Source organism: Amblyomma maculatum, chromosome 1 (genome assembly GCF_055883805.1).
Source record: "Amblyomma maculatum isolate TAMU_Amacu chromosome 1, ASM5588380v1, whole genome shotgun sequence".
Classification (NCBI taxonomy): Eukaryota; Metazoa; Arthropoda; class Arachnida; order Ixodida; family Ixodidae; genus Amblyomma; species Amblyomma maculatum.
Genome location: NC_139344.1, coordinates 363951075 through 364022033, shown reverse-complemented (window position 1 = coordinate 364022033; position 70959 = coordinate 363951075). Strand labels below are relative to the sequence as shown.

At 44.2% G+C, this 70959-nt stretch overlaps 2 protein-coding genes across 2 annotated transcripts; both read right to left on the bottom strand.

The window, feature by feature from the left end:
* Positions 1 to 42478: 42478 nt before the first annotated feature.
* Positions 42479 to 44209, bottom strand: Hipk (Homeodomain interacting protein kinase). Its single transcript, XM_084577912.1, has one exon. The coding sequence runs from the start codon at positions 44207 to 44209 to the stop codon at positions 42479 to 42481; it is 1731 nt and encodes a 576-aa protein (XP_084434038.1).
* A 16949-nt stretch (positions 44210 to 61158) lies between these two features.
* Positions 61159 to 70042, bottom strand: LOC146207996 (uncharacterized). The gene is made up of 5 exons (XM_084587206.1): positions 69977 to 70042; positions 66450 to 66601; positions 64666 to 64733; positions 63224 to 63304; positions 61159 to 61295 (listed from the first exon to the last, which is right to left on the bottom strand). The coding sequence occupies exons 1-5, from the start codon at positions 70040 to 70042 to the stop codon at positions 61159 to 61161; spliced, it is 504 nt and encodes a 167-aa protein (XP_084443332.1).
* Between the last annotated feature and the right edge of the window lie 917 nt (positions 70043 to 70959).

Genomic DNA, 70959 nt, shown 5'->3' with positions numbered 1-70959 from the left:
AGTTGCATGAATACACTAGTTAGATTTTATTCGAAACCCCTATAATGCTAACCTCATGCGCTCTCCTTTGTTGTGTCCATGCCGTTATGTTGCATGGGGATTTCTCAAAATCATATGGATTTTTTTCCTCGTCCTTCCGTATTTTCCGTGAACGAAAGTGAATCCGCAACGAAAGAATGAAAAGACGAGGAAAGAAACAATGAAATAAAGCAAGAAAATGGAAAAAACAAGGAAGGAAGGAAGAAAGGAAGGTGGGAAGGAAGGAAGGAATGAATTTAGGCGCAAATCAATAACGGACTGAACGACCGAACGAATGAAAGGGAAAAGAGGCCAAGAAATGAAACACGGAAAGGGAAGTGCTTTCTCTCTAGCCTTAAAGTCACCCATGCTACCGCTTAGAAGAAAGCTGGAATTCGAGAGGCATTTTTTTATAGTATGGCCGTCAGTGGCTCACGTTGTCGGTGCGTTTTTCACTTTCAAATTCATTAGCCACTTCCACCGTCATTCATGTCACTTCTTCTGAAACCAAGCAAACAATTTGCATCATATATTCGTTGCGCCAATTTCGCGACACGCGTAAACGTGATAGTTGACGCTCGGGCGGCGCAAAAGACGTGTCGGATGTCCGGCGTCCTATCTTAGGGCCCCTGTGGCTGCTCTGTCGTGTTCCGCCGCTCCCAATTATCTCTGCCCGCCGCTATATTTAGAACATTCGTAGCTTCGTCGGACGAGACAGTGTGAACGGATCTACACGCGCCTGCCGAGAGCAGTGAAAACGCTCTCCATCCGTCCTTGGCAGATTACTGCTCTTTCGCCGCCTCGCAGACGGCGATTAATGTGGCTCGCAAGATGACCGGGCATCAAGATGCTGCAAAACAAATTATTCAGAGCGCTGCATCTTTATTTAGCGCGATGGAGATAAAGGACTTGTTTTCCAGGGAATCCGACGTCGGGGTTGTCGGCGTCGGCGTTGTCGGCGTTGGTGTTGTGAGCGAAAACTCAGGGGCATTTACTCTGGCAAGCCGTAGTTGTCAAGTGACATGGCCGAGCACCAACTGACTGTCGGGTTGTGCGACGTTACGAGGTAGCATGATATGACCATGTTGGCTGGAACTGCCAACCAGAACTTCGGCTTTCAGATGAGAGGTTCAGATTGAAATCCAGTCCTCCAGCTATATCTATAGCCACAGCTATAGATGCCTAGTAATAGGCACGTCGCTCCAAGGCCAAGCAGGCACGTTTGTGCAGTTTCGTTAAAACGGGGATATTTATCACTGTCGGGTGGTCTGTCATGTAACGTAGAAAATAACTACTTATGATAATGAATATGTATGAAAAATGCTGGGTAAAATTAGAAGAATAGCGATTAAGCGAGTAGGGAAGGGTATACACCTGAAGAGGATCCGCAAAACGAGCTGGTCAACCGGAGCCATTACTTTCGCATCATATCCTTAAAGACGGAGCTCGAAGTGACCCCCAAATTTTGCTTCCTTCTAGAAATCGGCCAGTCCGTCTCACATTAGAATTGATGCTTGAATGAGTAGGTCTGCCATTTGAAGAAGAAAGTGAACTCTGATTCAGACAATAGGAAGAAACACGCAGATTGCATCTGGCCCGCATGCTTTAATGCATGAAGTGTAGTTTGGTTTTTGGTATTTAACGTCCCAAAGGGGCTCATGTTATGAGAGACGCCGTAGTAGAAGGCTCAGGAAATTATGACCATGAGGTTTTTTAACGTGTACTGACATCGCACAGCACACGGGTGGCTTGCTTTTCGCCTCCAGCGGAAAGCAGCCGCTGAGGCCGGGATTCGATTCTGCATCTCTTACACACTAGTCGAGCGCTTTTACCACTGTGCCACTCCGGCGGTGTTTAATGTATGAAGTGCTTTGTCCCGTTATATTCAAAACTCCTCGACTCACCCGTCTGGGCCGCCTCTGACTCCGAAGGTGATGTCGCTCAAGCCGGGAAAGAGCGCTTGAAAGCTGAGCTCCAAACGTAATGCCCTACTGAATTTGGGTAATCCAGGTGCAATATAGGGTAGACTACAAAGGTTTTATTTGATATAATGATTATCGATGCATATCTTTTTTTTTTATTTAGAAACGCATAAGTGGCAGTGTTTTTTTTTTTTAAATTTGCTAATTATGTTGGTTGCATCACTAGTGTTCACGATACCTAGAAGGTATAAAGCCGCTCTCGACCTCTCCTACCCAGAGTATAAGTGTTCCTAAGAAGCTAGCGAATTTTCACGGCACTGGTAAATAAAAAAAAAAGTATACCTGCGCAGTTTGACTCATGACTAAAATACAAAGACCGCACAGCATTCCTTTGAATATTAGATAATATCATAGATGGAGACTAAAACTATCCCCATGACTCTAATAATATATTTGTAGTCGTGCGCATTAGGTGCACAGTGTGCTTCCGGAACAGAATTAACTAAACTTACGAGAGTGTTTCAAGCAGAGATTTCAATTGCAATATAATTGGTTGCGGGTTTAAGACTAACCGCGGGTAGAATGTGTTTTTTTTATAATATTTAAAAGGAATATCCTTCTAGTATAGACCTCCTGCACGTTAGCAAACAATCAAGTTGGCGCCTTTGTAGCTAACAGATAGACAAGACACAGCATGGCGGCAATGTTCTGGGGGAGGGTTTTTGAGGAAGCTTTGTTTTTTTTTATCCCTGCAAAATCGTCAAGTACCTATCAGAGTGGGCGACACCAGATTCAACCCTATTCACATGGGCACGAGGGCACGCCACAAGAAGCGGTACTCTCCCCGCTCCTTTTTAACCTGGTGCTTCTGCACCTACCGGACCAACTCAACGCCATAGAAGGCATATGGCATGCCCTGTATGCAGATAGCATCATCATTTGGGCAACAAGAAGTAATGCAGAACAGATCGAGAATGCATTCCACGAAGCCGCCAACACTGCGCAGAACTACGTCACCTACTGCGGACTCACTTGTTCTACCAAGTACAGAACTTCTAGCCATGCGCCCCCGTGGCAGCAACGAACCGATCCAAATTAAGATATACGATACATACAATTTCGAAGCAAACGCCATTCGCATCCTTGGCGTGCACTTTACCAACAAAGGGGTCAACGCGACAGCTATGACTAAGCTGCGCACGACGCGTAAACAGTGAGCAGAATGATTCCAGTGTTGCGACCAGGAAGATTGGCATGAATGAGTACGACATGCTGCGACTAATTCAGTCAAGCATTTATTACCAGCTGCTTAACCTATACGTAACTTCGTACCTGAAGCTGCGAAAGAACGACCTCAAGCAACTCGACACCTTACTTCGCAAGGGCTACCCCTCACTGCGTCAACTGACCGGCTCCTTAAACTTGGCGTCCCCCAACGCTATCGACAAACACTCTTACTTTCTAACGCAAACTTTCTGCCCCACTTGTATACCCCCCCCCCCCCCCCTTCCCCCGAACGGTAAGTACTTGAACAGCTCGGCTTTAGAATTCCCAGCACCACGCGGCAGGGACAGCACATACCACTGTAATGAAGGGGCGAACACTACACCATGCCTCTACAGTGCAACATGCATCCCAAATATCGTAAGTAACGACGCAAAGGAGAAAACTAAGAATATGGATAAGAACTACTCCAAGGAGAAATGAGCCTGGTTTGTGGATAACTCGGGTCCCTGCGAAAGAATCACAACAGTACCCGCCACTCGCCTATAGGCCATGCGGTAATGTGGCTGACGGCTAGAAACTGAGACGTTGCATAAATGGAGGAGGAAGCAATTGCATCAACCACCAGCACGTACCGATTCCATATACTTCGTCACCGACTCCCAAACTTCCTCAAATAACTAAATGCGAGGCAGGCTTTCTCCCTTGGCCTATATAATCTTATCCCAAGTCAGATACCAGGCTTCAGAAAAAGAAGTAATGTAACGAAGTGTCATCAAGGGGTAGGGGGAAACGAATATGCAGAAGCCGCATTCAGAGCATTCCTCTCCCTGGATACCTCATCCATCCACTGCCATGACCACCCCAGCTCCTCACTACAACGAAAGATACATCAACGCATTCGTTTAGCAAGGCAACCATTCCAAGCACCTGATAAAGGACTCGATAAATCAGAGCAGTGTCACCTCAGGCGGTTACAAACATCGTCCTACCACAGCCCAGCTGGACTGCATGCAATTAGTCCGGGCACTTTCTCAGCTGAACGCACGTTTTACGATCAGAAAGCAGACCTTTACCACATGGTATGGGCTTTCCAAGAAACCGAAAACATGCCTTATAAAGAAAACCCAACGTGGGCTGATTGGGAAGTGGCCCTGTCCAGCTATGACCATGCGCCACAAAGGACCTTGATTGCGAGAGCTCGGGGAGCAGCCTCAACTAACGGAGTCCCGGACTGAGGACCCGACCAGTGCGCACCTAATCCATAACCCATTTCCCTAAATAAATATTTAGTACTACTGGTATAGTGGTCTGTGGCTTGCACGTAATAATTCGGTCGAATCATGCGGGTGCCCATCGGATGTGTGTTCTGCGATTTACTTCGGCCCTTTCTGAACATATGCGTTTGTGGTTGGTAAAGAGAAAGCGTTCCTGCCGGGTTTGGAAGCGGTCATCTGTGATGTTACAATGTGTACTAGCCAAGCATAGGTGAACAACAGTCAGCACCAGGGTTACCACCGTCTAGGCAGAGCACATGTGTTTCTGCCGTTTACGACTACACCTCGCTGCACTGCATCTGCTTTATCGTCGACAAAAGCACCCTGAAGACGAGACCATGTATCCGCACTTATGAAGTCTGATTATATGGACATGTAGGCCTTTCCAGTGGGTGCAAATGAACGCCAGCGCTGCATATAATTATTGCCCCATGGTGACATTGCGCCATTATTTATAACATTTTCGCCACTCGAGAAACCCAAGTTGTAGATCTTCTATCTTACCTCTTTAGATTTTCACTCACACTGAAGCGTATAAAACTAGTAATAGTTTCATCCTCCAACAGAGTACCTATACCCGACCGTGTCAGTTTTCTTAGTCTCATTGCAGCCCGGACGCGGGTGCCGCCGTTTGTACTAAGCGCAACGCCTGTTCACTAAATGTAAACTAAACGTCGGGCGGACCTGGACTGATATACTAGCGCTCGTTCTCCGGGTATTACGGCGTCATTCATTTGTCATTGCTACCTCTTGACAACAAATCAAGAGAAGAAATGACTGATACTCGGGAACTGGCGTTCCTGGCGGCCCTGGTGTTGACCTTATACGCACAAGCTTGAGATTCCACATCGGGTTTAATTACTAGCCACAAAAGGAGAAAAAATCAATATACTTGTTTAGCGTTTGTCAAATTTTAAAGTAGTCATTCTAACCATGCCAGAGGAAATGTACGAACGACAGAATTTTGTGGCCGTCTCTCTACACGGACCGTTCGCAAGTTTGGTTGTACTACAAAGTCCTAGAATTGAAGCTAGACGACGCGAACAGGCCCTCAGATATTTCACCAGCGTTTAACGCTTCGATGCTTGTCACAAGAACATTTGCATCAAAGCAGCATTGCTAGATAATGATGTATCTAGCTCATTCCATTTCTTTTTCTATTAATTGGTGCATTGACGAATGATTACAATAGCCCCATGCCCATAAAATCTTAGCTGCATATTTAGTCACAGCCAACGACCACACTTTAGTAACGTGGCCTGCCGTTGCGTGCTCGAGTAGTATACTTCGTCTAAAAAACTGTTAGCAGCAATACGGAAGGTAAATAAGGCAGATTTCGCCTTATCCACTAGGTTCCTATCTCTACTAGTCCACTAGGTTGCTATCTTCGACCGCGGCATAGGAGGCTGCACGAGAACATTAATATAGAGCACGCCGCAATTATTGGTCAGGATCACCCGTCTCTGATGCAGTACTGAAAACAGCTTGTAAAACGAAGTGTAAGTGAGCGAGAGATCCGTTGAAGCCTGCTTAAAGATTCCTTTCAAGCTGCTAGGAACATCTCACACAGATTCTGCCCATTGATATGCTGCCTCAATTTTCCTAACCCGATACGAGGACGCACAGTAAAAGCAGTCGGTAGCTGTGCAAAGCAAGAACAAAAAACTGTTTTGCGTATCAGAAGGAAGTTACTTTGAACATCAGCTGCACCACATTTTTTAGATGTCACAATTTGAAGCAGGTGTAGTATTGGAGATGGTCACAGACTATCGGAGGCACTAAGGCCAAGCCAAGATGATGATCAGACGAAGAACCCCACCTATCGTAAGTTTTGCCGCAAGAATACGCGTCCTGGTTTTGCGCCAATAAATCGCGTTATTTCATTGGGGGCGAACGCTTCTTATCTGACAAACACTTTTTTCGGTCAGTGTGAAGCAGAGAACCGATGAAAAACTGAAAATCATCAACCCGGGACTGCGCAGTTGCGCCGCGCAAGTGAAGACTCACGCGTTCGTCGCCCGCATGCAGACTTTCTGATAAGGGGAATAAAGTTTATTGTTGATAATGGTAAAACATCACAAGCGCATCGGCAACACATTCCGGCCTCGTACAAAATCTTGGTCATGTTACTACCATATGACGTCGGGCAAAGATTTCAGGCACCCAGCCACACCCCCGTAAGCATGATTTTACGCATGGGATGATTAAAATAATTGAAACATTGCATGCAAGGCTAATTGAAGGCTATCACATGTGTCCAATGGTTGAACTTTATCCATTTAATATTTTGCTATAGACAATTTTAGGGTTATAGGTGGAATTCAAACTAAGAGTCTTCGGGTTGCCCCACAGGAATTCTGCCGAGTACGCATGTACTGATAGGGAACAAGCAGCAGTTTTGCATCAATCGCGTGCTGTGTGAACTTCGCAACACAACTATGAATGATTTCGCATTCACAGCAGGTAAGTATAATCTAGTGCTCTTCGAATATTTTAAGCGACGTCGTTGTACTTCTGACCCTTTCTATAGGTCCGGAAAGAGAAAAATGCGAGAACGCTTTGAGTTCACTGCTGCAATCTTGCAGGTAATCGATGCTTTTAGGTCTCTGCACGACGCTGCAAGGCAATTTCAAATGCACCTTGCTTGTTCTTTATGCTGATCTCTAGGCAGCATCTCTTCCACGCCAAGCACTTCAGCACTTCTCTTAACAGTAAATACCTGCCGTTAAACTCTATACTTCGTTCGAAGTAGTGTCTACTTTATCGAGTGAACTCGACACACCGATTTAGGGCGCGACCTCAGAGACGACACAAAGTTAAGTGACAGAATCGAAGAGCTTCCTCATTGTTACGTCAATTCCGTAAAAAAATAGCTATACGTTTCGTAATAAAATTATGCAAACAGTGTCTCAATATCTCGAGAAATCAAAGCGAACATAAAAATATTCATATTTTAGGGAAAGGAAACATACTTCTTAGAGTTTTGCTAAAGTCCTGGCTTTGAGGAAAATGCGAACACGAGATTATTTCCTAATTCTCTCCTGCTTGCGTGATGGTGAAATTAAAAAAAAAAAAAACAATCGAAACCGCTTCATCAGCGAGACAAAGCTCCAACACCAACACTCTCCATTCTTCCCACTACACGTCTGGGCACATTACATATATTCTTCATTTTGTAGTAGTGAGTCCTCCTTTCCAGCGAAAACCTCCGACAAGCGACACAGCGAAGCGCCCTTCGTCTTAGGTGATTGATGAAGGGTGTCTAAGAGTCGACAGACCCGTCGCGCCGCTGTCAAGGGCGCCGAAGGAAGATATGTAGTGAGGGCTAGCGAAATCCTCAAGGACAGCGTCACTGAAACGCCAGCGTAAGCCTGTAAGCCCGTACATCGAATGTAATTCTCTATTTGTTACTCTCACCATCGTAGCCGCTTCTTCGAATTGCGCGAGCACTTGGTTAACTTCCCCATTTCTTTTTTTCCAGGCACTGAATGTGCAGTCAGTTCACAGCATGGGGAACGTCCATTACATGGAGATGGTTCGATCAATCGGGCCCCTAAATTTTGTTTGAGGCTATCGACTTTTCACTTGGGTTTCATGCATCTATCGCTCAGCCTAGACAAAGAAAAAAAAAAAAAGAAAGAGCGGTAAGCGTTCAAAGGCTGGAATACATGCAAAAGAGGAGAAGAGAGATATTAAAGACTCAACCTAATTGAAGTTCTCAGACCCGAAATTTTTGTATAACCTGCACACTTTGCATTCTTACTTGTAGTTCTTTTCGGGAAAATTGTCTATGAAATTGATACAAGGCTTCTTTGAGTTCATGGATTGAGTGCTCTAGAAAATCTGATTTTGCACAGCCGGATAACTTACTGATGAAAGTGATTGTAAAAATTAGTCCTTACGTATTCCCGATACATACTTTGTGCACCAGCTACTTACGTACATTTTCTAAGCATTCCGCGAACGGTAGCGAAGTAACGTGGCAGTGAAAGAAATTATTTCAGTTCTTTTACAATTTGGGATTTTTTTGTGTGTCTGTTATACATTCTTCGATGTGTTTGCAACTGATGTAAGCTCATTTTTATGTCCTCTTTTTCTTGTGGGGCAAGAAGAATCGTAGATGCACTGAACTAGACTAGCTTCTCAACGTTCTTGTATATTTGTAGTCTATTTTTAGTGCCTTCCTAGAGCAGGCTGATTACAGAATGAATTTGAACCAGTTAAAAAAAAAAAAGCTTTATTCTAGTTCAATTTTCTTTAGTTAGATTATTGGGGATAAACATGCAATGTTAAAAAAAATAATGAGTTAGTCTCTTAAGCAATTTCTCTTAAGCAGTGCAGACAACCCCCCCCCCCCCCCCCCCCCCCCTTCAATCCAGGAGAAAGAAAATTACAACAGAGGCTGTAGTTGACGTAGAATCTCGAGAACATGCGCAAATTTTGTGACTTATGCTAGGAGTGATAAGGAATTGGCCTGTAGATAAATAGTGACTATGTTTTTTTCCTGCTGTCTTGTTCGAAATATGATAATGTACTGGCGTATAAAATAAGCTGTTTTCCGCCATAAACTGTGTTGGTAGCTGGCGCTCTTACTGTCGTTTCTTCCTGTCTTTTTGTGTGCGTGTGCCTTTTGCGCCGTAAAAAATTTCGCATAACGAAGGAAAAGAAGTTGCGTGAAAATATAATCACGTCCTCTTTTTTCCCAAGAAAAGCGACTAGACAAGGCCGTCAGCGCGCCTGCTCACTCAGTTGTCGATCCGGAGCCATCGGAGCGCCAAGCTGGCGCGGCGTCTACGGCGCAATCTCCTGCTTCCCATGTTGCTGCATTCCGACACTACTCGTCAGCTAGCAGCATATGCTGCCTACAGCTCTACCTAAAGTTGGCCTAAAACAACCCCGATGTCTCCATCAGCCTGTTGTCACGGACCTGGAATCGGCGGCCACTTGGCGGAGCTCGGCGGGTTTTGCCGGCGTCGCGGGCACCCGCTGCTTTGTTTGGTGCCAGCTATTTGACAGCCGGAAGTCAAAATGAGTTTGCCGAAGAGGTCCCCCCCCCCCCCCCCCTCGCCCGTATCCGGCAAAAAATATTCCTTTTCTCGTGCTCGTCTCGTCAAGATATCGCCCCGAAACTGTGATGGGGGGGGGGGGGGGGGGGGGGACATGTTTTCAAACAGCACCCTCCTCAGTTTCAGCAGTGGGAGAGTGAAAATAGGAGACGCTTAAAATGGAGCAAAAACAAAGGTCTTCATCTTGGATATTTACCCGAAACTCTTTCCGTCCGGCACAACAGTAAAAGAGGCTTTATCACCTTAAAGAGTTATATTTGATGAACTGCTGTGCAATCGCCGCTTTAAATCTAATCTGTCTTAAAATTAAGTTAAGTTTCAGATGTGTACCACTCCTAAGCTCCAACAGCTTACCAAACGGAGGCAGTGAAGTGGGAAAGGCTCTTTGGAATGATGGCCTCATTTCAAACGAAATCCCCACGCAAACAACTCCGGGAACTGTTGGACCCCCGCCTGACAAGTGATCGTGTTGGAGAACGCTTTGGTCTGAGGTGAGTAATGGAGCAAAACGCTTCCACGCCAGTCAACGAAGTCGACAGTTTCGCAATGTTCCGCACAGTGCTCACAAACGATGTGTTTCGTTGCGTGGTTTCTGTAGCCGTGGCGTACGGCAAGGCCGCCGTAATTCACGACTCGCACAGGCAGACAACGCTGCGCTGTTTTAATTAAACGCTGCGAGGCAAATACGTTCAAGCCCTGTGCCGTGGTCGACACGCCCCGGCACGTCACCATGAATCTTTGAACCAGCATGTTTTGTTCACCTGATGATTTCTTTTTGTGCAGAACGGATCGGATTGGAGTGCAAACTCACGTTGCTTCGAGCGAATCGCCTACTGTCCGACAGCCAGTCCCTGCACAGCGACACCATAAACGAAAGCAAACCTAAAAAACCGTTACCACCACTTTCATTGCAAAAGTGCCCACTGAAAAAAAAAAAAAAAAAAAAAAGCCCTGCCCAGAGGCGGCAGCTTCCACTGCGGTTGAAGCTGAACAATTCGATCTACTTAGAACCACGGGTATATGCTCCGGTAGAAACTAAGCGGTGAATCGCCCGAGCAGATATTTCGATGCGTTTCCAGTTACCGAGTCGAGTCCTACGTTACAGCCGTCTCAGCCCAGGAGGCGAATGGACAATCTAGAAACAAGCCGACTCATCTACAGGCAAATCTACAATGCACCTACTTGTGACTCAAACCAATAACTGCTGCCGCAACGAAATGTTTAATAAGGCATGTGCTATAGCGCAAAGACGACAGGACAAAACGAAGAAATACATATGACATGTACAGTGAGCTCTCTACATGTCATGTATGGTTCTTCATTTTGTCCTGTCTTCTTCGTAGATGCAAGTACATTCTTATATGTGAACGAACTCGCCCAAAACAAAGTATTCATTAAACACTATATTTAGCGCATAAAACACAAGGGCAGAACAGGCACAACACATGCTACCAGATATCAGTCGGGTGTAAATGCTGGCACTGTGTTTAGGCGTTTACTTAAGGTTTGTAAATCGCAATCCATGGAGCGCGCCGCGTTTTTTAACCTTCAACTGAATCGCTGGCCATCAGTAGTGTTCCTTTATTAGGTTCTTTGAGCAAAAACTGGAAACTAGAATAAATTCTAACGGATGGTTGTTTACATCACCCAGAAAACAAAAATGATCAACACCTTTTTTCTCGTTGCTTAAGGTAACTTAGTCTGAAGGATTTTATGCAGTTATTTTTTATTATTCTATGCGTTTTTAAAACGTTACAAAACTTTGTTAAATATCTGTGCTTCCTTCTCCAAAAATGACGCGTTAGGTATTAGAGTACATAATGCACCTGTCCGCATCGCCGGTGACTGCGAAATAAATTATATTTCTATTTCTTATTTAATGCACACTCTTTCGATTTCGGTTTCATGAACTGATTGAATGCTGTTACGTATAGTTGGTATTAAAATCAGGTGAGAGCGAAACAAATGCAGTATACTGAAGCTAAGCAGCATCAATAGTTGGGCTTATGCTTCACGCTCGCATGGAGCAAAGTAATAGTCGAGCAGATGCATAAAGAAGGCAAGCACTTCGTCGTTCCCGTCCGTCTTTGTCGGCTCTTTCTATATATTTTTGCAACATACAATGTGTTCGCTGATATAAAGATTGAGTTTATCGCGAACCTTAGGCCTTCCTTTTGTTCTGGGATTACAACATACTATCATTATACTGCGGCTTTGCTGGCTTCTCTCTGTAACTGAACATAAACTACACGCTACAGACAATGCTCAATAGGTGAAACCGGAACAGATACAGCACACGCATGAAAATATTCAATCACAAATTATTTACCGGCCGCAAGTGAATAACACAAGTGATTCATGCACAATACAGCATGATATGTCATATTAAAAAAGAAAACAGGAATAAAAAATTCTTCCCATCATCTCCAGCTACGCCCAGTACTTGGCAAAAGGCGTCTCCCATTCACATTCAATCAACCAGCTCATGTGCCAGCTGCAAATATTTGATCCCCGCAGACTTCTTGCCCTCGTCCGCCGACCAAACTTTGCGCTCTCCTTTGATTGATTGATTTCTAAGGTGTTGCCCTGATCTTTTTGCGATTAGCTTAGTAAATACCTTGTACGTAACGGATAGAGGCTAATTGGCTTATAGTTTGTGAAGTCCTTTACGTCCCCCTTATTTTGGATTCAGATAACATTAGCCTTCATCCAACGAACTGCGTAAACAGGTCGGTCATTTTATATCCCTCCGTCCATCAAGGAATGTGTAGTTACTTGATATCCTTGTTTTTCTGGCTTTTTGTCGGTGCACTTAACATCTTGATGTTGAATAAAATTGAATTGAATTGTTACGTAGTATCCAGTTGCATTTCCGTTTTTTCGTGGTTTCTAAAGCTTTGACAAACACGACACAAAAGTAAGAGGAACACGTATCACGGGACTTGCGCTCGTCCCGTGATACGTGTTCCTCTTACTTTTGTGTCGTGTTTGTTGCGCATTTCACCATGACTACAGTAGACATTCACCAACTAGCCCGCCAACAGCTCCTGTTAAAGCATATTTCTAAAGCTTTCTTCACTGAGTTCTTTACCAGCGGAACGTCTTGTTTCTCTGCACTGCTGCCGTTATCATCTTCCTGATGGCTTCCTTTTCTGTAAGATCAGTATATAATTCTTGGGATAATTTGACTATCTTATCTGTATTAGTAAACATAGAACTCCCTGCCTCTCAGCGCATGCGTCTTATTTTTGCCTACGCCTACAGTTTCCTTTTGACCACTTTAAGTAGCCGCCCTTTATTAAAGCATGCTCGATTCTCTCCATACTATAATTCCTTGCATCGGACATATTTGCTCTTGTTGATTAGCTTTGATAGCGCGGCCATTTCTGTTCTGTCTGTTCTGTTTGCTAAGTCGGAGGTTATCGTGCTTCGGCGTTCTTCATTGAGATCCTTTGTCTCTTTAGATAGTTTGCCGGTACCCGGCGTAATTTTCCGATAACCTACGTAATTGTACTGAACATTCAGTAAGGTCATGTCTGAAGTTAACGCTTGTTGTATCTACACGAAGATCGTCCTCCTAGGATAAGGCCAAATATTTGTTCTGCATCGAGACACCCAATTCCTCTACGTTCGCTCTCACCGCTAATTTGTGCCTGCGGTGATGCAGCGGTTATGGCACTCGGCTACTGTGCAACAAGGAAGCTGGAGCGAATCTCGGCAGCGGCGACCACTTTTCGATGGAGACGAAAAGCAAGACACCCGTGGGCTGTGTGATTTCAGCGCATGTTAAAGAACCTTAGGTGCTCGAAATTTCCCGAGCCTAAACCGCATGACCAAAACCAAACTTAATCGTGGATACGCTTTTTCTTTATTAGTTTGTTCCATTCCCTCTGTAAATCTAGACTCGAAAGCCTACCTCTAGATTCGAGAGCTTACTATTTTATGGCGACATCGTTGCATCGCATAATTCCAATTAAGTGTACAACTTGCATGATAACAGGATTAGGACATATTATGAAGTAGATTTCATATTTTCTCTCCCATGTGGAGTTCTCCATGCCCGCTTTCAGTTATTCCTTTGTCTGAAGAAGGTATTCATGGTTCGTAAATAATATCTCAAATGCCTAAGGTAGGGCGGATTCCTACACGTGCTTGCTTGTCCAGTTTTCATGGCCCTGTGATCCGCCCCCCAGAGCAGATTTCTCTCTAAGTGGTAAATGATTGGCAATTAACTTGTTAGCAGTAGGCAAGTTTGGCATTAGGTGCTGAACTAATGATGATCCTCACAAATAAGCGGCTACTCTCGGCATAGGTGTCAGGTTACCCGCGCCTGTTAGACGATTTTTTTAGCTGACCTAAATCACTGCCGACAGGTACGGCGGCACTGGAACGAAAATGTCCAGGCCGTACTTTCGCCAATGCGGAAAGGAAGGGGAGGAGGAGGTAAGGAGTTATTGTCAGACGCAAATCTAGGAGTGGTAGCGGACGCGCATTTGCCGGCTTTCACAATAAAGAAGCGTCACTACTACGTTACGAGGGCTACGGAGTAATTTCGACCACCTGGAGATCTTTAACGTGCGCTGACATCGCACAGCACACGGACGCTTCTTCGTTTCGCCTCCATCGAAACGCAGCCGACCTCGCCTTCATCGAAACGCAGCCGACCTCGTCGGCTGCGTCTCGATGGAGGCGAAACGAAGAGGCGTCGTGTGCTGTGCGATGTTAGCGCACGTTAAAGATCCCCAGGTGGTCGAAATTACTCCGTAGCCCTCCACTACGACTCCACTTTCTTTCTTTCTTTCTTTCTTTCTTTCTTTCTTTCTTTCTTTCTTTCTTTCTTTCTTTCTTTCTTTCTTTCTTTCTTTCTTTCTTTCTTTCTTTCTTTCTTTCTTTCTTTCTTTCTTTCTTTCTTTCTTTCTTTCTTTCTTTCTTTTTTCACTCCCACCTTCCTCCCTTCCCTGGCGCGGTTGAGGCGTCCACAGAAAACAAGTGAGACTTTTACCGCGCCTTTCCCTTCTTATGAATCAATCAGTTTTGACTCAGCTCCCATTATATACTTCCAAATGGGTCTCGGCCACCAACCACATCATGGATGGGAAATGCATGTGTTTCTGTAGAGCGTCCAAGAAGCAGCTAGAAACGAGACCTTGTCGTTATCGGTAGAGAGCACACTGGTCACATGCCAGTATCTAACTGGACGGCTGGAAACCGGCTTTGCGGGACGTCGTGTTGAAGGATCCGATAATTTCGACCAGATGAGTGGCTTTAGCATGCGTTCACATTGCGCAGTACACAAACGCTGTGTTCTGTACCTTGGAAACACGGCCACGACGACCGGTATCCTACCGGCGTCCTTCGGTTCAGCAGTCGATTCCACAGAGCCAGCGCAAAGGGCTGGACTTCAAATGAGTCCTCTGAAGTTTATATCAATTTGTTTTTTATTAACTTTGAATTACAGGGCTGCCATTTTAAGGAATGATATTTTTTTTTTATTCATATACCCTAAAGCCCCTTTACGGGCAATACATAAGAGTCCGAAAAAGCCATAAATTTAATGTAGTACATAAGAGTGAAATATAAAATCTCAAAACCATAAACACATGCCCTGCGAGAAGCAAAGAACATATGAATGAATAAAAGAAAGGAATAAAACTTGATGCACATATACACGTGGGTCACAGTGGATGCAAACTATAAAAGAATACAATTCTGACAACTTATCATGAATCAGCATGGAGTAAGCACTGCAGTTTGGTAACAAACGCTTCGTAATTTTTGTTTATCAGGAACAATTTCTGCTCGTAGTTTATTCCAATGGTAAATTGCCAAGAACGCAAGTGAATGCCGCATAAGTTTGGTGCGAGCAGTCTTGGGTTAAACTTCAAAGGAGTGGTCTAAACAGGGGAAAAAGCACTAAATTTACCTGGAGTATTGCCTTATGGAGCATAGGAAAGGCCAGGAGCGTGTTAAGAATTCAGAAATGAAAATTTGCAATGCAAATTCAGCCGCGTTTCGCTTAGTCCCTTCCCGTGAGGAGCTGCCAGCTTCTTTTCCCGTCTTTTCTCATTTTGCATTTTGGCAGGCACTTTTCGGAAGCGTCAGATTATTAGCAGCCCTGCATTGCATATCGCAGGTCGCTGGGCTGTTAGCTTTTTTCACTGTTTATATATATAGCATAGCCGCTAACGCTCCTGTTCTCGAAACGTGTTGGAAAAGAAAACATAAATTACCAAGGAGAGCAAAGGAGCGCTCAGGTGGTCACCGTTCTTAACAGGGGTGTCAAACTGACATTTTTGCGCGAGACGCGTTGAGAATACTTCTTCCTTTCCAGGCCACGAACCAGAATATTTCAAAATTGTAAATAGACACAATAAGTTGAAAGGAAATCAAAGGAATTAGAATAAGAATAAAATACGACAACCGATACATTTCTTTTCAATACCTATACGTCACCCAGTGTACATGGAGTAAAAAAAGGAGCGGCAACATGTCGCATTACTGCATAAACTGCGGCCGGCCACTGCTACAGTACTGCTAAGCGAGACCTGCTGGAACGATGCAAAGAGTCACACCATGGTCCCATGTGGTGCACAGAAAAACAAATGCTGATTTCGAGACAAAAACTAGGGGCCAATGCTTTATCATTTCGGTGAAAGACGCGTACCGCCTGGGAAAGAGGCCTTTTCGTAGATTTTTAGTTGGAAACCAAGACTCTTGGCCAAGGGGCTCATGAAGCTGGGACGTGCTTTCCAAACACAGAATATTTTGAGAGAGAGTGCGGTCCGCGTCACACAGCTCCGCGGGCCTCGCGTTCGACACCTCGGGCGGATACGAAGACACCGCCGAGGGAAGAACCGCTCCAACGTTCGCGGGGACGAGGTCAGTGGAGGTGCGTCTCCTTCGCGGACAGTGTGACGAGCACCGAACGACGGCCCCGCCTTCTACTACGTACTAGATCAACATACTTCCCTGTCCGACCGACGGGCAAGGCCGGCGCAGGCGCTACTGCCGCATGCTTCTCTCGTCGTCATCTACTTGTTGCTACACGCGCGCCAACGCCGGGAGAGGGCGCAACTTCTCTCATTACAGCGAAATCGGCCCCGGCTGCGGAGTCGCACGCGCCACTCGTATCTCACGCGAGGGCGCGACCACGGTTCAGTCACGTGCGTCGGGCGTGCGTGTACGCGGTCGGCACGCGTCCCACAGACGGCGACTCCTCCGGCACAGATTGCACTCTCTGCTGACTCCTGGGCCTTGAAAGCCGATACCGTGGCTGCGCGGACATCAGTATCGCTACAGGGACCAAGATGGACTTCAGAATTATTAGAAAAGCGTTGCTAAGACCCGGCCCTCGTGGTGGCTCCGCCAACGTGTGATTTTTGTCCTTTGGAGCCTTGTTTTTCTTACCGCCCACAGGCAGCCCACAGGTGTAGCTAGTTGGTACAGGTATCTTGGGCACCAAGGTACACAGTTTAGAAGTGTTTCTTTTTCCAGTAAGTGATTCCAAATTGTGCTGTTTACAATAAAAAGTTTACTTATTTTTTCTTTCTTCCGTGTGGTGCCCCATAGGATTGTGCCCGGCTTGAAATGAGCAGTAGTGGGAAATTCGGGAGTAGAAGGACGACAAGTTGTTTTTTTTTTGTTTTTTTTTTTTTATATGGGGATTTGACATTCCGAAACGAGCCAGCATAAGCGGCGCACCTTAGTGAAGGCCTTCTTAAAGTTCGTCTACTTACAGTTCTTTCATGTGTGATGCTCCTCCATCGAAATGCGTTCCCCGCGGTAGAGTTTGAACTCTCATGGTACGGCAGTTGAGCGCCTTAACCTCTGATCCACCGTGGCTGGGTGGAAGACGGCAGAGTCAGCGCTAAAAAGTTTGGTGCGTTTAAAATGAAATCGGTGCATATTGGAAGATTGGTTTGGGAAGTTTATAAATTTCTGTCAGATGGCCCACATGGTTCATGGTCGAGTGAACCATATAGAGGCTGTTGCACTGCCTCGGGTATGCTGGAATAATAAGAGCTCCAGCGACGCATCGCAGACGAGGCAGAAAGTATTCGTGAAGCAAACACAACATATCATGTATTCAAAGGTCGATAGCCAATAGTCACGACAAGCTAGAAAAACACAAGCAACCCATGCCTTTAACTCAGGAGCTCCTCCAGCATTGTAGATTCTTTTGACGGTAGAAAGTGGTGAGGAACCTTCAAAATTAAGCTCCTGAATGTGCAGTAAGAGGTTCTGCCTTAAAAAAAAAAAAAAAAAAAAAAAAAAAAAACTCTGACGGAGCCATGACCTCTACAAAATGGGGCTATCAGATTTGTGCGGATTCCATGTGTCCATACAGAAAACTGTGAATCGTTCTAAAAAGCAACAGCCGCTTTAATGTTGACGATCGAGAAGAAAACCTGTACAGGTCACAGTTCTTACCTGAATGTTTTCTTTATTACATTTTGGTGGTGTTGTCCGGCTCTTACGTAGCCTGCAGCATTGTGAATATTGGTAAGGCATTTTCAAATTTCAGTACAAATGACCTTTCTCCCAGCCGTCTAAACATGCCTGCAACCATACAGTGATCAATTTGGAAAGGAGTAGTAGAGCGCCAATATGTCAGGCGAAATCATTACCAAAGCTCTCATTTATAGCTTTGCCGGCTTATGGATGTTCCATCCCACCCAACATATTTTTCCGGCTCTCCTTAATATAGGCTACATTTTTGAGTGTGAAAGTACGATTTTATTTTTGTTCCGCACCTAGTTTCGTTTACGCAGTTTTTCCTTCTCTTTTTTCGGCACGCAAAGAAAAGAAAGAAGATTGCAAGATGCAGAAGCTGTTGAAAAAATCTTGCAGGATGTCCCTTTCTTCGAAATCTGGATGAGTAGATTTTGCGTGTCACGAATACTTAGCGTCTTAAAGAGAGGTTTGGCTTGGGTAATATGCGCTATATTCGCTCGCTTTGAAAAGCAAGGGAGATTTGGAAAAATACCTAAAGGTTATTATTTATCAATTGCTAAGTGGACATAAGAAATTTAAAAATCTCAACCCTACTAATTAATTACAACTGCAACGACTGAAACAATCAGTATTCTTTTAACGGGCTGTTAGCGAAGTATGCAACGCAATCACCAGCCAAGCTATGGAAATAGGAAGGAAGCGAAGACACAGTTTACGTGTATTATTACTAAATCTGGCTCTGACTGTCATGCCTTCATTGCGGTTGAAACCAATACAGTACTAAGCACATAGAGAATTTTTCAACAAATCCTGTTAGTTGCCGGTTTAAATTAAACGCATGCAAATACTAAGCCGCGCCTCGTTCAATGACAGACCAAGTGAAACAGCTCGAGTTGCTCTTGTTTCAAGGCGAAGCAAAACCGTATTACTACTCTTATTGACCCCTCGGTAGCGGAGAAGAACCCAATGGAATGCGAAAGCGCAGCGAACGCACTGTTTAGGAAACAGATGGCGGGGGTGTAAGAAAGTGGATTGTTGTCCCGAGAAAGCATATAAACAGAAGAACGATCGTGCGCTTTATCTTCCACCACACTCGCCGTCATGTTGTACTTACGTTTCCACTAACAAAGATAACATCCGTTGCCAAACGCGACGGCTTGTTGCAAGCCTTTGGCAACGCTTTCCGCACAAGGAAGCATATTCTTACCCATGTAACTGCAGTGCGCTGTCTTATAAAGTAGGAAAAAACTGTTCTGCAAGACAAGTCGGTTTCCAGGAAATACCATGTACGCATACCGACATGAGCGAATGGAGTTCGCTTTTACTTGTAAAAAATATAAACAATTATGCCTTCTCTATCGAGAATGAAGGAATAATGTTTACGCTTGAGAAAGCGCACTGCCGTCTGCTACCAGGATGTGCATAACATAGCTGAGACTTTCTATGAAACAGCAGTTCAAGACATTGGAATGCTGCAGCCTGCTCCGTTTACTTTTGTCCGTAGCAACACATCTCGGAATGAGCACAACCAATGATGATGTGGCTTTTAATATGGTTTGAAAGAGGTTGATGTAACAAGTTCATCAAAGGTAAAGGATTAAAAAAAAAAAAGAGCGTCACTCGTCCTGTGCCTGACTCCGCCTGAGGATTGAACGAAGCCCTTGATGACCTTGCATACTGGGGTGATGACCTACTTGAATCACTCGTAAGAAGCAGACAGGAAGTATTTTGGGCAAGATATGCATTCTTATGTACAATAGTGAAGCTGGAAGGTTCGTGTTTTGTTCATGTTTCGGTGGTTCAAATCGATTAGCGCGTCTAGTCAGCGTGCGTTGTAGTACGGCAATCGCCCATTGAGTCTATTTGCTGAAGCCGCCATTGGTAGTCGCAAGAAACCTTAAGCATAGTCTCTGCGCATTGAATCGTGAAGAGCCGAACACATTCGGGACATTAGATGAGCTTCTTTCGAATGAACTTTCAGAGATACTCACTTCCATGCATTTCACATAATGGTATTTATCGAAGAATGTTGAAGATGAAAGAAGAAGTAACCTTCTCGCACCAGTCAACTTCCAGGATATGGTTAGAGTAAGGAGCATTTGTTTAATGTACGCAGGTTCCTCCCAGTATTCATTATGGGACCATTCATGGGAGCTTTGAGGAGCGAGAGCAGGATTGAGACAAACTATTACTTTTGCCGGCGGAACACTGTTGGTGGTGACCTTAAGTCAGTGTCAGGCGGCGAATGGGGGCAGTCGCCTGCGCGTCGTCGTTTTTTTTTCTTCGTTTTTGCCGCTGTCTACTGCAGACACCCGCCGTGTCAAGCGATAGTTGGCGAAGCGGCCGCAAATAGGAGGGCTGGGGAGGGAAAGATCTCGGCGACCACTCGAAGGCCGGGACCACTCGAAGGCCGGGGCACAGGCATTCTGTCGGCATCTCGAACACTCCGACGAAGTCTCTACTCTGGATCCGGATAGAAGCGGTCCGGCTTCTCTCTCTCTCTCTCTCTTCATCTTAGTGGTCTCCGGTGACGAAAGGATCGGCGCTGCCACTGCAGGAACGAGATGCCTGACAGACATCGCGCCTTGCGTCTTCTAAGTTAAAAAAATAGAAAATAGAAAAAACTCAAGCGCTCTTTTGCGATATTTGCGCGTGGCAACGTGCCATGAAAGTTCAGCGGCCAACTGAGAGCTTTATCTGAAAAGCTAAACCTTATTCAATAAAGGCTTATACCCCCATCATTGCTCCAGTGTGCATGTGTTACTGATATGGATGTCACGGAACAAAACAATTCTAGAGGGCACTTTAGACCACGACAGTGCAATGAGGCGAAATCCATTATAGCGCGGTGGATCGTAGCTCTATACTACGGCACCTTTATCTCTCTCTCGTCTTTCACTCCCACCTTCCTCCATTTCTTTACAGCATGGTACATATTTCTGCGAAGAATTGTGACAGATACTGCGCCTTCTCTATCCTGTAAACCAAAATTTCCAACGCAGATGAGGCACCCTATTCTGTACTAACGCCTCCTAGACATCTGGGTCTGCTTCTCTTTGCTGTGGGTGCGGAAGCGCCAAATCAAAGGCACCATACGGACGTCTGGATCCGACGCCCGGCGGGGTAAGCTTCGTATAAGAATGAATCGCCCGGTGACGTCATGACCTGTCGTGACGGTACCTCAAGCGCCCCTTGAACACAACCAGCATTTCAGTGAATGCATCAAAGTTCACCGGCATTCTATAATTCGTTTACAGGAAAGGGCGCAGTATCTGTCACTCGCGGAATCCCGCTATCATCCTCACAGTAGACAAGGAGAGCGCTTCACGATCCGGTGTTGTTTGCAGTTGGTAAAACTATCGGCTGGGGATCCAAGGGATGGATGTTCGATCCCCGGGGGAGACAAGGCTTATCGATGTATTTTTAACCCTCGATCTCGAAAGCGTGACACCTACTGCCGACAGCTCCTTCTTACAAAGATGAGAGCATAAAAGCTTTCGCCTGAAGTGGCTATTTGTGGTATGAAGATGGTTTGGTTTGGTTTGTGAGGTTTAACGTCCCAAAGCGACTCAGACTATGAGAGACGCCGTGGTGGAGGACTCCGGAAATTTCGACCACCTGTGGTTCTTTAACGTGCACTGACATCGCACAGCACACGGGCGCCTTGCTTTTCGCCGCTATCGAAAAGCTGCCGCCGAGGCCGGGATTCGATCCCGCGTCCTTGGGAACAGTAGTCGAGCGCCGTAACCACTGCGCCACCCCGGCGGGGTTGTGGTATGAAGAGTCATTGTCGTTGAATAACTACCTGCCGTAAATGACAGATGTCGCGATGCGTGCGTACTTTACCCGATTAGGAAGGCACATGACCAACGGCATGGAGCTATAGCTGTCAAGCTGACCTGGTGCAGCTGGCAAGCAGGAAATAAGGAACCGGAACCTGAAGGTGTTTCGCCTCATTTCAGTCAAGAGACCACGTCACTCTACCTCGCTTTGTTTTTCCACGAGGTGGTATTCCGACAACTATTGGACAGATCATTTGAAGGCCGCGGAGATAGCTTGGTGCCTACGGTGATTGATTTCTTCTCCCGAGATCGCCTTTTATGCATCGTGTTCGGCCATTTCGATGCAGATGAGGTAAGAAAATGCACAAATGGGTTTTTGCTTTGCGTGAGCATCAAATTGAAATCCATGTCCCTCCAGCAAAATTACCTTGGTCTTGTGAAGCTTGTTGGCTCTAAGACACCTAAGACTCGTTTGATTTCTTTTTCATAGTTTGTTTTCGACTATTTAGAAACAGAAAGAAACGTTTGGTTTTGTTTGGTTTGTAGGGTTTAGCATCGTAGGCTAACGAGGGTATGGGACTCGGGCTGTGAAGGACGCCGAAGTGTAGCTTCGAACGTTTCGACTGCATGCTGTTGTTTAGGGTTGCGGGCGTAAAATCACAAAATTATAAAAAAAAGACGTGTTTTAAATTTTATATTATTTTGTAATATTCATGTATTAAAGAAAGTTCTCACCAATTTTAGCGGCGGCCATCGGGATCGAACGCACTCGCCACCGAACGCGGCTATGAACGATAATTTCGAGACGCAGCCACATAGTGGAGATGGAACTGAATGCGGAGTGTATCCCCAGATAAAATTCTTGTTTTCCATGCTCTCTAGACAAAAAGGTCCTGCTATCGAGACTAAAGAAGAAAGCTATAAAAAACATGAAAGGAAAGGCACATTTTGAATCGTGTCAACAATAAATTGGCAGGTAAACCGAAATGGGAGCTTTGATTGACCTAAACGCAGCAGGTAATCTTCGAACGCTGTTCTCGCACCACTGGGAGCCAGGCTAACCAATGTGCTCGACAAGTTGGGCATAGAACATGGAGCCTAGATGAAAAAGCACGTGCAGCAAGCAACAATAGTTAACTATAAAGTAACCAAAGAAAACATTTCTCCAGTGCAGACAAGGGCTCTGGACAAGTGTGAAGCTGAAATAAAAAAAAAAAGAAGGCAACAAGAAGCAGTTGCCGTAGAGCAGTGTCGTTGAAAAGGAGCCGCCAGCGTATGCTGGTTTGGTTTGTAGGGTTTAACGTCCCAAAGCGACTAAGGCTATGAGAGACGCCGTAGTGGAGGACTCTGGAAATTTAGCCCACCTGGGGTTCTTTAACGTATGCACCAGACCTTTTTGATTTATTAATTTATGTCTAATGGTTGAATAGTAAGTTCTTATATCTTCGAAAACATATTTCTCAGTTCTCGCTTTCTCAAAGAGCACACAACTGGTGAGAAAATCACCATTTCCAAACTCTTTCGCCAAAGGTTGCTTTCGTGGTAGTACATGGAATAAAATCTTCTTGGCAACCAGATAAGGTACTTTTTGGATTGCTAATCATTCTTTGGGAAAAGAAAAGGAATCAAATATGGCACTTGACAACGCAAGATTCTTTTATAAAGTTAGTTTATAAAGCGCTTAGATTTGGACAAAAATATCATAAAGAACCCGCAATTGGTTTTATCCTACGCAATGAGCCGCCTAAAAGTTTTCTGAGCACGGACGGTTAGTACACCTTCATTATTTCTGAAATGATAGTTTTTTAAACTGACACACTTCTTTACTCATTATGACAGCTACAACGTTTTTATTTTTTTTTTTCTACTTATGCTAAGGCCATGTAAGTTAATAAGTTCCAATAAGAGGAAGATAAGCCATCCTTGAATATTGTATCGAAACTAGTGCAACAGTTGAAAAGTTTTAACGTACGTTGATATTAACGTACGCTGACCCTCTAACGTACGCTTACATTGCACTGTACACGGACGCCTTGCTCTTCGCCTTCTTCGAAAAGACGTTGTAGCGGACAATATTTGATGCCGCGTCATTGGGTGCAGCAGACGAGAGCCCTAATCACTGAGCTAGCGCGGTGGGAACCGAAGGCATGCATGGTGAAAAAGGAATATATTGATAAGACTATCAGCCTATCTCTGTAGCGATGCAATCCCCAGCAGATGGCAGCTGTGCATACTGCTGCACACGCAGGAAATTAAAACGCGAAATTTCATTGTATTGGAGGGGCAAACGCGGAGGATGACATCGATGGACGAAAACTTTAAAGGCAACAGGTGCAAACGCTTTGTGAATTCTTTTTTTTCTCTTTACACCGACTTCTTTGGTGTCCATGACGACTTTCGGCGCTCCTGTGTTTTTAATTTGTCGTTATAATTGAAAGGAACAACAACAACAACAACAACAACAAACAGTGGAAGGCTCTGCGTCACCATCTTTCGTGCCATTTTGGTTTTTGATTTCTAGAGTTTTCATTGATCGCGGTACCGTACAGCGCACACTGTACATTTCACGATGTAGGCACGATAACTGGCTAGCCTTAATTGGTGCCTAAGTTAGTCAAGCTTATAAAAATAAGATATTTGTAGTAGAGAGTACGAGAGGTAGAAGAAAGCCTGGACAAGGAACCCCTGAAAAAAATGCATTAAATAAATTTATTAAAGTAAAAGCACATCGAGGGCCCTCTACAGTCAATATTACCATGGGTGCAGTCGCAAGAAAGAATTTTCTTGCCCTGTTATAGGTTTAAGGACCAACTTTTGTATGAAATCCGACGTTGGCGGTATAGTCCCCATTTTTGGCGTTATATGCGAAACATCATGAGCATGGTTCTTAAAAGCTTAGATGCAAAGCTTAAGTGTGCCCCATAATTATTCCCTCGCTCAGTGGCGACATTCAGGCGGATCAGAATTAATGCAAAATTATCTTCTGCAGGGCATACTGTACTTTTTCTTAGCATTCGAGAACAACACGTGTTCTCCACGTGAACGCCGTGCAGTCTTTAAGTTTCTATTGTGGGTGGTGTAAACGTATTAGCAGCGGCGAAGCAACAACATTTACCACCGAGGATGACGAATATTTAGAAACCCATGAGAGGTACAAGATATCGTTGTAACGATTAGGACGATGAAATGCCAGCTGCGTGGAAGTGATGGCAAGGCGCCTGCTCCGGACCCGCCCCGGTTTGTCTTGAGAAATGAAAATATGTGGGCCCCTTTGCGCAGACAAGTCGTGTCGGAGAACGTGGTGAACACGTAAATTCGATGCACGTGATCGCGGAGCGTAGCAACGAGGAAGCGAACGCTTTGAGGAGAAAACAAACTACCCGAGCTTAGCTGGGAACATTAACTGTAATGATAAGGGCTTCCTATTGCACGGCGTCTCATACGGCCCGAAAGCGAGTTGCCTATGCCACGTCCACGTTTTCGAAATGCAATTAGTCCACATGGCAATCACACAGAATGGCCTCGTAAAGCCCCGAACTGCAATATCAGGAAAACGTCAGAAGCTGCGAAAACATGTTCGTAAGTTGGTCAGGGAGAAGTGTGAAAATGAACTCCTGGGAGTTAATAAGCCACGGTGACGTTTACAAAAATCGGAAGGATTCCATATGTGTTGGACTCGCATTTTAGAAGATTGTCTTAATAAGAACTTTTGTTAACAATTTCCGGACGTATTTTGTTTTCTTCAATGCGGAATCGATTGTGCGAATTTCTTCCACTCCGGTTCCTTCCTTCCTTCCTTCCTTCCTTCCTTCCTTCCTTCCTTCCTTCCTTCCTTCCTTCCTTCCTTCCTTCCTTCCTTCCTTCCTTCCTTCCTTCCTTCCTTCCTTCCTTCCTTCCTTCCTTCCTTCCTTCCTTCCTTCCTTCCTTCCTTCCTTCCTTCCTTCCTTCCTTCCTTCCTTCCTTCCTTCCTTCCTTCCTTCCTTCCTTCCTTCCTTCCTTCCTTCCTTCCTTCCTTCCTTCCTTCCTTCCTTCCTTCCTTCCTTCCTTCCTTCCTTCCTTCCTTCCTTCCTTCCTTCCTTCCTTCCTTCCTTCCTTCCTTCCTTCCTTCCTTCCTTCCTTCCTTCCTTCCTTCCTTCCTTCCTTCCTTCCTTCCTTCCTTCCTTCCTTCCTTCCTTCCTTCCTTCCTTCCTTCCTTCCTTCCTTCCTTCCTTCCTTCCTTCCTTCCTTCCTTCCTTCCTTCCTTCCTTCCTTCCTTCCTTCCTTCCTTCCTTCCTTCCTTCCTTCCTTCCTTCCTTCCTTCCTTCCTTCCTTCCTTCCTTCCTTCCTTCCTTCCTTCCTTCCTTCCTTCCTTCCTTCCTTCCTTCCTTCCTTCCTTCCTTCCTTCCTTCCTTCCTTCCTTCCTTCCTTCCTTCCTTCCTTCCTTCCTTCCTAGCCGATAACAATAAGCGTGTCAGCGATCGCTAACACTTTATTCTTGATGTGGCAAGAGAATCCCAAAGAGAGTAGTCTTGTTATTGCTAACCACAAAAGAAAAAGGCGAAATCAGAATTGATACCATATATTTTGAAATGTGCATGGATGTGGCCATAGCAGTCAGTTGTTCTGTTCTTTACTGCGTTTCTCCATTCCGAAGACTGAGCAGGTCTCTGGTCTCTAAATTATTATTGACTCTCAGGTTTAAGTCCGGTGCATGCTAAGATGTTCACCAAAGTTGAACGAAGACGCGGTGCAAAATGCGGCACTACGTTACGTTCAGCACGACACTGAAGTAATTCATCAAATCTCACTCTCTTGAGCGGCGTCTCGTGTGGGTAAGATGAGACGCTGTGTCAACGACCGCCTATGTGAACAAGCCGCTACTATGAACTCGGGATACGGCCGCACGCTGGTGAAGCACGTGTCAGCTTTCAAGTGCATAGTACATTTTGGTAAATGTCAGAAGTTTAAGTAGCGTAGTGACTAACAGAGGAGATACCTTTATGAAGGCTAGGTCATGGGGGAGAAAGGCGGAACGTGCGTGTGTCGATGGCACTGAGGAGAAAAGAAATTACATATCTCGGTAAAATGAGACTGCAGGATCTTGACCTTAACTCTCTGTTTGTACTTGTTTCTGTTCTTCGTTTTATTTCCTTCTGCTGGTTTCTCTTTCGATTTTGTTTTCATTTTCTTGTTCTTTATCTGTTTGCTCGCCTGGCTTTTCTTTTTTTTTTCTATTTTATTCGCGTGTGATGCAATAGAAAGTTCAGTTGTTGCTCAGCGCTGTATGTGCATGTGTTCGTACCTTCTGTTCTCAGTCCGGTGTTTTGCGTGCTGTTTTCGTTAGAAATCACATGTCAACTCTGCCGACACTTTTCCGCAACATAAGCCTGCCTCCGCATGAATCTTAACTCCAAAATCAACGCATCAGTGGAACGCCAAGGTCTCGATTATTAAGCCTTTATAACGTCTTGGAACCACTGTGTGCACAAGAATCCAACACTTAGTCTAAACCGTATCGTTGCATTCACGTGAAAGTTGTTGTTTGTAATAGATCCCAGTAGCTGTTTCCTAATAATTTGCGGAGAAAAATTTATACAAGAAAGGTGAGGAGAATCGGCATGCATAAGACATGTACAAGTTTCCTATGGGCAAGGCATTCGCCACATGCTTATATAAATATGCAAAGGTGCTTTGAAATACACACACTCGCGCATGCGCACGCATGAATTCACACGTTATTGTCGTTTGATTGGGAAGCATGTAGTCCTCTAATTGGTAAGTTCGATTGTATTCTCATATAATGCCAAGAAATGAAGGCAGGGTTATCGGCTGTATCGCGGAGCACAACAGGAGGGCACGTGTTTCAATTAATTTGCTGCTTTGACAAGTTAAACCTGGCATAACATTTTTAAACAGCAGACACGGCTTACTTTCACCGAAGGTTTTGTCCGTCATTGCTTGGCGTCGTGGCAATTTTGTTTGTCAGGCGAAAAAGTAGGCTTTTTAGGCGCTCTCAGCTAACTTTAGTGAAAAACCACTATTAACATCTAAATGTTACCTCTCTTTTAACCTTTATTACAGCGCACAGTAAAGACACGGCACGAGCATCACAAATTGTATCGAATGTATGTGCGTAACTCCACCAGAAAACGAAGAAAAAAAGCACCGAATCGGTTCAAAGCCATATCGTCCTTAAGCACCTGAAAAGGATAGTCCAACGCAGGTGTTTGTAGCGAAGGCATTCCGAAAATGAAGTAAGAAAGGATAGAAACGTGCGCTCACTCCTTTCAATAAGAAAGAAACCTTGGAATGTGGGGAGAGGTTTCCACGAGAATGGCTTTTTGACGGAGACGACAAAAAAAATTTCCTCTAAACGAATAAATAGACAGGTCCCGAGTTCCTGGCTTCGGGACTGCAGGTTCTGAAATCTAGCGTATACTCTGTGAGCGCTCAATGCTGGCAACGACAGAATATTGAAATCCATGAGATTTAAAATAACAACTCCGAAAACAAAAAAACAAACTAACAAACAAAATATGTACGTGTGGACACGAGGAAACGTGACAGTCCTCTTTTTTTTTTTTCGCTTTATTTACGAACTAGAAGAACCATCTTTCTACATTCGGGCTACTGGAGCTCCCATGGAGCTACTTTAAGACTAGAGTAATGCTATCTCGGAATGAATTGGGTCTCCTTTAGTTGTTTTTTGTTACATTCACGCAAATAAATTAGCAAAGAGCGAAAAAAGAACTGGAATTCAAGCAATACGGTTATGGCCTCCGGATCGATAAAGGGACATGCGTTCGCACTTGACCTGTAAGTGAAAGGAGGCGGCAAAGTCGAGGTCACGGTTGACCGTTTGCTCGTAGGTTACAATCGAAACGAAACTCTTAACGAGGGCCAACACAGCTTTCCTACCGTTAGCGAAGCTCTCTGAGCACCTTTTGCTTTCATGGCGTCACGAAAAGAACGGCCGCGTTTGAAGCAGTCGGAAAGTGTGCTCTGAGTTCAGGTGCTTAACGTCAGGTTAGTTGAAAGACTCTAACCCGCCAGGTTTACTTGGTACTGAGCTAAAGCGACGGTTCCTGCATCATTTTTATAGGTAGGCAGGTTTCCAGCAACGGTAATAGTAAGTGATGTCGCATCATAAAAAGCCTCAGTATTTACCCGCGCCAAGCATAGATTTGTACTCTTGCCGGATTATGGAAACATTGCGTGTTTTTTATCTTGTTAGTAGTAGTAGTAGTAGCAGTAGAAAGAGCAGTAGTAATAGTAGTAGCAGTAGAAGTAGTAGTGGTGGTAGTAGTATCAGTAGTAGTAGTAGTAGTAGTTGTAGTAGTAGTAGTAGTAGTAGTAGTAGTAGTAGTAGTAGTAGTAGTAGTAGTAGTAGTAGTAGTAGTAGTAGTAGTAGTAGTAGTAGTAGTAGTAGTAGTAGTAGTAGTAGTAGTAGTAGAATGTATTTATTCTGGGAAAAGAGGTTATTGAGACGGTGAAAGAAGAAATATTCTTACACCGAGGGTAGGAGTACGAGGGGGGGGGGGTGTTCGGTTCTTCATTCCGGGAATCCGCTGGCTGAAGCCCCGGCTTCAGCCAGCGGATTCCCGGAGCACAATGAGGCAACATTGTGCCCACTTTGTGTGGTATGCCTTGGTGGTCTTCAAAAGGCCAACCTCGTGATTAAGGCCAAGTACTAAGGGCGAGTACTCAAAAAGGGTTAGGATAGGCAAAAGGTGTTCAAGTAACATAAAACATGATGCGGGAGAAAGTTGAATGGCGAGAACCCACCACCATGATCGTGGGGATAAACAGTGCGGACTTTGAAATGCTGCTCGAACGGGATGCCCATAAAGGTCCCTCCTAGCACAAGCTTCAAAATGGCGTAATTAAGAAATTCTGTTTCATTTTCACCATGAAAGCATTAGGCCTCAGTATCAGCTGGCAATCAAGCAGCCTAGTTTCACAGAACAGCATGCGGTAGAGTTGGACAAACAAACTACAGAAATGAGCGCATGTGTAGTGTGTCGTCCCTTCTGGACCTCTGCCTTATGATGCTACAAGACCACTACGCCAGCGTAAAGCTCTGCTGAGGTATAGCATACCCGACGCAGTGAAAACATGAAGGCGTGATGATACCCTCTACAAAAATGGGAAATCGTTCGTGTGTACCACCCCATCAGTGGGGCCCACCAGTGGTTAGAGGTTTTGGTCGAAACCGACATATTTTTGGTCTCCGTTGCTTCTGAAGGATGCGAACTTATGCAAGCCCCTCGAAGCCACATGAAGCTCTTCAATGTGCAGAAGCTGTGTAATACAGCCTTCTTCAAGTAACCAAAGCGTTTTTTGAGAGCCACACCGATTCATTTTATGGGATAAGACTTATCGGGTCTTTAGTCCGAGATACCGTTGGCAAAAAATTCTGCTCGTCTTCTTTCGACGAGGGTTATAATTATTCCTCGACGTCCGAGCTGGACAAGGCCTCCCCTGTACAGCAAGAAAGCCGTAAAATGTTGGACGCATTCAGAACACAGCGGGTCAAGACTGATCGAGTGGCGAAAATGTTTGCGCTGTATGATTAGTATTCATTGGCTCAAGCGCTGTAGTTTTCTACTGGAAGAGTGCCTGATTTTCGGGTTGCACAACTAATCACCACGAAGCTTCATATTTCGTGCTGCCTTCTTGGCGTCAAATTAAGCTCGTGATGGCCGGCGATCACGCGCCTGCTTTCTGTGCGAGACCCCTTTCTAGTACCTCGACTTACCTTCGTCGTCAGTCTACATGATACGTGGAAGTGGTAGCAGGCAAACGGCTTCAAGTACCTTCAAGGAAAACATCTTAGTGCCAAAGTATTCATTCGCTCACCGTCACCGTCCGAGAATCTTCACCAACCTTGATTGTGCCGTCTCTCTGATGAGCTAAGCTATTTCGTGAAGTCACACCCACGTGACCATGAGCGGGTAATTTAAGCTCAGCCCAGTAAGGCGGCTTTAAAGTGCGAGTTTCCCCGACGTGTCTTTCCAATCGGCCATCCAAATGGACGAGTATTGAAACATCCGATTGAGTATTGGCTGACCAACAGCCTATAGTGTTTTCAAACCGAAAGGAAAACGATTGGAGAGGATTAGAACCCATTGTTTTCGAACCCCGCTAACTCGTGTTCAGAAGCCGAGCGTCTTGCCCACGGAGGCACCGGGACAGATGCTCTCGATTCGTTATAACCAGGTTAAGGATACGCCATTTGACTGTCGGTTCCCAGACAGCGCCACAAGTGAGGTTCAACTCGCAGCGCGTTGCGCGACAGCCGATTGTGGAGGTCACGATTGAACCTCCGCGATTCGACGAGGAGAATGTTGTTATGTACAGCTGGAACTGCATCTTCCTGTGCTTCCGCACTATAATCTGTTGAACAAAGAAAATCTCCACAATTTTTTTTAATCGTTGGCAACTTTTCTCAACAGTTTTAAGTGCAGTTCAGCGATGAATCATCGATGCTCGCGACATTGAAGTCAACGTCGTGACTTCAGAGAACTTGTCTATGTAATAATCGAATGCAGTTCATAACAACACAAAACATAATTCGCGGGCCAGCGGACAGGGCGGTCTAAATCTAGGTTACGTTGGTCTCCATACCATGTAAGCGGCTAAGGAAGCGTGTGTATGTGTGTGTGAGAGGAGAGAAACAAACGACGGACAAACAGGTAATAACTGAACAGGAACTCAGAACTGTCAATTTTATTGAAATCATATACTTTTAGAAATACACTGTATCTTTCGTAGATGATCTTCCTTCCCAGTCCTAATAAAACGTTACCTGTCAAGAAATGCATTTTTATTTACGGGCAAGCGTGGATGTGATGGGAATAGTGTGTTATAAAATAGAGTTGAATATTTTTTTTTCTTTAAATTTTGCACATCTCGCCATAAGAATAGATGGTGGTTTAGTGTGACCTATTCTCCACATTTTTCTACCTTTCTTTAGCGAAATGTTCTCGGAAGGTGCGTGTCAAATGCGAAGATCGAATTAATATTAATACAAAGCAAGTGTTTCCTTCCAGAATCGCTAGTCAAAATTGAAGCTGTGGTTAAAGCTGTGGTTAAAATCACCATATTCCATGAGGTTCATCCTATTCTAGCGCTCTATCAGTTAAGCGAAGTGTGAAGTAAAACTTGTGAAACCTAACACCGAAGTTTGAAGTTCAAGTGTGTTAAGCTCATAGGCTTACTTTTTTTTACTGCTCTCCTTGCTATTCAGTGGAAGACCAAAAACACGCCCTTTCCTGCTATTAACTTGTTCATAAAAAATATTTCGCTCACGAATATTCACCATGAGTAGTTGTTCCCTAATGTCCTTCCTGACAACGAAGAAAGTGAAATGCTTGGGCTTTTCTTCCGCGTACTTTCTCTCACGGACTCGTCGCCAGCCGCAGCAGCGCAAGCTGTTCACTGTTTCGTGTCACCGGGCCACACGGACGGCAGCCACCAAAGGAGCAAGGAGCGAGCGTCCGCTTCATTATGACCGGAAACCACCCGCGGCTTTTGATTTCATAAGGCGCGGCCCTGTCACGCAAAACTCAATTTCGGGAGACCTCGCCCCCGGTGCAGAGCGCCGCTCTCACAGTCCGTTCGTGTATCCTGTTTGCTTGGCGCTCACGTCAGCTCATGTCCCTGCCGCAGGAAGGGGAAGACGGTGTAGCGAGAAGCCCCTTGCCGCGCCTGTTTGCGATGGTCAATAAATAAAGCTATATCTCTAGAAAGTAAGGACAATATTTCGCGAGTTAGCTACTGAATCGGCCGAGAACACGAAGATGTACACGAAAGCCAAAACGAATGCAGCGGCTGATCGGCTTGTGGAAAACGATTCGCTATATTTGGTAGTCTCCCGTAGAGTTTCGCCACCACGTGGCCAGCTCGGTACCACCGAAAAGTTTGCAGCGCCAATCGGCAGCAGTGTTTACCCGGCGATTTTTTTTTCCGGCAAGATCCAGAAATTTTGTTCCTGTTGTATAAGACGTTTGGCGTGCTATAGCGTATTATTCGTTATCAGGACACACGTCAGAGGACATAAAAAGTGTGCGTAAATTCAAAGTTTGATAGTTCATATATCGCCCAGTTGTACACAGTTGATCACAGATATCCATAGCTATGGAGTTGCGTGCTGCGGAGACAATAAAATAAAAACACCGCAACCTGGTTTTATTAGAGGCAATGAGGATGTTTCCGTGCAATCCCTAAGATTTTGCGAATCGGTTAAAGTGAAAATATTATCAACAAAGAGCGCAAGTCTCTTAAAATTTCACATTACTTCCGCCGCGGAGCATCGCTCGAACGCTAAAGCGCGTGTAACCGACTCTGTACACAGGCATAGCCACAGTTTAACGTAATACTTATAGACGCATTCAAAGCAGAAAATGCGGAAGGAAAAAATTAAAGATTCACATTTAGACCTGACGCCACTGAAGGTCGCTACGTTCGCCTGAAAATCTGGCGTTAGCAATATCGGCAGTTTAATGTAAATATAACGAGAACGCCTCTAGGAGGGGGTATTGAGAGCAGAGATGGAAGAAGCCGTCATTTCTTGGCTGGTTTTATGACGTCACAAGGCAAGATGTCTATGTCTAGTCGGCAGGAGTTTCCATTGTGGCAACTTTTCTGAGATGGAAGGTTGAAATAAGACGCGCTGTACCTAGCTCGACCGACTTCCACCGATTTTCGACCGACTTGTTTAAAGCTGGTTTTTATACCTACTTACTGGCCTCGCTAATAACGTGGCATATAAGAGCGGCGTACACGCAATTTGTTTCGTTGGCTCGGGAAGGGATACTCCTGTGCAAGGACTTTGCTCCGCTTATCGTCTGTGGAGAGTCACCAACATAATAGTGGTTATTTCGGCCAAGTTGTTTCACTGACACCGAAAATTATCATTTTTGCTGAAAGGTATATATGCGTGCTCGAATGTGACTATAAGTCCTTGGCATGAATATTTGTTTCTTAAACATGGTACAGCTTACGGCTGCATGATAATGAGTGCGTTCATGATACTCGACGAACAAATTAACGGATTAGTGATAAGGTGAGAAGCAATTTGCGAGCACACTTACATGCGTTCCTTAAGGGAGTCGCTGATAGGAGGCAACGCCGTAGCATCTTACCCTTAAAGCTACCGCTCTCGAATACAGCATTCGCAGTTTGCAGCCATAGGGAGCAGATGCTTGCTTACACATTGAACCCAGACTGCAAGGGCAAGATGGGATGAATGGACACGTTTCCCGTTAAACAGCCTGAGACTGTTTTTAATGCTAGTTTTCTGCCATGGTCATTTCTTCGGAAGCACCAATAGCAACAGATTATGACAGATGTAGGAGAGCATAAAAAAAGAAAACGTCGGTTTTTGCTTCAAGAGCTCTAACGAAGGAAGAACCGGTATTTCTCTTACATTTCAGCTCAAATGAAGCAGAGAAATCTTTTTCTTCTATTTCTTTGTTATTCGCTGAGTAAGGTTCTGAGACAGGGTCCAGGTTACTGCTGAGGTGAAATTGCCATTAATTTTTACACTTGCGAGGAAACTGAGATGCTGACAAACTAGCAACAGGACTGTTATTAAAGAGGCATTAAGACTGTTCCACAACCTTTCTCTCTCTCAATCCGAGAAAGCTGAAGAGTTATAGGCCACACTCCATACTTGCTGGATTGAGTTAGAACGGTGAATTAAGCCAGATGGAGTGAGCTGATTTTTTTTTTGCGCTCTTTTTCGCCCTCGTTAGCCCGAAAATTACCTCACGGGTCTCATTAATTCGCATAATAAAACGGAAAAATAAAACGGATTACAGGCAGAAAAAAAAAAGATCTTGTGTAGCGCTGCTAAACCGAGTGTAGAGAGAAAGCTTTGGCTGCGGGCTACCAAGCGTTGCATCGAACAAAACCAGCGTTCCGTTGAACGCATAATGTTTCACCGGTTGTTGATAGTAGAAAAGGCGTTTATTGCATCTAAATATGGGGGACACTTAAGCCCCGCCTTGAAGCGTATGACGCGATGACGTAGGCTACCAGCCCACATATAAAGCTCCGCATTAACCCAGCCATATGAACATGCCGTGTGGCCTACAGGAGTAGCGTGAATGCCAGGGTCTCGGCAGGCTGTTTCTGACATAACCGTCCCATGTGAAACGAGAGACCCACGTTTGAAGCTCCTGCCATAGTGCCACGGTGCCACGACGCCATGCCGATGGCTTGAAAGCCTGCAGTAGTGTAGCTTTCGCTACAAAATTAGAGGGATCCGCGGTGACCTTGCAAACCGTGCAGGCATCAAAGCATGAAATATTAGGACGAAAGCCTTTAATGGCTCACGCTGTCGTGGACAAAATGTGTCCCGCTTTTGCGGTGGCTCTGATTGGCCGAGGCGGGATGACGTCATAGAGGTCACGACCAATCACAGAGTACCAGTACAGTATGCCTAAATGCGCGGCTTATATGGCCACAAATCGATCAGTTACTGATTAGTAACTAATTATTGAAATAATTGATGAGATAATTATAATTAATGTCTAATTAAGTATTTCAAAATAACAAATTATTCTACAATTAAGTAAGCAAGTAACACCTAATCACATACTTAGAATAATTAATTATTATTTAATTACTAAATACAGCTAATAGTGTAGCGGAATGCGGCACAAGGCTTTCGCCTTTCACTACTTAGTCGCTAAAGTTCCTCGTAATTTTTTCAAACAGAAAGCGCATCTTCTAATTTCCGAATACGAATTTTTGAGCCTATGCAGTATTTTCAGGTGATTTTCATAGCCCACAGCGAGGACGCACGGTTTGGAGATGAAAGTAAGTACGCTATGAAAGTAACTACGAAGATGAAAGTAACTAAGAAATGGTTCTGCCCTGTGCGCATCGTGCGAAGGCAGCCACAAATTTTATTTTCAGAGATGAGCCCAGATTTTACATTGGTAACGTGATTGCGTATGCGCTGAACATGCCCATAGATGCAAAACTTGTGGCTTGCATAGGCTTAAAACAAAAGCTCTTTCAACCATTACGATGCGCGCAAATGCGTTCAAGCTGAGGCTCATTTTCAGATATTTGTCTGAAACTACCAGCTGGTTTGACATAGTTTGGTTTATAAAGTTCAACGTCCAAAAGCGACATCACCAGTATATAAGAGAGGCGACGCGTGGAGAGCTCCGAAAATATCGACCGCCCGGGGTTTTTTAACGTGCGTTGCAATGACTACTCAAAATGCCCAGATGCCTTGCGTTACATCTCTATCCTAAGGCGGCCCACGGGGCAGGGGTGGAAAAGTGGCCTCGGTGCTTATAGTCGAGAGCACCAACCACTGAGCCATCGCAGCTGAAGTACTAACTTACGCTTATGTAGGGTGTTATTTTTATCTGTTTACAGGTCGATATTTTATACCTTGTGAGCAACAACGTTAGCGCTCTTTAGGTCTTATGTACGGTGTAAAGTTCAATGATGAAAGATTAACTAAATAACTATATTTTTCATTTTGGCGGTCAGCATTATATTTACAAAATAATGGCTGTCCAAAAAAGCCAAGCCCACTTTTTAAATTGTATTTTTTTCGCAAAGCAGTTTAGTATATGTAATGTCAAATATACGCATTTTAGCTAGTAAACCTGCCTTCCCGGAAAGCACGCCGTAATAAAAATGTGCGTTGCGGGAAGCCAGCTCCACGAACCAAAAATGCCTATTTTCGACGATACATTTTGACGCTTGGCGATAACGCAAATTTAAAGCTGCACTCAGCTTTTTTCTCCATCGCCTTCATTTTGTTAATATAATGCCGCCTTTAAAGCCTTTAATGGCTCATGCTGTCGTAGACAAAATGTTTCACGCTTTTGCGGCGGCTCTGACTGGCCCAAGTGGGATGACCTCATCACAGAGCACCACCACAATATGCGCGAATGCGTGCATTATATGGCCATAAGCCAATCAATGATACATTACTAATTAAATAATTACTAATTCTGTACTGATTAGATACTTCTTTAATTACCGGATTAATGGTCAAATAGTTATTTATTATTACCTGCCGAATGTCTAATTAATTATTTACTAATTATTGCCAGTTGCGTAGCAGAATGTGGCCCCCAGGTTTTCTCCTGTCACTTCTGTAGTCTCTAAAGTACCTCGTAATTGTTCTGGTGTAGCTTTCGCCTCATCCGTGGCGTGGCGCTTTGTCAAACACCAATCAGCTGGAGCGGCAGCTTTGCTCGCCATTTGCAGAGGCGGCTGCGGCGTTCCTTTAGCTATAACTTGAACATCGCGGCTGCTATACTTGAGCATCGCTGTTGGTATACTTGAGGCTTTGTTTCTTGCGTGACGAAAAGAGATTTATAGGTTGTCACTTTCGTTCGTTTCTGCCACATAAGCATCTCGCTCGTACAGAATAGCCTACTACGAACCAGCCAGCCTGATCTAACTCGAAATGAATCCTCTCAGCTCAGCAGTCACAAAAGAGATGACAACTCGATATATTAAGGACTGCTAGTAAGTGCTTTGGCATCAGCTGGGCCGCTATGAATTCGCGAATGGAATAAATTTTCCGCACCTTGAACCAATCTATGACAGTAGGCTGCAGCGTGGAGAGAAAAAATTGGCAGTTGATTAACTTAGCTAAACCAGAATAAGCAAATCGAAAGCAGTAGTAGTTGCGGATGAGACCGAATTGTTTCTCTGTTCTTGTTATTTTCGCACCTTCTCCGCCGCTTTGCGTATTCGCTTTGCATGTCTCTCTTCACGCTCTTCTAGAGTTTCCATCTCTCCTTTAGCTCGCTCATCTTCATTTTTCCTACGGGCCGCTCCTTCACGGCGATCGCTGTTGGCGGGCGTACCAAGCGTCATTGCCTCATCCAAGGCATAGCACTACCACTCGCCTCAATTATCAGCGTATATAAACGCATTCGCAAAGGAGCGCCTACTCTACGGCTTATATCCTTAGCTACTGCGTAGCAGCTGAGGAGCACCGCGCATGCGCAGTGAGGCACATAGGTAAGGGATGGTCACGTGCGGCGCTCCGCGGAGACCGACGCGACAGTATGTCACATGGGCCTGCTCTAAGGGAGATAGACAAGCCGACTGGGATGCAATGAGCTAATGCTGGCCAGTGAGGACAAGGAACTGGAACAATTTTACATACGCCGTGTCACAATGGAAGAAGTGGAGTGCGCGGCATCCCGGACCGAGGACCGATTACAGCACACAAGTGCCCAGTAAGGGTCGCAAATATCTCAAATACGTAGCAAATAAATTTTTTTCCATACATCGGTGGATACCGTCAAGTAGCGGTACGAATGAAGTTTGCCAGGTGTATAAAGAAGAAGAAGCAGCAGCAGAAAATGATGAATGGAGTGCCGCCCGCTCTGTGTACCACACGTGCGAAAAAGCGGGCGGCGGGCAGACCGCACGCCGTGAGGCACGTGGCTGAATGTTAGCTGAAGGTCAAACTTCAGTGCACGTGAAACGCGCGCCAGCTAGCCCAGGGAATGTTCTCTTAAAAGCGTTGTCGCCGCACTGAACACAGCTTATTCTGGCAAAAGTAAACCTGCGCCTTGAAAGGTATTGATGCCTGGTTGTTTCGAAAAATGCCTTCTCGGGGAAGATTTACCCAGCCTTTTTTCATTCTTCTATTTTCTTTATGAAACTTGCCTGCACCGAAAAACTAAAAAACAAAACCGCCGGACACCCACCGGTAAAAATAGGTACAAGCGTCCGCCGGCCTGGCGCTCGGCTTTTCCAGGGGTGTGCGTTTGGGAGAAGCTTCGTAAACCCCGCTGCGCGCCCCTCCTCCGCAGTGAGCCCAAACCCAGTTTCGAACCTCGCAGCCTGCAAAGTTGGTTCTGTTTGTCTTGCAAAGGTACTTCCTTTGAGCCTCACCTGAAGTGCTCCCTTAGAGCCTCAGCTGCAGCACACACCCACCGCCGGTTACCCACTGGTTTTTAAATGGGTACAAGCTTTCCCCCGGCCTGGTGCTCGGCTCTTCTGGGGGGAAATGCTTGGGAAAAGGGGTCACGGCCCAAATAGTTGCGCCGATGTGGCAGTGATTCGTTCCGCCATTGGACAACAATAAGTCCGCCTTACGCGGCAACAGCCCATGATGGGGCCCCTTTTTTTTTTTTGTGCTGGAAACCCTTGTGACTGCTGCCCACACCTAGTTTTCTTTTAGCCCTACAGCCATGCTACAGCCATGGTGGAAACCCGACCTGTGAGAACCCGACCTTTGCAGGTCATTAGTTGATCGAAACTTTAAGCCCTCCAAGGGGCTTAGCAGGGTTAGCAGAGCCTCTTCCAAACGCACACCCCTGAGAGAGCCGGGCGCCGGGCCGGGGGACGCTTGTACCAATTTTACCTGTGGGTGTCCGGCGGTGGGTTTCGAACTGGCCACCTTCCACTAGCTACGTTTACCCTCTGATTTTTTATTTGTGTCCAGCAGCTTCAGTGCTACTACCGAGATGTTCCACCTTGTAGCTGAAAGACGTACATAATCAAACCAGGCTGCCACAGCATTTCGCAGCCAGTTTCGCTCCGCATTCCACTATCTGTGGCTCCTTTTAAAACCAGCGCTTTTAGCCGCTAAACAATATAGCCAACGACACGAACGATGCGCTCTATGACGCGTCAATACCTGACCGGAAGCCTGATTACCCCGAGGAATGTAGTGCAGCCCCCGCAAAGAAAAAAAAAAAACGATACGAAAACAAAATTTTCTTTTCCGCTTTTCGCCGTGTGGCACTGATCAACTGGTATCTCTCCCCCACGATGCAAAAGCTAGCCAAGGGGAGAGAGTAAAAAAAGAGAACAGGGTTGAGCCTTGGGCTGTCAGGTAACTAAACTGTGCCTTGTGTGCATTGAATGCAGTCGACTGTCGTGGCTACGGACCAAGGATCTTATCTGCCGTTAAAGGGCAAGGATCGACGCTGTGCAAAGCACAACGCAACTAACGTCTCTGAGTCACAAATGCAGTACATTCCTACAGGATATGTTCAAATGTCTCTACATAGCCACAATTTTCACAGGTTGAGATGCCGGCCCTACAAATCCGAAAAGCATATTTGTTCGTGAGAGCAACCTCGAGTACTAAGGTCGTAACAACTTTTTTTCTCGGCACGCTACCTTATGAGGAAGGCGAAGGCGCAGTCCAGGGTCCACTGCAATCAGGCGGCGGTTGCAAAACTCCCCCGTGTTCCACAATAAAGGGCCTACAGGTGATCTACAGGGCCAAAGATCGAATAGCCCATGCTGCGTCAACCCTGGATTTAGGGATTTGGACTTGGACTCCGTGGTTGTGGGCAGAACGAGCAGCATCGTCCACCCGGCGGTTTCCATTGATACCTCAGTATCCTGGCAGCCCCTCGAAAATATTATCGTGACCTTTCGATATGGCGCCATGGTACAGCTGGCGGATCTCTCCAGCAAATTGCAAGGAAATATCCAGTGGACTTTGGTGGTGGACTTTGTGACTGTCCAGCGTGGTATTAGCTTCTGGGCAAAGCAGAGGTGTGGAGAAGCAAGTGAGTGTATAATTGGTGACTGTCATGCTTGGACGATGTTTATGTTCTGCGGAGAAGAAAGTGCCACTATCCCCTTGGCAAAGAAGAGGATGATGAGAAGATGTGCTTGAGTGTAGAAGAAGAGGAGTGGTGAAGAAGAAGTGTGTTCAGATCCATATTGTAGTTGGTAGTGTGCGCGTGTGTTGTGTCTCTTCGCTTGTGTTTGTGTTTGTTGCGCCACATTTCTGGGTATTATGCAGCACCGACTAGCCCCTCAAGCCGTTATTTTGAAAGGAAATGATTAGGCGCTCGATACGTTTAGCAGCCTCTACCGCCCGTTTAGTTCCCACCGGCGAAAAGGACGGGCGACAGATATCTTTACAATTAAAATTTTAGTTTCAAATTTTAAAGAATCGGGAGAAATAAGGGCCTACGTTTAGGTTTTAGCCCTCACTTTGCCTTAAAGATATATGAGTGACTGAGGCCACTCCTATTTTAACCCTAAATTAAAAGCTGCATAGCGTCGACAGCAGCGACGTTGTCGATATCTGTTAGAAGCCTCTGTCACAAAGAGTAGAATAAGAGCAATTACGAATAGAACTAGAAAATAACAGCATCAAAACACAAACAGAATAACTACTATAAGACAACCAAAATAGATGTGAATATTCACATGAAAGAAAATTCTATCAAACTGCCGTAATCTGATTAGTCGGTCCTAAATTAGTTTCATAACACGTCCTAACTAAAGTACATCTGCTGTCTGCTTAGCGTTAGGAAGTCTGGTGGCAACAACCACAGGCGTGGGGCAGAATCCCGAGAGTGCTGGTTATATAAGATGGCGACATATTCTCTGTAAAAGCCTTGAAAAGAACCCAAGTAAAATCTTGTAGCTAGTCCAGGGTCTCTGAAATTCCGTTAGATGGGTTTGGGCGTTAAGCCAGCGTACCATACGATAACTAATTATACACTGCTATTCTATATCGTACGATATCACGCCATTCTATGGCATACCATGCCCTACCGTGTTATGACAGCACACCTTGTGACGTTATTTCACGAACATTTTTTGCATTTACTTGGAAGTCAAAAAAAACTAAGTGACTGGTTAACTTGGCTAAGCTCGGATTACATCATGTAGCATTACTTAGCACTAGTTTAGCTAAGGTCTGTCTCGTTTAGCCTTCCTTTATGAAGTCTTGCCCATTTATGTAAGCAACTGGACGTTTTTTGAGCGTAGCCAATGTCTTTAGTAAATGTTTGGTAAGGGTATAGGAATACGAAGACATATGAATTGCGGTATGAAAGGCGAGCAGCTAGGCGTATGAAAAAAAAAAATCAGTAACTGAGATCGAGAAGTGGCGTTATTGTTGCCAGCGTGGTTGATTAATTTGCCTGGGCGCAGGCTCCAAACCAAATTTTGGGCAGTTGTTTTTACTCTGAAGAAGGATGCAAAGAAACCTTTGTGAAATACAAAAATGCGAGCAGAAATGCTTCAATATTAAAAAATATGCTGCTGAAGTGGAACCAAGCAATGTCAACTGATTACCTGCTGCACATATTGCCATGTGTCATATTTCATCAGATATTGTTTGCTATGATCGACAGTACATTTGAAAGGGAACGAATAGCCAAGCAGTGGCATGGTTAAGTTATTCCTAGGAAGCAGAGCTGACTAATTTCTCATGCTGCAACTGCGTTATATGCCCACATAAATAGGTTGCACTAAAGCTTAGCGTGGTTATCACTTCTAGGCTGTGTTAAACGAATTAAGGAATAATATCTTTGAATGTGAGTACAGTCTTAGCGGCGGAAAATATGATCGCAGGAAATAGTTTAAACATCCTTGAACAGCACTTAAATTATCTCGGAGTAAAAAATCAAACAAACAAAATTCGCAGTGCGGTTTAACAGCCCGGTTTACTAAGCCAATTAGTTACAATGCCAATAAGGAAGCTAGTAACAGTGTTTCTGTACAATATCTGCGGAGGAAGCATCGTCCTGTAGGTGCCAAAAGCGTTGGAAGCTAATGGTCACTACGGTCCTGATCGTTAAGCATTACATGCTGCAGTAGGCTGAATAGAAAGCTTAATATTCTGTTTCGCTGTAAGTCTCGGTCTAAGCTGTATAAGCAGGTCAATTGACAAAAAACAGTTCATGAAAGCACTGACATCTGGTTACAAAAAAAAAAAAAAAAAAACTTGTCCCGGGTGAGGAACGAAAAAAAAAACACAGAAACAAGTCACATTACCACATGCTCTGAGCAGAGCAAACGTTGCGTCGGAGCGAGCCTGGGTTAGCAGCATACGGTGCGGCATTCATAGTGAAAAACACAGCTTGACCCCAAGCATCCACTCCTGGCACCAAGGGAAAGACTGGCATAGGGTTGTTGCTGGGAAAGAACGTAGTACTGGGCGTGAAGAACGGCCCCCTGTTGCTGTCGGTGGAATAAGCCGTAAACAACGGCCCATCCTGCACGGGGCTCCACATGGACGGAACCAGGTTGCAGATGCTGCCAGTGCTGGTGATGCCCGCAGGGTTAGCGAGCATGACGTGCCTCGTGTTATCGTGAAAGACTCGTGCGTGCTGCTGCACCGGAAATGCTTCTGCTGAAGACCCACGCTGCCAGGCCATGAATGTAGCCCAAGCATGGCTGTCTGGAGAAATCATTCCACACGCACAGTGGCAAGAAGGCGCAATTGTCTGAGCTCCGAAGCTGTCAGAAACTATGCGGGAGCCGTGGGTCTGCATCGTATGCGCAGCATAGGGTGGTGCTGCCTGGCTGAAGGTTGGAGCTGATGCATATATGGCATCGGGGAACCAAAAGGCCTGCATGAGTTTGACAGATGCATGCACGTGCTCGCAGTACAAATAGCTGGCAAAATGAGCGCAGTTGAGGAAGAAGTGCTCCAGAGCCTCTTCCGGACGGATGCGGTCTTCAGGCTGCATGGTGAGCATGCGCTTGAGGAGATTCACGAACGCATGTCGGTCCGCCTGTTCTGCGATAAGATCGACGCCGTCGAGCTCTTCTGGTATGTTCACATGCGCCAGATCATCCAGGCTCTTAAACACGAATTTCCTCCAGTCCTTGGATTTCTTGCCCGTTTCGGCTTCATTTTCTTCGGGGCTTTTGAGGCGCCAAAACGGATAACTGGACTCATTCTCTCGGCAGAAGAACAGCTCGGTTTTGGTTGCAGCCTCGAGGACGTGCTGTTCGGGTTGTCCATGGGTGTCAATAATGTACCGTATCTGCTCATACTCTGTTGACCCGGGGTAGAGGGGCCAGGCGAGGAATAGCTCAGCCATGGCGCAGCCAAGCGACCACATGTCGATTGCTTCGTTGAAGGGTGAGCCCAGAATGACCTCAGGGGCACGATAGTAACGCGATTGCACATACGTGGCTCCAATAGCAGCGGAAACGTAAGAGGAGCAGCCGAAGTCGATGAGTTTCACCCTGAATGGTTGGCGCACAGGGTCCACTAGCATGATATTCTGGAGCTTCAGGTCGGCGTGAATGATTCCAAGCCGCTTAAGCTCGGCAAGCGCCGTGAGCACTTGCATCAAGATAGGTCGGATGCACATTAGTGGCAGCGGTGAAAATTGGTTTTGCTTGAGATAATCATGCAGGCTGAGCGCCAGCATTTCGAAGACCAAACACGTGTGTGACTTGTGCAGGAAACAGTCAAAGGGGCGCGAAAAGTAGATACGCTTGTCTTCGGGTCCTTGGGCCAACCTTTGCAGGATGGTCATTTCCACACGGCCCTGTTGGTTGCAAGATGGATGATCCTTAAATATCTTAATGGCAACAGTTTCGTTCGTGCTTTTCTTGCAGCACTTGAGAACTTGGCTGAACGTGCCTCTGCTCAGGTACTCCAGTACCTCGTATTGATCCCAGGCTGAGCGTAAGGTCTCATGAAGCACGAACGGGTAGTGAGTGCCGCAGGCCCTTGGATTCATCTTCTTATAAGCCGTGGCCATGATGAATCACCGGTTGGGATTTATATCGGTACACAGTCGTAAGAGTGTTAAGGTTAGGGTCAGGGCTAGTGTAGCAGCTTGTGATAGTCAAACTAACGTGTCGGAATTACGGTTGAATGAAGCCTGTCAAGCAGCCACGTTCCTCACCTGTCGGAGTTAGGACGAGTGCTTGTGGTGCCCGGGTATTGATACGACGGAGTCCCCGACTTTGGTTGACGCTGCTTCGTTCAGGGGAGCAACCTTTGGTGCTCGATCAGTTGTCGATAAGTCGTCTGTTCTTGGGGCTACACTCGGAACAGCTTAGAAGTCAGCCATGTCGTGAGTGTAGACGTGGGGGCCGTTCGACGGCTTTCGTGAAAGCAGCGCTCCTCCTGAAGCTGCAGCGGGTGGGACGGCTGCACCTCGTTGTCGTCTTTCCGTCTATCTGCCTTCTTCACGTGAATTCACAGGGAAAAAGACTATGCATGCTAGTTTAAGCGACGGAATGAAGTTAATTGCTGGGATTTCGTCTAAGTTCTGGAGGCATGTTTTAAAAGACAAAAAATGCGATTCCTGAAGTTATAGGGACTAATTGCTATTTAAGACCACGAATAGACGAAAGCAACCACAAATGACTTGTCAACTCTGTTTCATCTTTTTTCTCAGCACTTTTTATTGTCAGTGCAGACATGAAAGGCTTACCGCGCCCAAATTGACTTCTAATCTTAGATTTCCTGACGTGAATATGGCATTTTGCGCTAGCGCGACAGCAAAATGGATCAACTTCCGATTCTCCCATCTCTGTCTACCCGTGAAAAATTAAAATCTTTTTTTCCTTCGAAATCATCTCAAAATTCGTCCTTGAAAAGTAACACATTTGCTAATAGATATGATAAATATTGCTTGTATAAACTTTCCTGTTTAAGATAACAAAAAAGGCGAGTGATGAATAAATTTTGAATGTTCTATTTAGATGGTAATCGTGGCTACAAAATATAGCAATATAAGAAGGCACCATTTCAATAAAAGTTAGTAAATAATTCTTCCCGTATTTAAATTACGGAGAAAACGCACAAGAAAGTACTGACAGAAGATCGAACAGATGTCTTCAGCATTAAATATAAAACAAAAATGGAGTGTACCACAAAAGGAAATTAAATTGTTTCCCTAAATATTGCATTTTTCCCAGTGCAAAGAACAAAAAATCATATACAGGGGATGTCTGTAAGGACGATTAAACACAATAAGGAGACTCCATAATAACGCCCCTTTAGCGCATCGAAACGTCTGGGTTTTAAGAAAATAAGTATAAAAGCTCATCCGTTGTGTGAATAGCAACACGACATCATGAAATAGTCGTCGTTGATAAATTCCGCGACAGTTCCCCTGAACTCACTTTTACAGTAAAACTCTATTCGTATATAATCTGCTCACACACATACAAGATTCACTACGCTGGGTTTGAATTAAGTGTTTGATGGCTTACTTGTCGCAACAATTACGGGTAACAGTGCATTTATTTTATAAGAAATGTCATTGTTGCGTTAAATACATAGAATAAAACACCTGATAATAAAAGTCCATAGCCATAAGGTTAGAATATAGCTCCCACAGATCAAGCCAGCAAGCGAAATCCACGTTCTAGTCGTTCCCTCTAAGCATTCAAGCAGAAGAATCACGCCATTCATTTCACATTGCGGCCAAGTGTTTTGCCTAAAAAAGAACAAAATCGCCAACAAATGATTTTCTAATCATGCGGTGGAACAGTGTGCAGATGTCGCTAACGTGTGTGTATGGGAGGGGGTGTGGGGGAATCAAATGCAGCCTAAATATTTATGCCAACGTAACCTTCGGCACCCACTTCGGGCTTGCTGACAGGAAAAAATAAAAAAAGGGTTTCTGTTGGTGGATATATTTTTCCATTGATATTTGCAAAATATCTCTGCACAGATTACGTCGTCACTGCTTATGGTTCTTAATGTACGATATATACCATATACTTGCCATTGCGATCATGCTTCCATCCTCTCAAATACTTCATCAAGGAATGTCTATAGATGCAGAGCCTATCGAAGGTTTCAGTTTTTTCTTCATGTTTCTCAAAAATGATTTCAATTCGTGTTTTATCCACTCTTTCAGGTATGAGGAGAGTACATGTTTGAAGATAACAGGTGAGTGCAAGTCGAAGTATAATGAATAAACGATTTTCCTAATTGCCATCATATTATACAAAGCAAAGCTAAGGATATGAAAGCACCATAATGTGCTGACGAACCACAAGACAAACATTGTCTTGCAGATTGGTATTTGCAGAATAAAGAAGCTCGCAATGTGCATAAGCATACATCCTATGCAAAATTCAGTATGAAGTTTACGCTTTATTTGGCACATCGCTTCATTGTGCAGAGCGAACCAGCATGAAAACAAATGGAGCTGCCATATTGCTGCCAAATACAATGAACCGTTTCAACTTGGCGTTCAAGGGACAAGAACAAAAATGTCAGAATTAACCCATCATTTTAATTACCGAATGGCCAGGAAAAAAAATAGCCACAATTCGTTTACATCAGAGAACCTTAATGCGATGAAATCCAGCATTATTGTTGCCTACATTTCAGATAAAAACCAAGACAGAACTGCGTTTTTTTTTTTCGGTTTTGTCAAGTAGATCGCTTTGTGCACGCTGTCCGAACGTTGAGAAATCGCCCAAAAGTTCCTAAGCTACCACTTTCGACGCGCGACACTGTATTAGTGGTCCCCTTTTCACAAAATGTGCTCGCCGCATTTTGAGGAAGCTTCATCGCATAGCGGACAGAATTAAGCATTGCAGCAAAGCGCGTGTGATGAGTAAGCAAATTAAACTTACTTGAAGCATCATGAGGATGGACGCAAAGAATATATGCGTAAGTCTCACAGTGAAGTGAGGCCATTCTAATCTAAAAACCGTGAGGTTTGATTGGTTTTAATTGTGATGCTGGCGAAGACTCTTCAGAGTTCCTTGGACTGCCAGACGATCAAATCAGACCATATTGTCGACCATAAACCCTGACTGCTCATTGGAAGGTCAAATTCTAAAGTTAAAGCTCAGCTACTTTGGTCATCTGATGAGAAGAGAGGAGTCGCTGGAGAAATATTTGATGTTGGGAAAGGTTGAGGGTCGCCGGAGAAGGGGTAGGCAGCGAACGCGATGGTTAGATGGCATCCTCGAGGCACTGCAGATGAAGTGATGTGATGTTAGGAAGATAGTGAGAGACTGGAAAGCGTGGCGTGACATGGTCCATAGGGTCACGAGGAGTTGGACACGACTGAACGACTGAACTGAACTTGATTGGTTTGGTTTGGCTTGTGAGGTTTAACGTCCGAAAGCGACTACGGCTATGAGAGACGCCGTAGTGGAGGGCTGCAGAAATTTTGACATCCCGGGGATCTTTATCGTGCCCTGACATCGCACAGCACACAGGCGTCTTGCTTTCCGCCGCTATCGAAATGTACCCGCCGAGGCTGGGATTCGATCCTGCATTCTTGGGGTACAGTAGTCGATCGCCATATCACTGCACCACCCTGGCGGGACTAAAAATAAGTGAGGTAAAAGCAACTAAAAATACTGAAGCTAAGAGCTCGAACCTCTCAGGAGAAAATAAATAAAAATTACAGAATTGTACATCATGGGGCTGAAACGTGGAGGCTAACCAAGAGGGTTCTACTTAAGTTGAGGACAACCCAGAGGGCTATGGAACGAAAAATGCTAAGGGTAACATTAAGAGATAGGAAGCGTGCAGAGTCGGTCAGAGAAATAACTCAAGCTACCGACATTCTAGCAGAAATAAAGAAGAAGAAATGGACATGAACAGGACATGTAGTGCGAAGAGAGGATAACCAATGGTCGCTTAGGGTAACAAACTGGATTCGAAGGGAAGGAAAGCGTAGCAAATTGCGGCAGAAAGCTAGGTGGGCGGATGAGGTTAAGAGGTTCGCAGGGGTCAAGTGGATGCGGCTAGCACAGAACCGGGTTAATTGGAGAAATATGGGAGAGGCCTTCGCCCTGAAGTTGGTATAGTCAGGCTGATGAGGATGATGATGAAGGTGACTTCACTTCGCTTAAGAACTTAATGACGAAAGACTGTAGTCCTTCTTCCTCTTCTGTCTGCCTCTTCCCTTCATTTTATTTATTTTATTTATTTACAGTACACCCTGCAGCGCCGAAGCATTATAGCAGGGGAGTGGGTACAACGTTAAAGTGACAAAAAAAATCACATGAGAGAAAGAACAAAAAAAGCGGGGGGGGGGGGGGGTAGACAAAGGAGTAATGAATTAAAAAGAAATACAAGAGGAACAACAGTGCATTCGGTCAACAATAATAGTTTGAAGGAACAGTAAAATCACAAATCATTGATTAGCCGTAAAAATACATCTCGGTCTGCACTCACATCAGCTGGCAACCTGTTCCATTCAGAAATAGTACGTGGAAAAAATGAGTACTTTTTGTAGTTAGTTTTACACGCCATTTCTCGTATTTTAAAACTGTGGTCTGTCCTGTTAGAAATATAGTGGGCTGTTTTGAGGTACTTTTCCTTATCAATGCCTGTTGTGTCGGTGTATATTGAGTACAGAAGTTTGAGCCTTTGCTTCTGGCGCCTTATCTGTAGCGGTTCGAGTTCTATGTGTTTTTTTATCTGTGTTATGCTGGCATGTCTGGAATATTGCCTTGATATAAATCTGGCTGCGCGGTTTTGTATACCTTCTAATTTATCAATCAGGTACCGCTGATGCGGATCCCATACTGCAGACGCATATTCCAGTTGAGGCCTTACCAGTGACTTGTAGGCAGTACTTTTAAGAATCTGAGGAGCAGTTCCAAGGGTCCGTATGAGTAGGTTGAGCATTTTCCCAGCTTTTTTGACGGTCATATCAATATGATTTGCAAAGGACAGATCAGCAGTTAGTAGGACTCCTAGATATTTAACTTCTTTTGCCGTGCTGAGAGTGGTATCGCCTAGTTTGTGCCTAGTTCTTCCTCTATCTTGTGTGTTTGTGTACTTGTTACAATTTTTCGCTTTCTTTTCTTTTGCTTCGTCGTCACAATCTACTGCGAGGTCCTTATAGGGGAAATTATGTTGACGTACGAATATATTGTGACGTCTTGCGGACATACCTCAGGGAATCTCGCAGAATCTCACTGACCCATTTCGAGGAATGTCGGGACACATCTCGCATACACGAGATATCCACCGTGAGCCTAGAAATGCTTCCGCGTAAAACAGTAAGATATAGGGCGGCACAAAGCAACGAGGAGAAATACATCCACACAGGCGCACATTGCTTGTTATAAAACAGGAATTAGGCGCTCTCCACGAAAAACTTTCCTTTATGGTGCAGAAACATTGACGGGGTGTTGATGCCAGTACACTTTAAATAATTTGCGTAAATCTAAGTCCCTTTTTTTGTGTGCAAATTTGTGGTCCTTGATACATCTTGTAGTACAGTATTACTTCTTCCTAAGCAGTTTTTAATTTCGTTTTGGCATTTTATTCGCGCCCATTTTGGCTGCCTTTCCCATTATCTACATTTTGTTTCACCATTTACATGTTCCGGCAAGTTTCCCCTAATAATATGTATTGTATTGTTTTCTATCTTGCGTAACTATATTTTTGTGTCGTGGTATTTGCATTCTGTAAATGGATAAAACAAATAAATTAAGAAAACACGAAAAAAAAAAGAATGAACAAAATCAACAAAGAAAACTAAGGAGTGCTTGTCTCAGTACAACGAATGTATTGTAGCTTACTGTTACCCGCCCGTAGTGCAGATACAGCACGATAGACTAAAAACAAAAAGAAAAGAGCACCCCAGACAACAGGGAGCGAAGTATGAAATATTGTGAACACCACTGAACGATCAACATTTAGAGGTGCGTAATATAACCTGCAGAGCTACAAACACAACATAAATATGTTGTTACCGGACAGATCTAAGGAAACGATTGTATCGAAAGATGCAGGAAGAGATGTGCAGGTGATGTCATCTAGGACTGAAGAAGGGGTGCGCTCTGTTAATAAGAAAAAACTCTATCACTTCCTAACGTTTGCAAATGACGAATGCAAAGAAAAACGTCGTTACTTCGGTTACTACTTAACGGCGCACACTCTAAGCTGAAAATGCCGAATCGACCATATTATTATGTGCTGAATTGAGGTTAAGTAATGGAAAAACACCCGCTTCTCAACTAACCTGCGAAAAAAGCTGGCATAGCCTGAGGCAAGCACGGTCAGTGCGAATGGGTGCCACTTTAGCATGGCATCTGGTAATGTCATTTTCATTTATTCTCACCCTTTGTGAAGTATGGTAACAAAGGAGAACACGCGTCCCTTTTTGTTTTCTATCCTCTAGTAAAAAGAAGCCCGCAGGGCAAGGAAGGCGCAGACGGGTTCGCTGAACTCAGAGCTTTTTCAAGCCTCTGATCCTCGCGGCAATACCCCTAAGGAATGCGCTTTAAAAGGACCAGCTTACTTTCGGAAATTAGATGAGGTTCAGTCTTTGTCGGGGGATGAATAATCTTGCAGGTCTTGTAAGCGCAGCTACTCAACATTTCAAGGAGGAATATGCTGAAGTTCCATGCTCGAGTCCTTATCTTTCGTTTTCTGAACAGTAACCAACTTTCTAAGTGCTCGGTAGTAGCCACCAGGAACGCTCGTATTCTCTAAATAAATTTCAGAACCTTCGCAAGAATTCTCGATCGCTCTAGGTAACTCTTTGCGAACTAACCCTGTGCACGCGGTCCTGCGCTGAGACACTCCAGGACGGCAACCGGCGCTACTCAGAGGTATCAGTAATTTTACGCGATTATTTTGTTCGTTCCTGTAACTATCGGAGTTGTATTCTTGGGAGCTGTTTTCGATTTCTATCTGTTTTAGTTGTAATGCTGGGATGTTCACACATACCATAAATCCAACCGCTTCGTGATTATTCGCGACACTAGGTACAGGGTTGTCAGATGGGACAAAAATTCCGTCGTTGTCACCTGAACTTTTTATCGAAAGGCACGAACCAGGCACATGCATAAATGACAGCGCGCCACCGACGTGAAATAAATATAGAATGATGTCATTTCAAAGGAAAGCCTTTGAACACAATCGTAGCCATAACGTTGCGTGTTCATGAAAAAAAAAAAGTTTAGGCATAGGAGCCTAGGCAAGGCAGCAGTGCAGAGCAAATATTAGAGCACTTTAGAATTGCGTTGATTGATTTAAAACACAGATATTATTCGATCCTTTATGGAGTAGGGAGAATGCACCCTCTCTATGTGCAGTAAATGAAGCGGCTGTTTTAGTAAATTTGGAAATCTATGTTTTCACGGAATCCTGGTTTGGTAGCTTGCATTACAAGATATTTTTCATGTTTTTAGCTCCAAAATTAACGTGTCTTTTATTATCTTTAAAATGACGACGTTCTGAACGGTTACCCATGTTCTGCTCCGCTCCTTACAGTATAGTTACTGCTGCACCACACAGAGCAGCGTCATCTGATATCTAAGCACGTTCGTGGGAAAACGGAGACATTTTGGTAGTTATGTGGAGCAGGAGATCGTGAATGACAGATAAATCAAATTAGAGGAAAATAGCTGAATGCTTCACTCATGCATATCCGCGGAGTTCCTCTCATAATCATTTACCGTGCAGGCAATAACTGTAAAAACTCCAAATCAGATATACTTCGAGGTAAGGAGCCGTATTTCATAACCCATTGCAGTGTTGCAAATGATACTTAATTTAGTGCTTAGATGTGACACACATTGAACTCCTAAAATCAGGTATGTTGGGACAGTGTGCAAGGTATATATGTAAGAATGAAAGAAGGCAACAGTCAGCGAAGAAAATTAAAGCGTAGGTTTTTTTTTTATTTCTTTAGCTGCTATGGATCTGAATTAGTAGTGTAATGATTTTAAGGTGGAAGGCATTTAAATACAAAGCAGAAGGAAACCAAGGCCCCGATGGTGGGAACTTAAACCACGAACTCCGAATTATAGCGTCCCATGTTCATACCGGCTGACCTACAACGACGGCTGTCTAACTTTCTACTTTTTTTGGTATTAACGTTACCTGTACCACAACCTTGAGTGTTCACCAGCGCCACTCCTATCCATAGCGGCGGAGACTTGGATCCTCCTGTGATATCGCCAGTGTTACGTGGAACGTGTTTAGCAGGGAAAACTGAGCGAAATATCTCTTCGCTATCTTTGGCTGCACGGCTGCCAGAACCGAGACCCTCACACCCTCGCAGGCAATTAAGCACGAAATTGAAGGGGAAATGAGAGTTTCGTTATGACACAAGAATGAAAGAAGGCAACATACGCAACAAAACATTTATATATATATATATATATATATATATATATATATATATATATATATATATATATATATATATATATATATATATATATATATATACCCTTGTCACTGTCACTGACTCTGGGACCTCCTTCTGTATGTATAAGCTGGAATATACTAAACGGATATAATAAAATTGAATTGAATTGAATTGAATTGAATTGACCCCTTGGCCCTTGCGAAATTCCTAAGAAGAATAGAAACCCGGATGAGTTGGTTGTTATCCATTATTTAAGAGCGAGAAAATCGAAGACGTTAACACACACAACAATGTCAACACAATGTGTGTTAACGTCCTCGTTTTTTCGCGTGGTTAAATAATGGAACTTCCTAACCTCATGCGCGAAAATAACTTTCCGCCTCATCCTGCTGCGCTTTCCTTTCCTCGGAATTCAATTTTTCACCCTTAGTGGCCATCCGTAATCCCGAGTTCACACTACATGCTCTGCCCCATTCCTGTTTCTCCTCGATTTCCGGTAGAACGTCATTAGCTCAGTTATTTCTCTGGCCCATTCTGTGCGCTTCTTAACTATTAACTCAAATTCAAAGTTTATTCTGTATACAAAAGTTTACATGGAGAACCAGAAAACAGCGTTCAGAAAAGCATGAGGAGCCCTGGCCCCCAACCACACGGGCGGCAGAGGAGCGTGCGGCTAAGGGAAAACAGTATAATGACGAGAGCATACAGGATTAATGGAACATTGGTTAAAGAAGGAACATTATAAAGCAAAGAAAGTGAAGTCGATATGTTACATCATTATACTTATTGAGCGCAGTTCTCTTGGCGATATACAATAGAGGTCAATGTCAGTTTCTTGAATTATTTGATTTAGAAATGTGGGTAATTGGAATTTCAACATCTGATGCCCATAATTTGTTCTACATCTGGATACATGCCACCTTTCAGGATGGCGTACATTATAAACAGAGAAATTTTCTGTTAGCCGTGCGAGGCTTGTTATGGCATCACGATTTTTTAATACACCAAGTTTATACATGCGGCATAGCTTGTAATCATACATTGATGAAACAGGAATTATGTTGTGGTTCTTAAATAAACCTGCAGTGTGAAAACGACATGGAACTTTACACGCTAGGCGTAAAGCTCTTTTTTGTAAGACAGCTAGTTTGCTAATGTTTCCAGCTGTTGTTGTTGACCAAACCAGAAGCGTGTGACTTAATAAAGAAGAAAATAAAGAATTGTACATGAGAATGTTAACAGAGGTAGGGAGAAGTAGCCGTAGCGGCGCAAAATGACGACCGTCCTTGACGGTTTGTTAATAGTGTAGTTCACGTGATCATCCCATGTGATGTTTTGTGAAAAGTACACACTGAGAATTAAAGTTTTCAACCACTTCGATTTCAGTGTTATTTAACAAAATATGGGACATATACATGTCCACACATAAATATACATGTGTGTGGCGAGGGTGAAATAAAACAGCTTTCGTTTTATGATTGTTTAGTTTTAGACAGTTCATTTGAGCCCATGCAATAATTTTGGAAAGCGCGCTATTGACTTGACTACCCAAATCGGCACATGATGTACCTGAAAAAAACAACAACAAACTATTGTCATCAGTATAAATTATGTAATGTGCGGTTTCATCAATGCGGACTATCTCACAGATGTAGAGGATGAATACAAACGGTCCCAAAATGCTTCCCTGAGGGACACCTGTTTTAATGTATTTTATCGAGGAAAGTTCTCCTTCAATGGTGACAAATTGAGAGCCATATTGCAAATAGGATTCAATTAATTTATGTGCAACGCCTCTTACGCCGTAACGATGAAGTTTTTTAAGCAGAATTTCATGAATAATTACGTCAAAAGCTTTTGGAAAATCCAGAAATAGGCTAAGTGCTATATTTCTGCAATCAATGTTTTCTAAAATTTCAAGTAATGCGAGTTTGCAGATTTTTTTTGCGGAAACCATACTGTGAAGAATTTATCAAGTTGAAGCGGTCAGTGAAAGAAGTCAGGCGTTTCAAAATTATTTTCTCCAAACCTTTGGAAAACACGGGTAAATTCGATGTAGGTTGGTAGTTGGACATGTATTTTTTATCACCCTTTTTAAATACAACAGTTACCTTTGCAATATGCATATTGCGGGGAAAATGTCTTGTCGACAAACAAATATTAAAAATATGGGTAAGGCAAGGTGCCCGTAGATCGATTACGTGCTTTACAGGCTTCATTTTAATATTGCAGGCATCTACGGCTTTACTATTGTTGAGGGCTAAAGATGTCGCTACATCCTCACTATTTGAAACTGGTTCTAAAAATATGGTTGAGTTACTTCTGTCATTCATATAATTTAAGTCAGAGCTGTAGGTGGTAGTGTCACCGACTGAAAGAACGAAGTAATTGAATGCGTTGGCTAACTCAGCGCCTTAAATTTCTACACTATATTTAACAATTTTCATTAGATATTCGGATGTACTATTATATACACTGTTAAGTGTCTTCCAAATGTTGTCAGTGTGTCCATTTGTATGTTTGTTAAAAAGGTTAGAATAATATTGCTTTCTTGTATTAAGAAGGTGTTTGGTTACGAAATTTCTGTGTTTTTTGTACTCTTTTAGCGCTTCGGGAGATTTGCTGACTATAAATGCTTTGAACAGCTGATCCCTCTTTTTTATAAGTTTGAGGCTTTCTTTACTTATCCATGGTTTCCGACTTTTTTTGCATGCTTTAAATGTCTTAAACGGAAACCAAGCAACGTATATTTCAGAGAACGTTTTCATAAAGATCATATGCCAAATTGGGGTCGCTCACTGCAAACACAAATACCCAGTTTGCACGGCTTAAGCAATCTCTAAAAGTAGTTAGCGTTTCAGGAGTAATAAGTCTGTATGAATATTCCGAAGGTAGCTGCTTAGGTGTGTTAATAACTTGATTGACAAACATAAATATGGGCAGGTGATCAATAATATTGTTATTTAAGTTTCCAGCACTAACAAGGGAAGAATCTAAGTTGGTTATAAACAGGTCTAGAAGTGTTGTTGATTGCGGAGTGATCCGCGTAGGAGATATTATGTAGTTTTGACAGGAATGACATTTTAGTAGTGCTTCTAGTTCTATATTAGCTCTGCTACCTGCTAATATGTTAATGTCGAAGTCCCCACCTATCAATACTGCATATTTTCTTTCACTGACGAATTCTAAAAGAGTACCTAAAAAAGAAAACAACAAACTGACATTAATTGAGGGAGGTCGGTAACAAACACAAAAGATTGATGTACCACATCGTACAGCGAGCGTCTCATAAAAGGGTGTGATGAAGCAGAATTCAGAAAACAATTCAGAATCTATTGAGTTTGAGACGGACATTGCTAAGCCACCACCTCTCTTTCCTGTGCGATTCATGTACTTACGTTGGAAATGCAAACACATCTTCTTCAGAGGCAAACCACGTTTCTGAAAACATGACATCAAAGCGTACTTGCGCTTTCCTAAAAAAATGATCAAATTCATCCTGCTTATTTCTACCCGAACTAAGGTTAAAATTAACACAACTGAGGCATTTTCGGCAATCAGTGTCATACATGTTTTTAAGGTTCGTGACGTCTACTAGCACAGTTGAAAAAGGAGACATGATGAAAGGAAACCAAAAGAAAGATCAGAAGGCACTGTCAAGTGAAACCATGTCAGAGCTTATCGACGTCAGCAGCAGAACAAATGTGAACAGCACTAACACCCTCTCTTTTCCTTACAAGAATCTTGCCATTGCAATGCCAGGTAAAACGGTAGTCACTGTTCTCTGCCCGTTCTTTTGAGCAGCGAAGCAGCTCTCTGTTTTGCTGGGTCATGTTCTCAGTAATTGAAACACTCGATGAATTATTTCTGAGAGCTTTCCGCTTTTCCAGCCACTTATCCCGGGTTGACTGCTGGCCAAATTGAGCAATTATTCCTGGCACTTTGGCTTTGATGTGAGCCTGTACATAGCGCTAATGTCATTCGCTGTCAGGTCTGGCAGGTTTAACGCCTTAGCCACACCATTCAACTTAGCGAGCAAGTCCTGGTTAGGCGAAACTTGGATGCATTGCACTTCTATGTTTAGCTTCCGGCTACAGAACTCAAGAATATTAACAGTCGGTTTCAGTTGCTGAATGTCGGGGGAAGCGCATGCCGCCTTCAATTTGCCTACACGGCTGTTCAAATGACTGACGTCATTTTCCGGTTTAATCTGCCGGTTCAAGATGTCATCGTACTTCTGGGACAATAACTCAATTGAGTCCTTAATCTTGCTAACCTGAGTAGGCAGCCCAGCAAGAGCATCGAGCCTTCGAGTCAAGTCTGCCAGAAAAACAGTTAGCTCAGAATCAGGGTTCGTTTTGTCCCCACATTTGGCTTTTGAACGGCAAGCTGCACATCGCCATGCCCTGTGGCCACTCTCGCCTTTAGTCTTAAATGTTGACTCTGACCAGCCAGAACAACAATCGATATGGTCAGAAGACTCACATTCGATGCACTTCAGGAAGCGTCCGTCATCTGGCAGGGGCTCGTCGCAGGACTGGCATGTGTTCGCCATGACAGTTGCTCCAGATACGCCCCGTAGCATTCAGTTAAACAGAACGTACTACATGCAGCAAACAGCACAAAGCAAAATCACGGAACACGGTAGCGACGGCGATAGTGGCGAAGCAGCACTTATCAGGACAGTAAGTGAATTTACCAACCTGGAGAGGCAAAAAGAGAGCAGATAAGGGAAGAGCCCTTCCACCACCGCCTTACACCTTACACCTATCATTTTACGTTGCATAGTTTTCTGCGTGTACCTCAACCTAAGTACAACTTGCTTTAGTGTTTTGTGCTCAATACTTCCTGGTGACTGTGTAACGGTTCCCTTTATTCATTGCCTTTGCTCTGACATTGTGATGCTTCATTTGTATCTCCCACTCACATAATGTCTCTATTATGTTATTTAAATACATAAATAAATAAGCAAGCATTTAAATGCATAAAGCCTCTTCGTTAGTCTCCACTTTTGAGCACCATTGATAGGTACAGCAAAGATGCTACTGTTATATGGCTTTCTTTTGAGCGATACCGGTAAGCTGCTCTATGGGGTACACATAGTCAGGATAATAATGAGATTGGCTGCTAGTCATAATCACCGAGTACTTTTCAAATATAAGGAAGTATAACATAAGGAAGCATATAAGGAAGTATATGGAGATAATTGAGCATGCTGTAAAGAACGGGGAAAGCCTTAAAGCAATGAAGAAGAAATTGGGCACACACGAAAATCAGATGTACGCGCTAAGGGACAAGGCGGGCAGTGTCATCACGAATATACACAAGATAGTCAAAGTAGCCGAGGAGTTACAATCTCTACAATAGCCAATGTAGTCAGGACAATAATGAGATTGGCGGTAGAGAAAAGCAGTCAGACGTTCCGCCAGTGAAGAAGAACGAGGTTAAGAAAGCATTAGAAATTATAAAAAGAAGAATTGTAGCTGGAGAGGGTCCGGTAAGTATAGATTTGCTGAAAGACAGAGAGGATATATGAAGAGCACCGGACGCGATATTCGGAGGTCGTGGGTTAGGTTCCCACCATCGGCACGTTTGTTTTTTCTTCTACTTTGCGTTTATCTTTCCCCTAAACAGATTACATTACTATTTTATGTGATTACCGAAGTTAAAAAAAAAGAACAAGTACAATCTCCAATGCTTGCCTTGGCCTCGCCGACAGTTGGCTTCTTTCCTTCATGTATATATATATAGCTATTTTACTGTAGCCAACGCTGTCCCTCAGATATCTGTGTACGTCCCCGTATACTCAAATTTTGAGCTTATATATGCTATTGCCAAAGGGACACTAACACGAAGGAGAGTGGCGATTTTCGCGAATCTAAGCCCCTTCTCTTTTAGAAGGAAGAGCGCTATCCAAGGCCGCCAAGCGTGCTTACTCACTCTGCTGTCGAGCCGCAGATGTCAGAGCCCCGAAGTGGCTCGACACCCAGTGCGTGATTAAAGTCTTCATGTGTTGCTGGGTTCCGACACTAGACGACAGATGACGACAGATAACACTTAAAGCCAGCCGAAACCAACCCACATAACTCTATCAGCGTGTATGTTATCCAAGTTGGTCAGCGTATCGGCCGCGCTCCGCAGGTTTCACGCGCATCGATGGTGTGCGTTTCTCGGTACGTTTGGATGACACTTTTCTGGCAGCCGAAAACGAGGTTGGAACGAGTTATTATAGGGCTGCCTACTGCTTCACTTTGAGGCGAAATATAATCTTATTTGCCGAAGATGTTTACCAAGTTTATTTGGAAATAAATTTCTTTGCTTGCGTCTAGTGTAGATATTGCCGCGAAAAGAAAGGTATGTGTGTTACACTCCAGAATTTTAGAATCTAAGCACCCCCCGCCTCTCCCCCCAAACACTTGTCCACCACACTCTGGGCATCGCGGCTGTGCCAAAAGAGGAGCTTGCAATCGTGAAAATATGGTAATAGCCGTTCTGTCGGAATAACATTTTTTCCTTCACTGTTAGGGAATGATGATAAGTTGCTGGGTACATTCTCCAAGGTAATGCAACAGTCATATCAGTCTTGCGCTTTGTGCTCTCATTTCTCGCTTTATATAAGGATGCACCAAATAATATTCTCCATAGACGTGCGCAGCAGCACGCCCACTCCTATTACGAAAGTGATATAAAAGATTTAGGAAATTATAACGATAGGAAAAGTGGACCGATATAATTCGAGGTGGAAGCTTGGAAAAAAAAAAAAGAATATCCCGCGGCTCCAAGCAGGGAGAAATAGAAGTTCCTAGAGCGCATGTAGAAGCTGTCTAGTAAAATGTTTTGCGGAATTCGTCACGGTTAGTCCACGTGTCCAAATACGTGATTAAGTGCGTGGAAAGGAGAGTTAATTTGCACGAGATGTGAGGAGGCGTTCCTGGCTCACCCACTTCTTTGTTTTTTTCTTTTTTTCTTTTCTAGTGCGTTCTACTACGTTGCGTGCTTGAAAACCTTAGAGGCGATCATTGATAAACATTGTAAGCCAGGGAAAACTTCATTTTTTTGTAGCTTCATGTACACACTCAGAGGACGACTCTCACCTCTTCAGGGATTAATTAAAGGGCTAAACTAATGTATCGTAACATTATAATCAACTTCACGGCTCATAAAAAAATAAAAGACACACGAATAATTAATACACCTTTGATGACCAGCAGGTACTCGCACATATCGGGACGCTTTTCTGGTGGAAGGCAGTTAGGGGAAACTTTGCAATACCTATGAGGAAGGCCAGCACTGGATTCTTTTGTAATCCCATGCTAAACTCTATAGTGATCAAGCCACCTACACGTTTTTTAACGTGAAGGCTGAATCCACGTGAGCAATGCACTGTATATTTACGGCAACGTTACATATACGCTTATGTGTAGAGCACTGAACGACAGTGCCTCGGCACATAAAGCGCTGTGTGCTGCCTTAAAGTGAGAATGCACATTGGCGTCGCATGTGCAGTTATAAGATTTCAAGCGAATATGAATGCATTATTACCAGTTTCTTTGTCATGTAGATAGTATGTTGCGTGGGCCCAAGACAAACAGAAATTCATCGCAAACCAACTATGAACAGATGTTAAAGGCACTTATCTCAACCATTAGACTAATTTTGAGCTTAAATTCCAAACTGCTGCACCCATTGGCCAACATTAGTATTTTGGTTCCAACACAGGCTTAACGGGGCAATGGTGGGAAAAGCATTTATTTAACCAAAATGAGAAGGGTTATCTATGTCAGTGCGTAATTGATGAAGTCCTCAGTACATGACCCCGATGCCTGGTGCAGTCCTCAACACCTGCTGGATTAGCGATTGATAGGAACTAGTCACGAGTTTATGGAAGAATAGGATACTGATCCTGCTCAAGGAAAAGGGGAAGTACTGTGTTAAAAAATCGAAGATATTTTGCAAGGTTCGACGCGTTCACAAACATCTCGACAGGGGCACTAGCTGTACCCAGGGCATAGTTTATTTTGACATATTCTAGCGTTGCTGTTTTTAAAAGTGTCCAGTGATAGTGATATTGTATACACTCAGGAGACCGTCATTGAAAACAACAGTAACAAATGTAAACCTAGTATTTCATCCCTCGCGTTTACTCTTTAATTTATTATCCTTCAACAACAACGCCTTGTTTTCTTTCTGTGCTTCCATTCGATCCTTTGTTCCGGCACAAAGCGTCAGTTAAAGATTTCTAGGCGGTCGAAATTAGTCCTGAGTTCATCACCACGGCAGCAAAACTCATTCACTTGTCAGTGGGAAAGGTTATTTCCTGCCGTCTTTGAGCTGCCGTGAAGTTTACCAAATTCTGCTGTAGCTATACCTGTAGGACTATGCACGCTGATTGTGGCAATCATATAAGATTTAATCACAAATAATATCAGTGCGAATAAGCGCAATATATACATTTCCGAACATATAAAGTGTGTTTATTCAGTGAAAAAACCTTTTCTCTTTTTTTGCCCCCCAAAGATGTGCTTAAACCTAGCTTCTAATTTTGTGAGCGCAACATGGTGCTTCTCTACCCGTATGTATGCTGTAGACTACTTCTTTGAGATCTAGTAGTCGCCCTCGCCGTCAATACATAGGTCCCTGCTGTGGGCTGGAACTTCGACGCCGCAGGTGTCCACGAAATGGTCGATGCAGTTTTGCGGCACATTATCTTTCACTGATCTCTTCGTCCAGAGAATGCATTCTGAAAGTGTAACGAAAATGATGTTTTGCAGTCAGCATGGGTATGTGCCCGACCAGGTATATACAAGAGGAAGTTCAGGATGTGGGTTGGACGGAAAAATGAGCGCCAATAAGTTTTTAACTTTTGCTGTAGTCTATGAGCGTCCTATTCCTACAAAATGACTGGCGGGCAGATTCGAGCACAGTGAAACTGCTATTTTGGTTGTTTTTTTTTTCTGATAAAAGTACTGTTGTGTTCTCGCGCTATAACGTGGTAACATGCGACAAAATGTCATGCATCAAAACAGCAGTCAGAAAAACAGTTCAGCGAGATACTAACACAGGAAATATGTAGTAAGTACCACACTGGAAGAACACCGCATGGTAAATGAAGCACAGAAATTTTAATAGCGCCGGGAAAAACAACACAGCGCAGTCTAATAGGATACAAAGTTGCTTACCGCGTGTGTATTGTAAAATAAGGTACTATATAATTTTCGCTCGATTACCCAATAAGGTGTAGTTTTAGGGCGAAAGCCTTACTTGGCTCAAGGGGAAATCTCGCCTGAGTGATCTGTCCGCGAGATTCCGCGCGATTTTGGAGAGCTTTCTGCCTAACCTTTAGAAAAAAAAAACATCATTCACCGGGATTGAACCCCTACTCCTCCGATCACCAGCTGAGCGCGTTAACCGACTACGCCGCACAGGGGACGTGAGGAACATATCTTATTTCTCCTTGTATAGCCTTCCTGCCGTCTCAATGGGAACTACAGTATTCCAGAAGGGGGCTGTGGGCTGACTGCTGCATCTCAGCTCCCAACCGTCGTGGCGCACTCCATGTCGCCTTTCCCGGCGTCCGCCAGGGCGCTGACGTCTGTTTCACCTGAAACACCTCTCTCTTCGTGGCGGCTGGGCTCTGTAGTGGCGGCGGTGTCCACTGCACAGCTTGTTTGGATCAACTTTGCCTGCTCTCGATTGCGAATGACGCGGCCGTTCTGTGCGTAGCAGTATCACTGTTTGCTTTTTCTGCACTTAATGATTTTCTCAATGTTCACTGTGAGTTAGAACACACAGTCGACGTCAGTTTTACAGTTTAACACCTAGCTTCCGACGCGTGTGTTTTGGGCGACGCTGTAGTAGAGGTCTCCGGAAGTGTTGACTACCTGGGGTTCTATAACGCTTTGCACTGTACACGGCGGCCGTGTACAGTGCAAAGAAATGAACAGTCCGCTTAGTGACATCTGTGGTTCGGTTGGAACTATACAACATATCCTACTTGAGTGTCCTGCGTACGCTGAAGAGCGTGCGTACTACGAACATAGCGTGGAAAAGCTCTCCCCAGTGCCTTTAGCAATGTACATTGTTTTAGGTCTCTTAGCCTGCCCTAGGCAACAGAGACTCGCAATGAACTTTTTATTTACGCATTTAAAAGAAATTGGACTTTGGGCAAACTTTAAGTTCACCTTGAATGTTAACCTCAGGCATTTGTCACGCTGGAAACTCTATAAGTATAGTTATCGGACTATGGCTTTCATCATGTCATTTTATACCATTACTCAACGATGCCCCTTACAACGCATTTAATGGCCATATTTTATTCCCCCCCCCCCTTCATTTCTTTTAATATCCTCACGATATTTTTAAATCTTTTCCTCCCCAATTCTTCTTCTTACACAGAGTAGCCTGTCAGCGAATTTTCAACGCCGGCTAAAATCACTGTTCTTCGTTAAAGGGTCTCTCCCTCTCGATGATCGGAGTAAAAGTAAGCAGGATACATCACCACGCGCACAGGTATTTTTTGATGAACCAGTTGCTCGTAGGACTCTCAACAGCTTCCGAGGCCTGTCCACGGCCAGCAGGAATCAAAATTAACGTTGGTTCCCGAAAGGACAGATATCCCTAATATGAAATATTGTTCTGCCCTCCTACGTCATTGCTATCGCCGCTTACGATGTCCGTGGTATTCCATGTCAAGGACAACGCAGGTATCGTAATCAGTGTAGTAGTATCTTCCTTCCCTCGGCGTAGGATCTGAAAGAAATAACGTGAAACGAAGACCTTGTGAAAACTACTGCATTGCAAGCGATCATTTCTGCTCAATACACATTCCTCAAGTCTGTTATCTTTTTCACAGTAAACAAGGCGTCAAACATTTGAATTCGAGGAAGAGATACCCTTCGCTGCGAACAAGAAAAAGCGTGCAACTTAGAGGGCGAAATGAAAGTATGATAAAATATCTGTACAGGTAGTGCAAAACGGTCAGTGCCAGAATTAATACGTACAAGTATAAAAGCTACTTTCGAAAGTGCCGAAGTTAAAGAAGACAGCCCTCAACGACGGCAAGGAAATGATAGGAATTGTTTTTTAATTACTATTGTTGACGTACTGTAATCACTTCACGTGTTCAATATAACTCAATATAGAATAGAAAAAGCAACACGCCGCTAGTAGCATCTAGATCCATAACCTTGGCATTTCGCGTCCAGTGCTCTCACCAGCTGAGCTACAGCGGCAGCGTTACAGCGTTACAGCGCTGAACTTTCTTGTGTATTTATTAGTGCTGTTTGTAACGAAAACATCAGGGCATTCGCGAACGCTACCCTCATCCGTAGAAGCATACGTAGTACACCCTGTCGTACCGCCAGGGTCACGTGGAAAGTGATCGATGGGGAGAGAAAGAGCTTTACTAGAACCTCTTGCGCCGCATAAGTCTACAAGGCTTCCAAAACTGACTGTAGCGAGCTATGAGGCAGAGAAATACAGAAAAAAAAAACACGAGAGGCTATATGGAATACAAAAACAAAATCTAACAGTCAGCAAGTCCAAGGAAAGTATGGCAGATTGTTGGCATCTTTCATATGAGTAACCTAGCCAGTCCCTCACTTGAGGCTAAATCATAGGCGAGATGAGGGCACCGCTGTTCACCTATTGTAGCCGCTTGTGTATCTCGCAGGCATTGTTTAGTGGACTTGAAAACAACGGCTGCGTTTCTTGCGAGTTCCAATTGAACATAACTGGTGCGAGACATTTAGGTATAGATCGTATTGTCTTATTCTCACTAGCAGCCTCACTTATGCATTAATCACAAAAGTACCGTCCCGAGAGCAAAGCAATTCTTGTAAGCGTACAGTATGGGTCAATCATGGAAGAGAAAGATAATGATGACGGAAGGTAGAAGGCAATGAATATTGCCCCAAATGCGTCTTTACCAGACGCGTCATGTATTGCTGCAACCATCACTGATATTAAGTATCTCGTTTGAAACCTAGCTGTTGACTCGCCAACCAAAATGAAAACACTCCTAGTACATAATAAGTGCTTCGAGTGCTTCCTGCACTGTCGAAATATTCTACGGAAATGCTGAAGACGCTGCAAAACCGAAGCCCTCTTACCGTTGCCGACTTTAAAGGTTAATGTTCCGGGTTCATCTCCCACCTTGACATAAAAAGGAATGTCACGCCTTGAGAAAGACAACAAAATCATCAAGTGTTAATCATTTTTCTATGCCAAACTGACATTTTATAAAACTATATGAACTTAAAACCATAAAATGTTTTTGCAACTGATGCGAGTCAATTTGCAGCAATCTCTGTGTACTAAAGAGTCTGAAAACTAATGTTTCTCACGCCCAAGAAAAATAGTGTAGAGTACAGAAAATAATTTTTCGGGATGTGTAATACCAGAATTTTTTTCCGCGCTCATTAAGAGGTCAGTTAGCTGACGTTTTTCCAGAGGAAGACGTGCACGCCTGTTTTCCTTATGCTTCCTTGCTTTTTGTTAGCTCTCTTTGTTAGATCGCATACAAACAGTCTCATTATGAATCCATATCGTGCAGGCGTTTTTCCATAACTGTTATTTAGTTTGCGGAAGGGGCTTCGCTGATTACTAGTGACTGAGACAGAGTAGCGTTTTTCTGCGGCTCCTCCAGCAGGTGGAGCCCTCTCGAGCCATAACTCCGACAGCCAAATAAGCCTTCGACATAAAGCACATTTAAAACACTGCCAACACGCTGCATACGGAAATAAGGCAAGGCTCCTTGCATCCATTTGTCTAGGCACTGGTAAGAACCTGATTAAGCTAGCTCAGTACTGCATACTCTCTGTCATAAGCCGCATAGCGGTTTTTATTCGCCTAAACAGGTTTCCCAACTACATGTAAAAGAATTTTGTTTATGGGGGAATCGCCTTCTCGGACAACCAAGGTGTTTTAACTTATTCTTCCGTCGTGATATTCAACTAGCCGAGCATTCGTGCTGTAAGTAGAGATGATCATATATGGAGGCCTAGATATCCAACTATATGTGAGTCAAGTGCTTATGTTATTTTCTACGTTTGAGAGCGGCAGATGTGTTGCTGACGCTGCGAATCACGGATGGTTTACAACAGAAGATGCAACCGGAAAATTTGCCTTAAATTAACCACAATAAAATAACACGTAAAAGTAAGCGCAAACCTTTTCGATATTTTCGATCTAAACGTTTACCTCGCTATAGAAAGAGCAAAATTGTAAATATTGTAGGTACGGTCTGGCAGTGTTCTATTGTTCTGAAATATGAGAAATGCTCCTGATTAAAATCAAGTTCTTCATCAAGCCTTGGCGATTCCTTTCCAGCTCTTTTTGTTGCAGCTATTGTAATCCTATAAATCGTATTACGCTCCACAATAAGCTGTAATGATATCAACACATTATGTTAACATTGGCACAAAATCGTTGATGTGATTACCGCTCTATACTACACGTACTGTGTCTAAGTTGTCATCATACTATAATGTTGCACTTTCAACCAAGAAAACGTTTTTTCCAATATGCATTCATTATTCATGACATTTTTCGGCACCATTATACTGTTTAGAACACTTGTGATCGTGAAAAACACGTCCAGTGAGCTCAAGCCAGAGTGAAAGTCTATTGCTACTAATATTACCCTTTGTCTAAAACCCAGTTTGAAAATAATGTTTGTAAAATTGTAAATGCAGTAAACTGCAAATTTAGGTTTTGGCTGAAACCCTCGGTAGCATTACGCAAAGATTGCTCACAGTTTTTGTTTGTCTCATTAGATGAAGGGCATTTCGTTTGAGAATGTACTATCATCGCTTCGGGCTCTACTAGATCTGACATCGCACCTCAGCCCCAGCATATGTATGTAACATGAGTGGCAGAGGCCGTTAGTACGCACTTTGGTGAATAATCAGTCTCTTGAAAGAGCCACACGAACGTTGCTGTCTGCGCCACTGGGTCGATTTGTGTTCGGTTTGCTGCTATGCATTCAAGGACCCCGTCGTGATCAGAGTCTCCTACGGCCACCGAGAATGGAAAATGTTCGAACACCTGCAATATGGCAATAAGGAAATAAGTAAATAGGAATAAATAAATATATCTTTCTCTCTAGCCTGGGATAAAAATTTTATAAAGGCAGGAAGAGACGGCACCAAGTATTGCGTGGGATCGGGAGATGCAAAAAGTGCGAATGTCGCTAAATATCACAATAACAAGCCATCTTGACTTGTGATTACGCGACAAGAAACCTTATGTGAGAATAAGAATTCATTACGCAAGATGCCTCATGGCAACTTGAACATGTTCGTTATTCTGCGTGCTCGATTGTGTATTTGTTTTCCCTAAAACAAAATACAATAGAATTTATTCACCAGTTTCTTTTCATACCTACATAGATATGCTAGCCAGCCTAAGCACAATATTGCTCGTTCGCTCACTTGGCAACCAGGTAATACACCATCACCTTCAAAATTGGTAATGTAGCCAGAAGCTAACCTTAGTACGAAGTGCGCATTACAGAAAGGACCAGATTGCCGGACAGTGATTGCTGTACCAGCTTATGGGCTGACCATATTTAAAATATCTCCCTGACTTGCTTATGGCGGCAATGTTTCACCTCAACTTGCGCTTAGCGGAGAAGCTGTAAAAGTGTATTATGCAAAAGGTTGAGCTTAGCGTCATGAGCACAGTGGAAATTTCTTAGATTATCACCCGTTAGCTTTCTTGGAAGATAGAATCGACGTGAATAAAAGTTCGATAGTTTTCAGGCATGAACGAGTCTGTTATAATAAATAATAATGTCGCGCTCATGTTTGGCAAAACGGCGCACTATGGCCGCATAGCTAAATGTGTTTCAAATCACAAGTCGACATTCAGTTATATTGGGTTTGTGTGCTTCAGCACCAAAGTCTGCTGGACTCATGAGTTATGAAGAAATGACGAGGTAACTTTTTTCGCGAACTGATTTTTGTGTTGCTACGGTCATATAGATATTTCGAGAACTATATTATGTCGATGTCTGGCATAAAACATGGGACGAGATATTGCCTTATGTCACATTTGCATATAACACGGCCGTCCAAGAAACAACTCGATTCACTCCGTTTCGCCTAGTATACGGACGCGATGTACAGACCATGCTCGACGCTATGCTGCCATGTGCGGCTGACGACCAGCTGCTTACCGCTGACGTAGAAGAATTCACCAACTACGCTAAGGAAGCTCGCCAACTCGCCCGTAATCACATTACAAAACAGCAAGCAACAGATGCACGCCGATATAACGACCGCCATCGCTATGTCGATTCCAGCCTGGTGACAAAGTCTGGGTGTGGACACCTGTCCGGCGCCCAGGCCTGTCAGAAAAACTTCTCAATTGTTACTTCGGATCCTACAGAGTGTTCCGTCGCCTCTCAGAAGTTACGTACGAGATTATTCCAGGCGGAACTGTACCGAGTTCTAGTCGTCAGTGCTCGTCTGACCTGGTGCATGTGCTTCGCATGAAGCCGTATTTTACCCGCTGAAAGTCATATTTGCCATCCGGAGCAGTTTTTTTTCTGTGAGCTTGCGGTTTTTTTTTTTCCGAGGGGGGGGGGGGGGGGGAATAATGCCACCTGACGGTTCGAGGTAGCGCTTGAACGACGAAGAAGTTAGAGACTCTCGCGCGCTTCGGCTAGCTAGGACTGTGGACTCTTGAGCTTGTGTCTTCGTGTTACCATTTCCCGGGAACCTCTGTCTCGACTGTGTGTATCTGCCCCTGTTGCCGATACCCATAAACCCCTGTCTTCGTGACAATATGCTGTTCTTTTGCGAGCCTTAGTGGGCATCCTGATTGTTTCCTTCTAACTATTATGCAGAACTTCGCTTCTCTTTTAGAATGGCGAAACATTGAAGGGTCTCTTAGAATTCTCTTAAGATGAAAATGACGAAAGCCTACGCTTCATCTCCTATAATTTGCCTCTGATGATTTGCCTCCTATCGGCGTTAGATGCAGTGCTGAATATAACTATGATTGGTTTACAGGGAAAAAAGGTACGGTATCTGTCACACTTTCTCCAGCAAGTGCGAATTCGGACGTTACACCATCGCCGCGGTTGCGTGACGGTTTTTGGTGCTCGTTGAAGTTTGGGATCGCAGTGGTAGAGACGCTAGACAAGAACACAACTCGCGGAATCTCGAGGAATATGACAGACCTCGCGCACGGATCTCGTGCACAACTCTTGCGCACGGGATTTCGTTCCAAGAGCCTAGAAGGAGGCGACGGTGGGTGGCTGCTCCTGACCCTGATGGGACTGGGATAGGTAGGTCACCGCCACTTGCGGGGGGGGGGGGGGGGGGGGGGGGTTAGCCTGCCACCGAATTTTTATCTGTTGTAGGCCGTCACTGCACCTACCACTACATCGGTGGTGTACGACGGCTGCTACGGCGCTCGTCTTTCCCTCCCTCTTCTTTTTATTTCTTCTCTATTTTCTCTGTCCGCACGAGGCAGCAAAGGGGGCTCAGCTACAGAGCCAGCAGTAGGCCCGTGCTTTTTCTTTTGCTTCTTCCTACAGCCACAACAACAAACAACAAGAGACTAGAAAGGCTTTCACCTGAATAACTTCATAACTTTACACTTGTTCGAAGGAGACGTCGCATTCAAACTATTCGTTAAAATGCACCGTTCTATGCGAAAGAGGCAGGTGAGGTCTTATTCCCTTTTAAGGCAGATTGGAAAAGTTTGGAATAACGAGCAATATCGAGGTATGTTGTGGGATGATGTTATAAAGTGTTCGGGATAGGAAGCCATTAGAGGTTTTCGGGGAGGCATTTATCATGCCTTGAAGAAAGCCGGACCAATCTCGAAGAAGGAGTAGTAGTGATGGGTAGAATTCGTCGGATTATCCAGGCGAGTTGTGAGCAGCTGTTCATTGACACACCTGAAAAGGAATCACTGTGTCTTTTCAATATAGGTCTCAAACACAAAATACAACATAAAACTTGTCATGCATGCATGTGCTGGCTGAGTAAACAAAGGAAATATAATGCTAAGTCAGCGCAAAATAACAGTAAGGACCTAATTTAATAATCTAACTGTATGCTGGTAAAAAGAAGTTGGACGGATCACATGAAATGTGTACAAAAAAAAAACATTGCACCAGCCGGCACCACTATAGATGAGGCAATCTGCGATCGTTCACCCTTAGGGTCCTCTCACGGTCAGAAGGCACCCAAAAAGCATGGATTGCGAACCACAATACTAAGCGTGCAGATAACACTTATTGCAATATCCAATCATTGCTGTGCATTACTTCGGAAAGACACCACTGGTTCGTGCAGCGCGTAATTTTTGTAAAATGTTCAGGCTACGGCTGGTGTTCGCCGGTAGTTTATGAACAGCGCCATCAGCAAGAGCTTCTACAGAGAAGAATACCAGGAGTTTTGCTACCTGGAAGCTGTCCGCAACGTCATGCTGCAGCTTTTGAGGACCGCCGGGATCCGCCAGTTTCGCCATAGTCGAGGTGGCGTAACAAAGAGCCAAGAGAGAAAGCGCCCCAAAGTGACCCATTGTAGCCTCCTCGCTGTGCAGCGTGAAAGTGCAAAGCTGGTCGTTCGGGATTTATACTTCTACAGCAGGCTGATTTGTACTACAAGCTGAGGAGGGTAGGAAATCGCTCTTGTTTCAGTCTCACCCGCGAATACGAGCTCAATACTCGTCGATGTGCTTTGTTGACATTACGATCTAATAGACCTGCTGTCTTTTGAGCCTTAAAATGCTCAAGCAGAAAAACATACAAGAGTGACGCTCAAGCGAGATATAGCAACTGGTACTAGAACGGAACATATATAGATTGGGCATGACAGTTTGATAAGGATCGTGGAAGCATGTCATAAGTGCATTTCGGGCAATTTAAGGTCCGCGCAGCAGTGTTCAGGAAAACGTATTCTAAAAGGCGCTCTGTGAATGGGGCCAGCACCGTATGCCCACACGAGAATTGTTTTTCGTGCTTCTTTTTCACCCCCCCCCCCTCCCCCTCCCTCCCGTCCCCGTAAGGGCACGCATCCGAATGCCACATACGCCAGTTGGCCCGTATCGCATCTGCACCTGCGCCCGAATTCATCCAAAGCGTCTCCAAGAGACTACTCGTTTTGCGCGCCGCTTTTCTTCTTTTGTTTTTCGTCCAACGGAACTGAACTTGAGATAAGTTGGTATACCATAGTGGTAAATAGGAAGAGTAGGAATCGGTAGAATGAAAAATATACACCTCAGGTGCGTCTTCCATTTGACATGTTCATGGTGGCGCCTTTTGCCGCAGTAAATGCTCCCGCTTCGCTTGAAACTTAAATGTTGCACGTTATTTTAAAGGCTAAACGGGGCGGTGAACAAATGTTTAATAGAATCAGCAGCGACCACGCTTTAAACATCTATTC

Coding starts and splice junctions, on each gene's coding strand:
- Hipk (XM_084577912.1), bottom strand. CDS start 44,209: ATGGCCACGGCTTATAAGAAGATGAATCCAAGGGCCTGCGGCACTCAC.
- LOC146207996 (XM_084587206.1), bottom strand. CDS start 70,042: ATGGCGAAACTGGCGGATCCCGGCGGTCCTCAAAAGCTGCAGCATGAC. Junction 66,602..69,976: donor ACGTTGCGGACAGCTTCCAG/GTAGCAAAACTC, acceptor GCCATATTGCAG/GTGTTCGAACATTTTCCATT. Junction 61,296..63,223: donor CATGGAATACCACGGACATC/GTAAGCGGCGAT, acceptor TTACACTTTCAG/AATGCATTCTCTGGACGAAG.